At 33.4% G+C, this 72,089-nt stretch overlaps 2 protein-coding genes across 2 annotated transcripts; both read right to left on the reverse strand.

Moving 5' to 3' along the window:
- Positions 1-2,277: 2,277 nt before the first annotated feature.
- On the reverse strand, positions 2,278-29,087 carry LOC143067914 (uncharacterized). The gene is made up of 3 exons (XM_076241539.1): positions 28,320-29,087; positions 6,210-6,392; positions 2,278-4,586 (listed from the first exon to the last, which is right to left on the reverse strand). Exons 1-3 carry the CDS (start codon positions 28,573-28,575, stop codon positions 4,108-4,110), a joined length of 918 nt encoding a protein of 305 aa, XP_076097654.1. The 5' UTR covers positions 28,576-29,087; the 3' UTR covers positions 2,278-4,107.
- A 9,512-nt stretch (positions 29,088-38,599) lies between these two features.
- On the reverse strand, positions 38,600-42,762 carry LOC143067911 (uncharacterized). Its single transcript, XM_076241532.1, has 5 exons — positions 42,202-42,762; positions 41,466-42,053; positions 40,900-41,160; positions 39,559-39,652; positions 38,600-38,969 (listed from the first exon to the last, which is right to left on the reverse strand). Exons 3-5 carry the CDS (start codon positions 41,070-41,072, stop codon positions 38,676-38,678), a joined length of 561 nt encoding a protein of 186 aa, XP_076097647.1. The 5' UTR covers positions 41,073-41,160; positions 41,466-42,053; positions 42,202-42,762; the 3' UTR covers positions 38,600-38,675.
- Positions 42,763-72,089: the final 29,327 nt, after the last annotated feature.

Raw genomic sequence — 72,089 nt, forward strand, 5'->3', positions numbered from 1 at the left:
TCGGCCCATCCCCCCTTTTCCCCTATGTCTATAAAGGGTTTATTCCTTATGTTTGTGTGTTTTTCTAATCTGAGTGTTATTTTGATTCAGCAGACCTTTTTAGCATGAACATTTCCCGGCATCATTTTAACTGCCTAAACAGTTCGTAAATAGTGTGTATTTGTATAAAAGACGCCACTGTGCAGAAACGTCAAAATGACGCCCTTGGACATAATGGCTAGACATAGGGAATGCTTTCCGAAAAAAAATTGTAAGGTCATCATGTTTGCGAAAACACCCGACTCATTTAGCCATTTGTATGAACTTATAGTTTGTATCTTATAAATATGTCAGTGTTGTATTATAAATGCACATTTAGTATTTATGCAACATGTTTCACCTAAGGAATTGACAAAAATTACGTTTGGACATACTGGATAGACATTCGATTTTTTAAAATTCTGCATCAAGAAAAAGTGGTTTTTTTTTTTTACATTTGAAACTTGGGAAATGTTTATCTTTTTCAGAACTTTCTATTGAGTATAGTTTTAATATGATTTTATTACTTTATAGGGATAATAACAAAACTGAAACGTTGGTAAACTTTCCTCATAACACATTAAGACAGGTTCCTCTGCTGAATATTTCGTTGAAGGCTTGCTTCAAATTTCAGCCAATACCAAAAAACGGGTATGATGTTATAATATAAATCTAGTAGGAAGCTGATATACTAAATTTCGCAGATTTTATGTGCAAAATTACAACGGAACATAGAAAAATGCATTTTATTTAATTTGAAATGTTACGGCGGACATGCAATTTTTAACGTGAAATTAAGATTTGTGTGTTCAATAAAATAAATGTATGGTGCAAAAATTTATAGAATTAACTTAAAATAAGAAAAACATGTCCGGGCCTTTCTGTAGATATATGAATGTTTGTGATTTTATTTTGTATAGGAAAATGGTTGCGATCTTAAATCATATAATAACGTAATTTTAATCCGAACGCATAGATCGTGCGTAACGTCTTTGTGTTTATTGTTGCGTCCATTCATACCCTTAGTTTTCTCGTTTTAAATTGTTTTATATATGTAATTTCGGGGACCAGTATAGCTTGCTAAAATATACACTATGTATGTTGCTTATTGATGAATTAAGGCCGTGTGATAACCTATAGTTAAAATTGAGAATGGAAATGGGGAACACGTCAAAGAGACTTCTAACCGACCAAAGAGCAGAAAACATCCGAAGGCCACCAATCGGTTTTCAAACAGCGAGAAAATCCGGCACTAGGGGGCGTTCTTCAGCGGGCCCCTAAACAAAAATGTGTACGGGTTCAGTGATAATGATAAAAATTTGCTTACTTATACGTGATTTGGTGTACGCCGGACAGTCGTCTAATTGGCTATCATACCATAACATTTTATTTCCTGAAACCGATTTTTAAACAAAGGCATAATATTTTTTTTTTCAGATCACCTTAAATCATCTGTAAGAATGGGACAAACTATATCTAAATTGGGTACCTTATAGTGAATATTTCAACACTATTAAAAGCTAAACGGTTCTTATTAAATCGTTCCAATTAATGTCCGTTTGTCTATCCTATGATCAATATCTATCGGATCACTGCACTTGTTGGATAGAAATCCACTTGGCAACTTAGAATAACTGTTATGAAGCTAGCCAAGACATTTACTTTTAAAAGTAAGAGGATACCAAGGGATAAATCAGAAACCACAAATCAAAGAAAGATCGATAAGAGCACCCTCTCCCTCTTTCCCCCTCCCCAAAAAACAAAGACAAATACGAAAACACAAATCACAGCTCACAAAGTAACGCATAACTTTAAGTTTAAACGACATGAAACCCACCTAAAACTAGTTGTAAACCAATGTTCTTTAGCATGGATAACAGTTCCTGCTTTACTTGTATCCCTGTCATTTTGTTTTCGACAGGATACAAATGTGGTGACAAAAAGTAAAATAACAAAAATATCGAAAAGTCACTTATCAAATGGCAACATCAAAAGTTGAAACATATCAAACGGATGGAAAACAACTGTCATTGCGCATCTTCAATAGAGTTTGACTGGTGACTATCACGTCTAAACCACAACACCATAAAACTGACATATAGTGACACCGGGAAAAAAAAACATCCTGATATATTCACGTGACACCGGAAAACCATTCAAAACCGTCACGTCCCATAACCACTCTCGTCTTCAACAAAACGTTAATGTTTCTTGAATCCGGTCTAAACAGTTATACTGTAATAATTAAACTGAAATCGATATAAGTATATAAAAAATAGATTTAATGGACGTAAATAGCATTACTATTTTACAGGAAGAATGCAATTATGCTGAAGTCGGAAACAAAACCTACCAGTTAAATTATTTAACTTGTAATCGTTTAGGCGGGTTACGTGACTGTTCCAAGCTATCAGGTTACGTCATTAAACTAAAAAACCTAACATGTTTTAACTGCTTGTTTTAGGGATAGACATAAAACAATCAATTACATACTATGTTTGTCATTCTATTGGTGTAACTATGCAAAGGCATTTTCGCGCTTATTATTAAACATATCATAGAAAGGAGCAATATCAAATCAACTTTTGTGATTTTTTTTTATTTAATAGGTGGTCTCACAACCAACAGTATGTTGTGCATGCCTCATCATACAATTCTTTATGCAAATGTTCTAGTGATAAAAGAATACTTCTCGTAACAGCGTGGACAACCGCAATACTTATGTTTGTAATAATACTGAATTATTTATCTTTAACTTCTTTGTCATCGGCTATCGATAACAGTGATTTTAGGTGGCACGGTAGTAGTTGCATTCCAGAATTCAGGTTGCTCTTTTGTGTACCCTACCTAAGTCAATGTATCTGAACGGTGTGCTTGGACAAAAAATACAGTATCAACTGAACATACTTTCCTAATCTGAGGGATGACTCAGTTGTAGAAATATATGAAATAATTTTACATACAGATGAAAATGATTTTTTGAGAAATTTTTTAAATTGTGTATTCCCTGCTTGATAAAAGACATAAAAGCACTAGTGGCCTTAAGTTTTTTAAAATAGCAAAACAAGTAAACGGTCATGATACACATTCAAATTCATTTCTGAATAGTGAAATGAAAGTACTTCAGTTAACTGTGAATGTAGAATTTTTAGCGGTGTTAGAAAGTGGTGAAAATTCTAAAAAGGCTATCATTATCCCTTATGGGCCAGGAAATATTACCGTGCCACCTTAAAGGCTCACTCAGTCTGTCACTTCGCGTGGGGATTATATTAGCAATTTCACTTGGAAGAAGACCTCTGTTAAAAATGTGTATAGAAACTGCCTATTTATCTTAAACAATGACGGCGGCTGAAAAATATCTGATGCAGTAACTTATTTTTTTTCCATTTAAATTTTAAAACTAGGTTCATAATCCTGGAAAGAAGCACTCTGGATACGATGTATATGTTGTTTAATACATGTATGCTTATTATTTTGGTGGTACTAGATTGTTGCTACATAGAAAGGAAAAGCTTAAAATGGGGAAAATGTTTAATAAAAAAATAAATTTCATTATGACAGCCAATGGATTCTTCGGAGGCAGGTGAGGATTTATGCTCAAATCATGTTCCCATCAAATCGATGACCCTTTACATTTGTAAATTCTGCGCTAAAAGTCATACAATTATGAAATATATTTTGATATGTTATGCAGAAGTCGCATGCATATTTATACAATGGGTAGATTAGTACACTTCGCGTTACGTCTTTGGTATTACACAAAGCAAAAACGCAAATAGAACACACCTGGCTGCGGGCAACCTTATTTTGTGGGTTTTAAATGCGCTTATCCTCTCGTTTATTCGCCCTACGAAATATCAAATGCGAAAAATGACATAGATTTGCATTAAGACGACACGTGACGTTTCCAGAAAAGTATTTGAATATATATTAAAAAAATATAACATTTGAGTTTGCAGTGTAAATTGTGATATTTTTATTGAGGCTCTTGCCATTTTCTTTAAATGATGTTAACTATGTTTTCAGTCAGCGTGCGGGTATACTGGCCAAAGGGTTCACAGATAATTTGACATAATCAGAAAACAAGCGTTATTTGGGGTTTGCACTTGGTCCTGCATGTTCTGGAATGCTGTCTGGGTTACTCCGATTTCGCGGCAATGGAGCTGCATGAATAACTATTTCTTCTAATTGTTCATTTGTAAGATTAAATGGTGATAATTCATTTTCAGACATTTGTCGTCTCAGAATTTTTTCATGTCTAGTCCTGGCATTTAAAATTGGACGCGAAGACGACTGTGTAAAAGATCCCGGCATGCTAACTACCGGAAGTTCCTGCAGAACTATTATTGGTTGTTGCGATTCGGAAGCCGTACCTGGCAGATTTAAAGAATGCGTTCTATGTTGACTTGAATATGACCCATTTTGAATATGTTCATATTCTTCTTCTCTGTGAGGAGACAATTGTCTGTGAGGCCTACTATTTATCACTTCAGTCTGTTTTTCTTTTTCTTTTTCCCTTTCAATGGCAGTCTTTTTCTCGTCTTTGAGGGTTGTTTTATAAAATTCGACTGAAACAAAAATTAAGAAGGTATGCTTAAACATGCTGAAAAGGAAGTAATTATATTTCCGAAACCTTACAAGAATAAGCGATATTGTATCAATTCAGTACTAAAACATATAAAAATGTTTTTTCTATAAACAAAGTAAAACTAACACAACTTTCTCCGACTGCATGTGACAATACCGTTTGGAACTTATCATCGGACATGTGTCTGATTTTTGTTGGGGTTTGTGATTCTCAATCTTAGGATTTTTGTGTATCATTTTACTATTGTTTTGTCTTTTTCATCGTTTTTCCTTTGGTCCTGGTGTTGCCTGTAATTTTTTCTGCCACTAATGTTTTTCTGTTCTACATTTCTCCCTTTATATCTTATATGTCCTATTCCAGAAAAGAAATACAAAGAAATTCTTCAAAGAACTGGTAGCTCTTATTTTGATATGTAGAATTTTAAGACTGTTGTTTTTTCGTTGTTTTTCGTTTGATCATGATGTTGTCTATCTCTTCTTCGACAATGTCTTTGATAACACCTCTTTGTTACCTTTCCTCTCTTTTCAACATTGTTATGGCACCAATAGAGGGGGACACCTGAATTAAACAATAATTTATTTATATAAATGCGCTAACGCTCTCCCCCTTGACCACCTGTTCTATTCCAGTATATTTACAATGCTACTAAATAATTCTTAACCAGAAAAAAATGCAATGGAAACAATTATATCTTAGAATGAAATTCAAAACAGTGTGGCTGTGGCCATTGATTGAGACATTAAATTCATCCATTGACTGGGACAATTTAGGTGAACGTTTGTATGTAACGACCACTGCTCACTATGTACTTTTTAAAGACACTTCCTGATTAATTTTTCGAATTATTTTATAATTAAAGGCGTTAACAAACCTTTGGTGACCCCACAGTTTTAATGTCTATTGTAGGTACGTCGTGAACAGTGGTCGTTACAGACAAACGTTCACGTAAATTGTCCCAGTCAATGGATGAATTTAATGTGTCAATCAATGGCCACAGCCACACTGTTTTGAATATCATTCTATTGGTTTTAGTGTAGGCACTTTTAATGGAAAGATAGGTGTTTCTTCATCAGTTGCTTAATGAGCTGTTTCGTTTAATTTTTTATAGTCTGAGATACTGGTTTATCAAAGATCATGTGTTTATCTTTTTGTTCCTTATATTTTTAGGTCGGTTTATCAAAGGTCATGTGTTTATCTTTTTGTTCCTTATATTTATAGGTCGGTTTATCAAAGATCATGTTTTTATCTTTTTGTTCCTTATATTTTTAGGTCACTACATTATTTTTTACTTATCAATTACGAGCAAAAAAAAAAATTAATTGATAAAAAAAAAAAAGAATTAGTGCAAGTTTATCTCTAAAAACAGTTACAAGGGATAACAAAAAATCTTGAATGCTTTAAAATGTGAGATAACAGTTAAAAAAAGATGTTAAAATAACATTTGTTTTACTCTCAAAGAATTAATAACAGTATGTACGCTCTAGAAATTTTTTTTTTGCAAAATCTGGTCTAATTTTCTTTTTTTCACGGTTTATTCCAAATATTGGATTGTATTTTATATCTTTATAGTATAAAGTTAAGTGCTAAGTTTGATTAAACTTACGAGAATATTCGATGAAAGACATTCCCCATACAATACTCCATATCCATCCCAGTAACAAAATAAAGGCGGTAATAAACTGAAGTAATGCTACCCAACTATTCACTAATACTACTTTCTGTTTTGTTTGGTCCTTTAATCGAACTTTAGAACAACATAGCACCGAAAATCCCGATATTAACGTACCTGAAAGGAGAAAAAATATCAAAACGACGCATAGAAACACAAAATCAGATCACATAGAACTTTGACCTTTTTCTGATTATGACTTCAAATGAATCATCTCAAAGCGTTCTAGATGACACATGGCCTCAAAGTCTAATACATGCTTTTTTGCGGACATGTTTGTGTACGGGCTAAAACTCTCTTTTTACATCGAGGTGACCTTGAGGTCATTCCGATGTATTGCTATCGCCTAAATTTAGTTTTGGGTTTTCAACTGATCTATGAAAATTATAGATCCACGGTCATTATCTAGTGCAAAATAACATTACTTATCGCTTGCTTCAACTTCATTTTTTCAATGGATACTCCTATAAATATTTTTATTAAAACACAAATTAATAATATGAAAATGTGTTGTCGTTAGATATATATATATAAAAGTAAAAAATCATTGATGATATCTATGCACACGTACCGAATAATCGGGTTAAAACTATCTAAATAGATATAGGAAGATGTGGTATGAGTGCCAATGAGACAACTCTTCGTCCAAATAACAATTTATAAAAGTAAACCATTATAGGTGAAAGGTACGGCCTTCAACAAACGTTTTGCGACACTCCCGACAAGGACCGCTAACTCTGTAATTGTTTTCCGGAAAAATATGAATGGTTTCTCATATCTAATTATTTAGAAAAATCGATTTTTTTACAGAAGAGTGTCCACCATGCACTTGCACTGCACTTTAATTAGAATAGTAGAATGGAATGATATACAAATGGATGAAAAATAATTATACATGCAACTGCAATATTAATATAATATATAACAGCAAACCAGTGTATACTGATCTTTACTCTGGGACTGTTATTATATTAGTATAATAGTCCCAGATATACTGATTTGTATCACTACACTATAATAGCTATAGTAGAATAGAAGGATATACAAATGGATGAAAAATAATTATACCCAGATATACTGATTTGTATCACTACACTATAATAGTTATTACGGTGCGGTTGAATTTCCTGTCATTTCTTCATCATCCAAGCATGAACTTGTATCAGAAAAAGATATAACTCTGTACATTAACCTTAGTTAAAGGTATAATATGTGATCTGTTTCTGTGACATGTGCTTTTGACCATTCACAAGAACTTGCGGTCATCCGATGTTCAGTACTTCTGTACTTTGATTTTTTATCTTTTGTCAAATGATTTTAAATATATGGTATTTTGTACATCTCTTATAGAAAATGTTTCGCGTATTCTTAAAGAATCGTAAAAAAAACCAACATGAACTGCTTTTTTGTTCATTTTAATTATTTAGTAACACATCTCTTGTTTGGATATATTTTAAGAATTGAATGCTTCTTTTTGTAAATTTATTGGGGTGTAAAAGCGTTGACCGAAGTACATTTTGTATGAAGCGCGGACACGCCTGGTAAACCATATAATCTCAACCAAATGTTGAGACGGTAAAAAGTATTCTGGCACTTCCTGTTGAGCTTTTCTGGTTCAAAATATCCAAAATAAACATAGGGTAGGTCGACTTTTCGTCAATTTACTGAAAATCAATGATTGTTTGGTAAAATAGGAGAATGTCATGCCATAGATAAATGATAATTGTAACTAATATGTCTCTTCTTGGTTCAAAATATCTGAAATTGAAGTCACAATCACTTTTCTCCTACGGATTATCATGTTTACTTTCTTTGAATCCGATAGAACTGCTACGATATTAATGATTTAGCAAGAAAATATGTCAATTATTTGTGTTTTTTTTAATGCTTTACGATAACCACTTCTGTAAATTGCAAGAATATTTGATTGTCAAGCCTAGTCTTAGCACAGAAATGAAAAATTATAAATGGTTGAGATATAAAGGTATTGGTTGAGTCTTTCTGTCACAATGTTAAGACTTTCTGGTTACTTTGTGCCATGAAATATAAATACTGTTAAAACATTGGCACTTAGGTTTCAAAGTTTAAATTAAATATGACTCTCAACCCAACACGCGTGCATTATTATTATATAAAGATAAAAACTATTAAAATAGCTATGCTAGAGTTTATTTCAACTAATCAAAATGTAATTTCTATTGTAAAAATATAGTTATTTCCCAAAATGAACAAAGAAACTTTATCAGTGCGCGATACTATTCGAGTTTACCTTTTTAACGGTTAACTTGATTTATGTTTTCTGTCTGTGGTAAGTTAAAATCTAAATACAGATACAATTTAAGATTGCCGATAGAAAAATGCATGCCTTTCAAGTATGAATGAGATTAGTTTATAATATATAAATATTAATATGATTTGGAAGAATTCGATTCCTAACAGACATTGTTCAATGCCGAAAATGCGTACCTTTATAAAGAAATACAAGAGGCTGTCACAACGACAGCAAACCGGATTCATTAACATTTATTTGTGTCCTGGCAATATCACAAGAACCATTACTGATGAATGGTGAAAGTGAAAATCGTCAATATCAAATTTGACCTCCATTTTGTCATCAGTATCAACATATTAAAATTTGAAAAGCTTAGATTGAATGGTTCATGAGTAAATGCAACAACGTGAATGGAAACGCCATTTTACGATCTTTCAAGAACCATAACTCCTGAACGGTAAAAGTCAAAATCGTCATTATTGAACTTGACCTCTATTTTGTCATCAGTAACAACATATTAAAATTTCAAAAGCTTTGGTTGAATGGTTCATGAGAAAATGCACGGACACGACGGGAAACACCATTTTTCAATCTTTCAAGAACCATAACTCCTGAACGGTAAAAGTCAAAATCGTCATTATTGAACTTGACCTCCATTTTGTCATCAGTAACAGCATATTAAAATTTCGGAAGCTTTGGTAGAACAGTTCATGCGTAAATGCACGGACACGACTGGAAACTCCATTTTTCAATCTTTCAAGAACCATAACTCCTGAACGGTAAAAGTCAAAATTGTCATTATTGAACTTGACCTCCATTCTGTCATCAGTAACAACATATTAAAATTTGGGAAGCTTTGGTAGAACAGTTCATGCGTAAATGCACGGACACGACTGGAAACTCCATTTTTCAATCTTTCAAGAACCATAACTCCTGAACGGTAAAAGTCAAAATCGCCATTATTGAACTTGACCTTCGTATAGTTGTCAGTAATAACATATTAAAATTTTAAAAGCTTTGGTTGAACGGTTCATGAGTTAATGCACGGACAACATTTGATTGCCGCCCGACCGCCCGACCGCCCGCCCGCCCGGCCGCCCGCCGTACATCCCCAAATCAATAACCGACATTTTTGTCACAAAAAGGAAACTCCATTTTTCAATCTTTCAAGAACCATAACTCCTGAACGGTAAAAGTCAAAATCGCCATTATTGAACTTGACCTTCGTATAGTTGTCAGTAATAACATATTAAAATTTTAAAAGCTTTGGTTGAACGGTTCATGAGTTAATGCACGGACAACATTTGATTGCCGCCCGCCCGCCCGGCCGCCCGCCGTACATCCCCAAATCAATAACCGACATTTTTGTCACAAAAATCCGGTTAAAAATGGTTAAAAACTAAACAATCGAACAGGACCCCCTTCTCTTGGTTTGTTTTTTGTACACATTATTTCAGGATGAGTTCTCACTCTAAAAGGTGGTGATCATTTATTTGTGAGGAAAAGATGTTATTTTTGTCATTATAATACTTATCACAAAAACAAGATATGATTCGATTTTAAAACTGCTTTGCAAGTACTATAAGTGACGTCCAACTTAGTGTAATCACACGTGTTGTATTGAAATAGTTATAACTTAGATTGATTGTTCACAACTGCATTCAGGGCACATCCTTAATATTTGGTAATATTCAGCAACATTTATATTATACCCCGGACCCCGTCACACTAGACCAAGATCGCACCCCGATCTCTAAAAAAAATCATGCTTTTGACGATCGTAGTGCAATCGTGTAGATCGCAGTATCAGGCGGAAACCGGCGGTTGAAACAGAACAAAAAAAATCGAAGCTCTTTGTTAGAGAAGGCGATAAATGCTTACTGAATTGTTTACTGTAGTAACAAAAATTTTGTTAATAGAAACAAATAAAATGACAATTTTCTTCTCTGTTACGAAGTGTTTTATTTTAAAAACACCATTTGCATAAGTTTTCAATTTACCAATAACATAGTTAAGCAGAACAATTATGTATCAAGTCCACGACATGGGTATCTATTAAGATGGATGAAGAAAATGCATAACCTCCGATTTATTTGGAAAATTACCACAAACGGAGAACATCAATCTATTAGTAACAGTTCAGTAATTTTCGTGTCTGCCCTTCCATTAGGGACAACATAAAAAAATCAATGAAGGATAAAAAAAAACTTAATTTAAATAGTTCGGGGGTGGGGGTAAAAAAAAAGTTATGTTTAATTGACATCGATTTTATATATATCCTTATTGGTCAATCAATTTTTCCCAAATTAAGTTAAGACGGGGGTTAGGGGGGAGGGTTAGTGAAAAAACTATATGAATTAAGTTTTTTATCCTACATTGAACTTTTAATGTCTAGTGAAATACCACAGGCACTTGTCTCAGAAAAAAATCCTATATACCTTAGTATAAGACAAATAACGGATACAAAACGGACACAGAACGGACAAGTATTGTAAAAAAAAAACGGACGCTTACCGGACACTTCATCCGTTGAACGTCCGTTCAAAGTTTTGAACATGCTAAAAATTTTCCATCGGACAAAACGGACGTCGACTGATAAAGCGGACAGTCCGACACTGAGCGAAATGAAACAGATATCGACCGACGTCTAACGGATAACAACATGCGGCTTACGGACATGAACGAATTCAAAAAAAAAGTTATCGGTTCGGCGTCCGTTCGTGCTATCTGGTAAGGTGTGACCGGAGTTTTAAGCACCAGTCACACCTTATTGGATAGCGCAAACGGACGCCGAACGGATAACTTTTTTTCAATCCGTTCATGTCCGTTAGAAATTCCTTAGTTTTCGTTTCATGTCCGTTCAGCATCCGTTTTATCCATCAATGTCCCTTCTGTCCGGTGGAAAATTTTGAGCATGTTCAAAACTTTGAATTAAGGGACGTTCAACAGATGAAGTGTCCGTTGTACATCCGGTAGGCGTCCATTTTTTACGGTATGTGTCCGTTGAGTTTCCGTTTTTAATCCGTATATTCATCAACGGACTCCCAACGGATATCAATTATGTCAATGGAAACCCTTCTCTTTTATCCGTTAGGCGTCTGTTCGTGCTATCCGGTACGGTGTGATCACAGCTGAAGTGAGAAGTAAACACTTCTAGGCTTAGATTTAGAATAATGTGTTCTTAAAAAGGGACAAATATTAACTGCGGGATAATACCTTGTGTATACTATAAATATAGATATAAAAGAAGATGTGGTATGATTTCCAATGAGAAAACTCTCCACAAGCGAACAAAATGACACATAAATTAACAACTATAGGTCACCGTACGACCTTCAACCATGAGCAAACCCCATACTGCATAGTCAGCTATAAAAGGCCCTAAAATGAAAATGTACAACAATTGTAGCGAGAAAACTTATTTATTTAAAAAAAAATGAACGAAAACAAATATGCAACACATAAACAAACGACAACCACTGAAATACATGGTCCTAACTTTTTTTTAGGACAGGCACATACAAACATAATGTATGTGGCGGGGTTAAACATGTTATAGAGGGATCCCAACCCTCCCCTAACCTGGGACAGTGGAATAACAGTACAACATCAGAACGAATCATAAAAATCAGTTGAAAAAGGCTTAACTCATCAGAAGTACACAAATACAAGTGGACGTGTATACCAATTTAATTTCAAAATAGATATAGGAAGATGTGGTGTGAGTGCCAATGAGACAATTTTTAAAAAGTAAACCATAATAGGTCAATGTACGGCCTTCAACACGGAGCCTTGGCTCACACCGAACATAAAGCTATAAAGGGCCCCAAAATTACTAGTGTAAACCCATTCAAACGGGAAAACCAACGGTCTAATCTATATAAAACAAAAAAATAAAAATAAACGAGAAACGCGTATAAAGTACATAAACAAACGACAACTACTGTAAATCAGATTCCTGACTTAGGACAGGTGCAAACATTTGCAAACAAAAGCACACACGGCGTGTCAATCTAGTACAAAGGAGGGTTTATATTCGTGCACCATTTTCATGTACTCGTCTTGAATATGCATGTAGTTAGACAATGGGCGTTAATGACTCATTCAAACATCAATGCTACTATCTTTGCAGTTTTACTCTTGTTCATGTTGATTATAAACATAGAAAAAACGTTATAGAAAATAACTGACCCACTGACATTTACTTTGGTGAAATTGCTACCCGTTGATATATAATTTGACAATGAACCTGTGGCACGTCTATGTATTCTTTATAAAGAAGGAACCCCATACCACGACATGAGGCTGTCAGAATAAAGGTCTAGTGTTGAAGATTCACAGTTAAGCACTGATTATGTAAATATAGCGCAGGGAATGCAAATTGTCCCGTGCTAACCGTCGGATTTTTAAAACCAAGTTCTGTAGATAAAGTGTAGTGTTGATGTTAACACCAGCACTGCAAATGTAAAGGATAGCGATGTAGATATCAAAAAGCTAGCTATTGAGATGTTAAGATAAGCGATGTAGGAATAAATTCTAGCTTTTGGAGATGTCAATTACACCAATATTGACTTTATAGCTTATAAGCAAAACTGCATCTCAAAAGCTAGACTATTAATCTCCAGCGCTAGAACTTTAATACTTTAAAAAAAAACACACAGTTGTTTACTATTTAGACTCTATTACAACCAAAGGTCTCTTTAGAAGCTGCTGTCATAACTACAGACAAGATTTAAATGACAGTAGGAATGTTTTAATGGTTATATATGTAATTGATACTAAGCTATAGTTGAAAGTTTCATTCACCAGAGGATCTCAACATTGTTCCAGAATATCTCAACCGATACCAGAAAATCTCAACATGACATACTTTATAGCATATTTTGCTTAATGCAATTATATAAGTAAAGAAAAAGAACAAACTGTAATTATATGTTTATAAGGTTTTAGAAAAATACTAATTCACTGATATATACGTTAGTTTATCAATAATATCGCTGTCATTTTGTCAATAGCTGACTGCACTGGCCACATTTACCTGCTGGAGAAAAGTCATTCCGATGTCATTTTAAATCATATTGGTCCATGTTATACACGAGAGAACCCCTAATTCAATTATCTATGGCATGACATTCTCATATTTTACAAAAAACGCATTGCTTTTCAGCAAATTGACGAAAAGTCGACCTACCCTATGTTTATTTTGGATAATTTGAACCAGAAAAGCTCAACAGGAAGTGCCAGAATACTTTTTTCCGTCTCAACCATTTGGTTGAGATTAGATGGTTTACCAGGCGTGGCGGAAGCGCTTCATTCTGAAAATGTACGCACGGTCAACGCTTTTACAACCCTATAAAGTTACAAAAAGAAGCATTCAATACTTATAATTACATTTTTTAGCTATGATTATGAAAACACGAATTTTATATATTTTATTATTTAATTCACCTGTGCACTTTATTGCTGGAGAACGTGTTATCATGAATGAAAAGTTGTATTGAGCAATGCAACTGCTTACGGAATAACACGTGATGTGCAGTTAGCCAGTACAGAATAAATTAAAAACCAATTGTTCAGAGAACAATTGTAGGTCTTTCCACTAGTAAAGATCTATTTTGATATTGAAATATTAAAAATCAGTATAAAATGTTAGTTCCTATGGCTTTATGATGTATTTATATGAATTTAAAGCAAAGGTCAAAATCTAGAACGTCATATCAACCTATGACCTTGACCTCAATTTCAAGTTCACAAACCAAGGACCTTAAATCAAAAGACCCAAGGTCTTTAATATGTTTGGTTTATTAGTAATATCACTTTACGCGTAATTCTAAATGTAAGATGGGCAAAAACTCCCATTTATTGTCTGCGCACCCTTTCAATCAAAATATACAAGTAAGGACATGTCGCAACTAACAATTTATGAAAAATTATTTGTCGATATGTCATAAGGTATTTGAAAATAAATGAAAATAAGCCAAAATCAAAATTTAGAATATGACCTTGACCTTTGACCTTGACCTCATTTTTATTATTTTCGACCAAGGACCCCAAATTTAAAGACCCTATGTCTTTATCACTTATGGTTTACCATTTAGAAATGCATATCACTTAATTAAATGGAAAAGGGGGAATAACTCTCATATGGAGTCTCCGTCAAGCTTCGGTCCAAATGAATATCCTAATCCTGAAGATGTAACGAGCAATTTGGTAAAATAAATTTGTCGTAATCTTTAACGGTTGCGAAGGAGTAGTGGCCACAAGAAAAACAGTGTTTGGGGAGATAACTCTTACAACGTAAAGTATTTTGTTACACAGTTGTAAAGTTTTAAAGCGTATAAACTATACGATACCATATTCCAAATATCTAAGCGACATCTTTTGAAACATCAATAATACGCAAGGAAAAAAATTAGGCGGAAGAAAAAAAAAAAAAAAAATAATAATAATAATAATAATCAGAACAAATTCAATAGGTCTTTCCACGGAAAGGTGGAAAGACCTAAATATTATAATGAAACATACATCTAATGTAATTATATACGTATATCAACGTATCTGTTACTATAAATATTACATAAAGTTACAATAATAAAATAACAATTGAAGAAAACAGAGCAACGTGCTGTCGATTTGAATAATTAGGTCTTTCCACCTTTCCTGGTGGAAAGACCTATTGAATTTGTTCTGATTATTTTTTTTTTCTTCCGCCTAATTTTTTTCTTGCGGTGTAAAAATGTTTCAAAAGATGTCGCTTAGTTTTTTTGTATATGATATCATACAGTCTATACGCATTTGAAACTGACCCTGTTTAACCGAACACTTTTCTTTGTAAGAGTTATCTCCCCAAACACTGTTTTTCTTGTTATCAGATCTCCTCCGCAACCGTAAAAGAAAGCGACAAATTTATTTTTCCAAATTGCTCGTTATATCCTCAGGATGCTACCTTTTATTTTGACCGAAGCTTTACGAAGACCCCATATGAGAATAATTTCCCCTTTTGTATTGAAATAAGTGAAATAAATTTGTAACTGGAAAACCATAAGTGATAGAGGCCTAGGGTCTTTTGATTTGAGGCATTTGGTCAAAAAGTATGAAAATGAGGTCAAGGTCAAAGGTCAAGGTCATGTTCAAATTTTTGATTTTGGCTTGTTATCGCTTCTTTTCAGAAATCATATAAGATATCGACAAAATACTTTCACACAATTGTTAGTCGCGACATGTAGTTACACATAAATTTGAGTCGAAAGGGTACGTAAACATTTGATGCGAGTTTTCCCCCCTTTTATATCTAATATCAGTCGTATGGTAATATAACTCATTAACAATATAAAGTAAAGACCTAAAGTCTTTTGATTTAAGGTCCTTGGTTTATGACCTTGAAATTGAGCTCAAGGTCATATGTTAATTTAACGTTCTAGATTTTGACCTTTGCTTTTACCTCATATGTATTCATGTTAAAGCTATTAGACTTTTTGCATTAGGTTGCAAGCACTATGACGTTGAAAAAGTTAACCGGAAGTGACATTTTGTAAACCGGAAGTAGCTAATTTTTGTAATATATTATTGTCAAAGTATGTAAAACCATATATTTTTGGAATAAGCTTCAAGTAAACTATAAGACAGTACCGGAAGTAACATATTTTGAACCGGAAGTAGACAATTATCTCCCTTATTTATATCTTTTTGTATAGAAACCATATATTTTTGGAATAAGCGTTCAATAAGCTGTCATTTGACGCTAAAATTGACATTTAAAACCAAATTTTAATATTTTCGTATAAAAAAAGGTCTTAACTGGTGGAAAGACCATCAATGGTTCTCTGAACAATTGGTTTTTAATTTATTTCGAGTTAATTATTTGAGATTGATTGTAAAGAAACAACCATTAGGTAACAACTGTGGTATGATATAGATGTAAATTATACCGGCATTGTTGTTAAATCATTCGCGTATTTTTGGAAATAATATTAAATCGCTGTTCAAACCAGAAATGTTTCTATTATTTCGTTTCTGTCATCATTTCAAAAAAAATAAAAATGCTCTGTCATTACACAAAACGTGGTTACACGACATCTACACCGAAGTACAGCTACCGATATTTGAGTGTAGGATAGCATACATTCAAACCTTTTAGTAGCTGGAAAGAGTAGAACTGCGATAAATTCTTTGATAAGATATTATTTTTCATTGTTCTTATATGTATATATGTGTGGGTCATATTAAGAGGTCTATCATACATAAATGTCTTTGTTAAGTGCGGTGGTTTTTTTTTTGTACTTTCATCCGTGTTTTCTTTAGTTAGACTAAAAGAAACGGAAACTAGTGTGTCTGTTCTAAGGCAAGAATCCCGTTAACAAATATCTTTAGATATATCATTTTATTTTTGCTTTGAAATATAGTGTTATAGGCATTTTGGATTATCTTTGTTAAATGTATTCATAACTTTAAGATTCGGGCTCTTTGAAGAGCTCAACATAGTTTGCAGATATTATAATTTAGATGATTATGTTGACATCTAGATGATTTTTTCGTCGTTAGGTTTCTGTCTCATTAGCGAATTACCTACATGATCATCTCCGTTAATTTTCATAAATTTGAACAAATGACCATGCAAAATCATCAAGTTTTGATTTTTTTTCAGTTTACCGTTCTACAAATATAAATTGGTGGAAAAAAAAATCTGTAACATTCGTATTCCCTTGTCTATAAAATTCTCTGATAATGATTATTTAAGGATTTCTAGTAAACCACTGTAATCCGGTTTTATAAAGTATAAGACATAACCTCGAAATTATAAAAACGATTTTTGCAATTTTAACTTTATTCTTTTAGTTTATACGATAGCATTATGTATATTACAAAACAAAATAATAAACCTGACCATTTTGCGATCTATTAATTTAAAATTTGACTTGAATTATTACTTACTCAAAGACAAATACATGACAATCAAATGCAAACCAAAAATACTAAAAGGTTTGGGAAGCTGGGTGGTTGGGGGCAGGGGACTACTTATTCCGTACAGATAAAACGCTGATATAGATATAGGAAGATGTGGTGTGAGTGCCAACGAGACAACTCTCCATCCAAATAACAGTTTAAAAAAAGTAAACCATTATAGGTCAATATGCATTTGAGGATCATCATATTTCTTCAAAAAAATATTTTAAGCTGGACTTATTTTTTTACTTGGTGCCAATCTAAGGAGTCTAGACTAATCCAACTGATTTGTATACGTTCTGTATTTGGCAGTCCCATGTAAGGAGGTTGTAACTCTGTCGTTGTCGTTGGTTGTTAAATGTCATATTTGTTTTTCCTTTGAATCGTTTCACATTTTGTCATGTCAGGGCCTTTTATAGCTGATAATACGGCACGTATTTTTCTCATTGTTGAATGATATACGAAGACTTACAGATGCTTAAACCTGCATCTTTTTGGACTCTGTTGGATACTTGTCTCATTGACAATCATGCAACATCTCATTATTTTATATTCAATAACAGAAAAGTATCAGTAGAATATGTGATCATATGTAATTGACAATAAGATATTAACAAAAACATCCACATACAAGGTTCCCGACTTTGGATAGGCACTAATTATTATGTGGATATACAAACTAGTTTCTGCATTAGCCATCTTCATTGTTGATTCCGATTAGCAACATATAAGAGATATGTAAAAAAATAAACTCTTTAATATTGGCGTTAATGATGTCAAAACATCAATCTAATTAAAAACCGATCTCTCATCGCTCCCGTTTTCTGATATGTCACGCGACATATCAGAAACAGGAGCGATGAGAGATAGGTTTTTAATTAGATTGTCAAAACATAGGTACATGTAACAAAAATGTATAAAAGAAAACTTGTGGTTACTGAAATTATAAAGCTCGGAATACTTATAGTGATAGAAATCGTATTTCTCACTCTTTCACATCAGTGGCTATACTTCCGAATATACAACAGCAGTAAAATTATAAACAGTATAAAAAAAAAGTATTTCACATGTGTTTTCTTCGTTAGACACTCACTTTCATTTACAAGTCAAAGATGTTGAAACATTTTTTTAAATTTCAAAAATTCTATAAGTAGAATCATACTTTGAAGCAGTAAATTATATTTGTTATATAAATTTATAAAGGTTTTGAGCAATTTATGACATTTTTTTTTCCTGTTGTGTAAGAGTTTTACAAATATTACTTTCTTTGAAATCACAAACACATGCAAATCAAACAAAGTAAGAAATTATCAGTCGTCTTAATGGAATTATGTAGATTTACAAAACAGTAGGTAAGATAATACTAGAAAAATTTGATTCCTGTTCAAACAGTTATATGACAGAAAACTTTCTTCTTTGTACACAGGGTGCGTTATGTAAATATGATGTTGTATTATTCTGTCGTATTCACAAGTGCTAACTGATTTGTTTCTAAAAAAACATGATAACTTTAGTATCGTTCACTGTTATAATGCAAAAACATACACATTGTCAGAGTACACGGCACATTACCCCCTATATATATCATATACATTATGGAATTACATATCTATAATGGACCTAACATATGTTTTTGCCCGTCTATTCATTAAGATGAGATATGAAGATAATATTGTATCATAGAAAAAATGTTTGTAAACAGTTCGAATAAAAAGTGGTTTCTTGATTTAGATATAAAGATGATATTGTATTCGAAATAATGTTTACAAACAGTAGGACTTTTCGAATAAAACTGAATATTAATTGGGCTAATCTGTTCTGTTCTAATGAGCTGGAAATGTTGGATAAGTAAAAAGTAATGAGAGTTACTCATATAATATAAAAAGGAAATGAAGATTCCGGCTCTTAATTGTTACATTTAACAAGCGCCTTTTGAAAAGAAGGATACGAGGTTGGTGCGTACCCCTCAGTTGATAATAATGGTACATTTACATTCCCCTTTGTTCCCTTGAGTGAGGAATTAGTATAGACGACCATGCCAGACCCTCATATTGGTAGTTTGGGTAGTAAAAACCAGCTTAACAGTAGGGTTTTAAGCAGAATAAGGGTTTTCTGCTTGTGACTTCGGTTTCCTTGATGAATGAATGTGTCCTTGGTATTATTCCAGGAATAATATCTCGTATACGATCTTCAACTATGAACCTATTAATGTTGCAGACTTGTTATTTTAACGACTTAACACGATGTAGCGGATTACCCAACTCGTTTTATCGTCCTGAACATGTATGGGATATTTGCCACTGGACGTTAAGCAACCAACAATCAATCAATCCCAACTCGTTTTTCTTCTTATGCTATTGTGTTGAACAATAATTATAAGAGAAAAGGTACACATATATAATGTAACAATGGATATTGAAATTGATCTCAGTTTAAAAGTTTTAGACGAATCATCACAATTCAAGAGTCGAAGTCTATGAGGTTTGTAATATATACCGCTGTAAATCTATATGTAACTTTTGTTCTAATCGGGACATGATGTGGGGATTATTGCGAAAAATGTTTTAACCACGCCATATAGTTATGTATCTTTCTTGGAACGGCGGAAATATGGAAAATAAATAAATGATTTGAATAACTCTTGTATATGCAGAAATATTTCATTCACTGTCTATTCGTCGAAATATATGACAAGCAACAACTTAAATTATAGACTACACTTTCAGAAAGAACATTGATTGTGAGAGATTGACTATGTTATTAAGATACAGCTTTTGACCCACAAAGTACTGCAAATCTGACCTGTTTCTTATATGATAAGACGGATCATTAATACCAAATAAACTAATTATCACAATACAACCTTAATCATTCCTACCCATTAATATGATCATAAGAGTGCGAATATATCATAGATTGAACGTATTAAATGAATTAGATATAGTGAAAACAAACAAGGCTTCTTTATTCAATCAAGACATTCGTCAATACATCCTGTCTCAGTATTGATTGTTACATCAAATACACTCAAACGCTATCACTAAAGCAAATTAATAGGTCTTAAGTCTGCAGAAACCAGACTTAAGATAGAATTAAGACGGACATTAAAAAATATAGAACAAATGACATACAAGTAAAATACAGGACGGACATTAAAACGTATAGAACAAAAAATATATACACGCAAATTACAGGACGGACATTGAAGCATATAGATCAAAACTATATGCAATCAAAATACAAATAAACATTAAAACATATAACAAAACGATATACTAGTTAAATACAGGGCAGACATTTAAAACTTACAAAACAAAAAATATATACAAAGTCAAATACAGGGCACACATTGAATCATATAGAACAAAAATATCGGTATACAAGCAAAATACAGGACGGAAATTAAAACATATAATACAAAACTATATACGAGCAAAATACAGGACAGACATTTAAACACATATACATGTAGTACAAAATGATATACAAGTAAAATACAGGACAGACATCAAAACAAACAGAACAAAACTATATACAAGCAAAATACAGGACGGGCAATAAGTACAGATTATAACATGCCCTTTTCCATATTGGTCCTGGTATCATCCCGAGACTCCCATATCGGCCTCGAGGCTTTAGCCGAGGGCCGATATGGGTCGAGGGATGATACCAGGGCCAATATGGAAAAGACATGTTATAATCTATTTATCACATATTTAAGTTTTGCAGAGAGGAGAAAAAAGTTCAATTACAACACCGTCATTGTTCGCCGTTGTCGTTAAGGACGCAATGACGTCACGTCATTTGGAATCGGGGCACAATATCAATATACTCTTTTTTGCCCCGGGCAATTTTGAGGTTATTGCATATGCAAAACCTAATGTATTCATAACAAATATGTGATAAAAAACCCGGGCAATTTTGAGGTTATTGCATATGCAAAACCTAAGGTATTCATAACAAATATGTGATAAAAAACTTTATCACATATTTGTTATGAATACCTTAGGTTTTGCATATGCAATAACCTCAAAATTGCCCGGTTATTGCATATGCAAAACCTAAGGTATTCATAACAAATATGTGATAAAAAACTTTATCACATATTTGTTATGAATACATTAGGTTTTGCATATGCAATAACCTCAAAATTGCCCGGGGCAAAAAAGACATATCCATATTGTGCCCTGTTCCTAATGATGTGACGTCATTGCATCCTTAACAACACGTTTGTGATAATTTGCTTAAGATTTTACCTTTTATGTATCATAAAATTGATATAATTTACGTTTTTTTTCTCTTTTCTGCAGAACTTAAATATGTGATAAAAAGATTATAACATGTCTTTTCCATATTGGCCCGGGTATCATCCCTCGACCCATATCGGCCCTCGGCTAAAGCCTCGAGGCCGATATGGGAGTCTCGGGATGATACCAGGGCCAATATGGAAAAGGGCATGTTATAATCTATACATATACAATCAAGATACAGGGCGGATATTAAAAAATATCGAACAAAACGATATTCGAGAAAATTACAGGGCGGACATTAAAACATATAGAACAAAACGATTTACTAGCAAAATTTAGGACGGATGAAAACAAACAGAACAAAACGACGTACAACAAAATGCAGGAACAATACAAGAGGACAAGCGTTGAATGAGTTTCCCATGTACAAACACATGTTGATTTTTACATCCACGATGTGTTATATGTCAATGAAATAAACCTTATAATTCATATTTCCTTTTAGTATATATTGATACTGAGCAAAACATATACATGTACATGTAGTTCATAAAAAACACTATGATACAGTTTTGCTTAATTGACATGCTAATTCGAAATATGTTTCTAAATATTACAGATTTTGATATGAGACTTGAATTAACTGAAATATTTACTTCCCTTATTTCAAATATTGATTATTCAAGCCAGCTTGCAAGAATTTTGTTTTTTATTTTATTCATATGATCAAATTGAAATTTCTGTGGAAATTATAAGAACTTGGAGACGGATGAAATTAAGCAATGCTGATTGGTTCTGTGTCCTATTTGTTTTTAATATAATATAGTACATCGAATAATACTTTCATTGAATCAAATTTCGTTAAAAACCGAATTGAATTATGAATCGACGACCACAAGCTTAAAAACTAAATAGCTTTTTATTTTAAATGATATCGATGTACACCAAGGTATTTTTAATAAACGAAGGATAAAATCTGTAAACTTTGTAATGAAATAAAAACTGAAAACGTTTTAAATATGTCATACCGATAATCGTACCCTTTGTTTATCTATGTGAAGCCTATATTTGTCAAAGTTAACACTTTTTTCGTTAAAAACTTAAACACTTAATGACGAAGAAAATTAACTTCCCATAAAAGCGGATTCGATTCAAAGGTTAAATTATTGACTTGCAAGTCAATAATACACCAGCGATGTTTTTTTTAAAGATTTTTGGGCATATTTGAGTTTGATTTGTAGCAAAACGAATCGTAGTATTTTTTTTTTGAGTCTAAACAATAGTCTATGCTCCTTTAAACAATTAATATGTACGACCTTCATAGTGTGTAGCTTTTTTTTGGAAGCACAAGATGTATAAATGGCACATTCCCATTAAAATTTAGTCGTTACTTTAATAATTATGTATACACATAACTTATCAACTCGAAGATGAAAGGAGTTATAGAATGGACAAGTTAACTCTAAATATAAAGTATGATAGATTTTGAAAGTGACGAATAGAAATTCGTAAAGCAATATTTTCCATTTTTAAATTGGAAAGACACATCTCTTTTACCAAGTTTCTATAAACGACATTCAGAATTGCCATTAGAGTGTAAAGCAATAATAAGAAGGATAGATTGCCTAATTTTTACGTCCAATGGCAATAATTTCATGCACCATTAGGACAACTCTTTAGTGTTTAACATTCATACTTTATTGTGATAAAATCGTTCAAATTGAACATGCAATGCTAACTTATTTTTAAAGTATTGATAAAGTTTGCTCATTTTAACAATCTTAACCTATTTGGTCATAGCAGCTACATCAGATTGAATTCCAAAATAATGCTAAAGCATTGAACAAGTAAGAAGGCCTATTTTAAGTTGTCTGCTTGTTGGAAACAAAGTATTGTTGGATTAAATGAATAAACTTATTTTATCTGCCAAAAGTCTAATAAAACTTGTGATTTATGTACGTGTACTCTTAGCAACATATGTTCTCAGTTCAATAATAATCAATTTCCCGCATAAATAGTTACACAACAGACGGTGAAAACAATAAACACATTTAATGTAAATTCAGTAATACTATAATGAACAATAAGCTTCATATTTCATTAAGTTAATGCACGATTGTTGCATCAATATTTCTAGTGATATTTATTTGTATAGACAGACAAGGAAACGAGTAGCAGTTAATTACAATATAATCCAAACCATTCATATTCACAATGTGTACAGAGGTGTAGGGGGCACATGGTACCCGGGTCTCCTCTTATGTATCTTATTTTATGGCAAGTCCTGACTTTTTACCGGTCCCCCTACAATTTTTGTGGAGTTTTTCTTTCTCAAAATCCTGCGGATCCGTATGTGAAGTGCAATGCTACTCAAGAAACAACAATCTTAATATTCCTACTTCACTATTGGTACCCGTCGTGCTGCTCATTGGCAATTAAAATCCGGTGATATTTGCCGCTTGCGGTCCAAAAACCGAAGGAAGCATTTCAGCCGTACATTTCATCATAGATTCCAAGATTAAAAATCTGTACCCAGACACGCGTTTCATCGACAAAAGACTCATCAATGACGCTCGATTTAAAAAGTTGAAAAAGGCCAAACGACTTGCGAAGGCGGCGAGAATTGATAACCAAAAATTCCGAAATGTTTAACCGAATACTACTTAGGTAATCTATCCTCTAATATGTCCTCAAAACAACGTAACTTAGATTTAGTTTTACCTTTAATATAATGAAAAGGAATTGGACAATTCATTGTGTTTCATAATGTGAAAGCTGGTTCATGTTGTTCAGTCTTTACTTTTGTTTAAATATGTTGTATTGTTGTTTTTTTTTACGTTTAATGTGTAAGCCATATTATTGTCGAGTTTTCTTTGACGTATGGTTTTGGATTGTTAATTTAGTGTCTTCTAATTCTTTGAAAAATCTTCTGTATGTTTTTTTTTTTATCATTTAGCAATTTAGCAATGCAATGCAAGACGATCTAACAAAAAGGCTTCATGTTTGAGATTTTGGATGAAATTTCTTAATAGCGATATGAAAATAACACTTTATAAATTTGGTGCGTTCGACGCGTTCTTCTGAATATATTTTAACTTTATCAGGATCGACCAACCCCCAAGAAAATTAAATTTGTACGGATCTTTAACTTATTAATACTATTTCTCAACACATACTAGAACATAGCTTTTATTATTGATGTATCATTAGTTCATTATTTCATGACTGACCCCATACTGTTGCAGTTTGTATAACTAGTTTCGTTAAAAGTGCTTCTCGTGATTTCGTCAGAAATTTTGATATTCATTTTAAATTCAATTCAGAAAAGCAATAAACGGAAGTTCGTGACAGTGAATGAACTTAAAACGATTCCCACAGTATCCCCCATTGATTTTTATAACGTTTTCTGTTGTTGATTCCTTATACTGTAACGTATAGCGTGTATTGGTTGTACATATTGACTAAAGGTTTAAGCGACTGGTAATTAACACCTAAATGATTTGTTTAACAGCTATTCTAGCGTGTTACCTCTGTGATGCTTTTGCATACATATTGTGGAAATAATGCCTACAAAATGGTTCAAACTTTATGATTAACACTTATTTGAATATCCAAAACATCAACAACTTCCTACGAAGGGATGAATAGTTCGAAATCATATTAACTCAATGATTAGGGGACAAATGGAAAAAAAGTATTTTCCACTTGAATTTGTTGTATTAGATCGATATTGTATAACTTTTAATTTCACTATCTGGACTTTTTCATAAATCAATGAAGAAACTATGCAATGCAATGATCCTAACGTTGTTATGCAGGTTTTCGCCTCAGTAACTGTTCAAATTATATCAAATTTAGATTCAATTCATCTTCTAGTTTGAAATATGCATTAATCTCTTAAAGTAATCAATATAGAATTTCCATCTTATCAGCATAAGTATGTTTTAACTGATAGTGTTAAGTATTATGATCTAAACTTAGCAAAGTAAGATATAGATTTGGCCCTTGTAACTGTGTACAAGATTTTGTTAACTTTTGGAGCTCGTAACACAAATCTTCTAATTAATAGTTAAGATATTTTCTTTGATAATTTAGCAGTTGTATAACAACAGACATATCCTGATAGAAAAATATCAGAGTTGGATAAAGGATCTTTTTTGAGCCCTTCAACTCGAAAATAAAAAACATAGTACAAATTTAACAAACAGCACCGTTTAACACATTTGCATAATTGCTTCAAACTTTTCCATTATTGCAAAAACTGCCAAAATAGCATTAAATTGAGATCGTGTTAATAATATTTAGATTTAAACCAACGATTTATACATTTAATATTTTCTAATAGATGTAATTTACATAGATGTTATTAAAGTGTCTAAAATCATCTTTCTAGGTAAACTTTGCTACATCTCGTTTGCCCAAAAACTACATGTTAAAATGCCATTCTAGGTCACACATGTCTATTTGGACTTTTTTAGCAGCACAATTTAGGCACAAATGATTTTTCTGCATTTTAGCGTCCAGGCAATATCAACCAGTTCATTAATCAATCAAATTACATATCTTTTAATTGTCATAGTATATTTTACTATTTTTGCAATTTAAGGGCTCAAATAATGGCTCCATCCTCCAAACTGTATTAAACTTAATTTGAATATTCGTAATAACACGCCTCTACATTACAATTGGGATTGTACTCTCTATATAAAAATGTACTTTTGTTTCCTAAATATTAGTACGACAGATGACAAGTTTGGGTAAAAACAATGCTTTATAAATATATTATAAAGTGTTTTCTCAAGCTTCCTTATTGATTAAGTTTTTGTAACAAGTCTCTAATGTGTATTGGATTATCTGCTTTATTGGTTTCTTAACACAATGATTATTACGAAAACCGATTATGTGAATGTAAATCAATTATTAACTTTAAGCATTGTTGCTTTTGAGACACAAACAACGAAACATGAAGTCAAGTAATTCTTAGCTTGAGAAGAAAACTGTTTTTGCATGTTTTTCTCTGTTTACAGTTGAATAAAATTATTAAATTAAACTTAACAGATTCAACTTTAAGAAACGTCCATTAAAAGGAGACACAGGAGTACACCATATGAAATCAACTGAAAAGTCTATAACTATAGACAAGTAAGTCTTTACCTTTTGTCCAGCATTAGACCATAGTCTAAATTATCAAAACAAAATTCTAATATGATGTCCTTATTACGCTTTGTAAAACAAAGCCGTGTTCTAATGAACACAAAATATGTTTGACACATATCAAATATGAAATGAAATGCACAGACTTTTCGAGGAGAAAACGGGAACAGCCAAACATTTTTACGGTAATTTCGTACGCTTCGACCTATAAAAATACTGTATTTGTCCTATTAGAATCGAAATAATTCCTTCATGTCATGCTCTATGCCCATTTTAACATGGGTAGGCATTATATTTGTCGATATTTTACACCTCATAGAGCATGACATGAAGGAATTGTTTCTTATTTAGTTTCAAAATCTAAAGAGGATGACTAAATTGTGACAGTTTGATAAACACAATAACGCCGCTCTTGGTGGTAGACAGTTGCACTAATTCATTAGTTTGTAGATTTTCTATTTATTTGATAAGAAGAGACTGTGAGCGAGTTTTTATAGGCATATTAAAGAATTAGAGACCTTTTTTCCTTTCCTTTATTCCTAATGAGGTTGATAAAATGCAATTTATGCTTCTAGCAAAATATATCTATAAATAACCATTGATAATTGTAGAATTTTCGAAAATAATTTGACCTATTTCAAGGCTCTTAATGACAATATTTTTCCTATTGCAGATCAATGAAGTTTATACTAGTTCCATTATATGTTTGCTTCAAATTCTCCATAATAAGGCTGCCATAGTTATTTTGTACTTGTTTTGTTCTTACTGTTTTAATTTGTCCCTGTTGCTTTTATTGCGTCGAATATCTTCAATTCCCTTTGCTTTCAACAACTAAAGCTCTAATAAAGTCAATAATGAAACACAATTTAATCGCAAAGAAACATACATGTTTTATATCATAAATTCGTAGTTTGAATATCTCTAACCTCTTCGTATGCTACATGAGATGCTTGTTGAATGCCAAATACATGAGGTTCTGAGCTATAAAATACTCAACTACACTTCTTTCATTGCAAATTCATTATCTCTGCTTGTTTTTTTTACGTGTTCACATAAATTATTCAAGAGTTGGGATATTTGTGTCTTATACTTGCCATGAATCAACACAAAACATGAAAGTTCGTGATACATTAGTGTACAATACGTGAAATACATTCAACCCAAAAGCATAAAAAAAATCGACATCTGGTAAATTTACTCGGTTGTAACATTACACTACTATTAAAGAAAAAAGATTTTTAATAAAAACTAAAGCTCTCATCAGCGTAAAGAAACCTTTCTTATGAAAGCTTACGGTACATTAAAAAATCAGTTTCATATTTGATGTGTTAGTATGAATCGATATATAATTGTTATATCAATTGAACCACACGACGGAGATTAGTACAGAATAATATGAACATGTGTTACAATAAGTAAACCTACCTAATCCTGGAATGATAATATTAAAGATCAAACACATAATAGCTACTGGCTTCATCATGGCTGGGATAGAATCTCTCAGACTAGATTCCGTATCCTCCTTCTCCCGTTCCTTTGATTGAGATCTTGGTGTACTTGTATGGTGTACGGTTGGCGGAAAATATCCTGGTAAGACAGGTCTCCCGTAACCTTTAATCTGTTTCCTTTGAAGACGAGGTGACGGTGTTGGGGTAGAACCACCACTATACACAACCTGCATATTCCTTTGGAAAATATATGTCACTACAGAGTTTAATGAATGAACTTTTATCTAATAGTCTACACCATTCCTTCAAACACATAGATCAATCATCACAGTATGTTTTGAAATCACATGTACACTATAAAGAAGAAAATCACAAAGTTTAAAGAGATATCGTTTAAAAACTTTTTGATTAGGAGGAACGCAATAATATATCAACAAAATAAAAGAATAAAAAATATCCATATGTTTCTTGAGCACAGCTTTATTTTCCTCATTGGCATTAGACAGTGTTTAGATTTGAAATGACAGCCTTCATCGATCGGAGTCTGTTCATTTTATATAGCTCTATCTAAAACGGATAGTTCTTAGAAACAATAAGTAAATGCCGGTTGCCATTATTTCAGATCAATAACTACCAATTAAATCGCAATAAATTTTAATCAGATATACCATAACAATAACGATAAATTTATCTTAAATTGACTTAAAATTGAAAAAGCCATATTTTTATCCAGCTTTTCATAACGAATTACAAATCACACATTTTCACAGCTACAGCAAATATTTGTTGTTTTAACACAGCTTACTGAATTGAACATTCACCGGTTGCCAAGTTACATGTAAACAATAGTATTAAGTGAAATAATTACTGTTTTGCCTTATACATGGAAAGCGAATCCAGAATATATGAATTTATAACAATAATTCAAGTGTCAAAGGTATTATGACCAGAAATTAATAAAAAAAAAAAAAAAAGTACAGAAAGTTAATAATTTAAATGTACCCAACGTGCCGAAGTTGTCGTTACTTAGATTGTAAGAGGAAGAAGTCTGGACATCAGATATGTTTAAAAATGAAATTGCAAATACCACCTTCATGAGGATAAGTAAAAATACCAACGAGCTATCAATCACGCCAACGTACGGAAGCGTATTAGGGACATAGAAAAAATAAAATTGGCAGTGAACTTTTTTTTCAAAGTCGAAATTTTGACATTTCAAATCTTAAAATTTCGACTTTAACTCGAAATTTTAACTTTTCTAATCTTGAAATTTTGACTTTCAAAAATCTTGAAATTTCGACAATTTGAAAAGTCGAAATTTTGACTTTTTTATAACTCGAAATTTTGACTTTATGAAAAGTCGAAATTTCGACTTTAAACTTAAAATTTTGACTTTTTCTTAACTTAAAATTTCGACTTCTTTTTTAATCAAAATTTCGACTTTTTAAAACCGTCAAATAGTATTTATACTGCGTTTTGCGTTTATCACATTCACAGTCATGTATATCAGCAAGCGGATAACCATTTACATCATAAACTTGATAAGCATATTTCAATAAACTAAATCATAAACTTTATAAGCATATTTTAATAAACTAAACCATTTTAAAGAGGTTATTTTAGATAGAAAATCTTGAACGACCTCCCAATCACGCCAATCAACTTTGTTTTGCTCAGTTATAACGTATTTATGTTACATTTTTTTATGACCGTCAATGTTTGTTTAGATTAACAATAGGATAAAAAAAAAGATAAGAAAAAACAAAGGATGCAATCAAAAACTACAAGTCGAAGTCAAGATACACAACACCACGGTAAAAAAAAATACTAAGAAAAAGTAAATTAACAAAAATACTCCAAAGAAGATTCAGAATGGAAAGTCCCTTATCAAAAGAAGAGTTAAAAACACACTAATTCAAAAACTAAAGATTAGAGAATTCAAACTCCACCAACATTCGGGTTAACTTAGGTGTACCTGGAGGGTACAATATAAACAACTCATTCTCAACTGGTGACACCAGCTTTGTGACGTTGGTTGCATGTAGCACTCAGTGATAAGTTGCATTCGTTATCACAATGATGAAACGAGGACAAGATTGTGGCAACAAGTGGTAAGTCATTGTTTTCCCAGAAAATCTTACTCCTTTTGGAGTGATTAGTACAGTTTATTTTTAAATACAGGACATTATAACCATGACAAAATAAAAATCCAATGCACAAACCGAAGAATATGTTTATGGTTTGTACTAGACAAAAAAAAAAAAAAAAACATCATTTTTTCTTCACATTTTGTGATATCGCTATTTTCAATTCTCAATAGATATTTGAGTTTTGATAATAACACAAAGGCTGAAGCACATGTCTTCGAAACAGAATTCCACTTCCACATACACACAAATACAGACACTTTAAAAGCATTTAAAGATCAGCATACGGTCATATACAATAAATAAGTTTATTTAATCATATATGAACTTTAAAAGTTGACTGGGGTATAAAAATATAATTAACAGAACTTTTCCTGTTTGTAAGGAAACCCAAAACGTGGGAGTCGTTAGTTTTTTTATGTTGTATTTTGTGGCATGACTATTGTTTGTCTGTTTGTCATTCTCCTTTCTAGTTATGGCATTGTCGTTTTATTTTCGACTTATGAGTTTGAATGTCTCTCTGGTATCTTTCGCCTTCTTCTATAAAAGGGTTCAAATTGACTAGTGTAAAATAATTGAAACAGGAAAACCAACAATCGAATTTATGAAAGAAACGAGAAAAAACTCACCAACAAACGACAACATCGAAAAACAGGTTTCTGACATAGAACAGGTGCATAAACATGACTGTTTACATGAAAAAAATGTAAATTATATTTATCTATATCACAGCTGAACAGACGTCCCTTACTAATTAAATGGGATGCCACAAGCTCCAGTATATACGTTCCAATTTAGATAAGACGTGTCTGTCCCACACAGCCAATCATTGTTGTTGTTGACGCTTTTGTAAGTATAAAAAAGAAGATGTGGTATGATTGCCAATGAGACAATTCTCCACAAGAGACCAAAATAAAACAGAAAATAACAACTATAGGTCAGCGTGTGGCATTTAACAATGAGCAAAGCCCATGCCGCATAGTCTGCTATAAAAGGCCCCGAAATGGCAATGTAAAACAATTCAAACGAGAAAACTAACGGCCTAATTTATGTACAAAAAATGAACGAATAACAAATATGTAACACATAAACAAACGACAACAACTGAATTACAGGCTCCTGACATGGAACAGGCACATACATACAGAATGAGGCGAGATTAAACATGTGAGCGGGATCCCAACCCTCCCCTTATCTGGGACAGTGATATAACAGTACAACATAAGAACGAACTATATAAATCAGTTGAAAAAGGTTTAAATCATCAGATGGACAAAAATACAAGTGGACGAGGATGAGTACTTGTACATCCCAACAACAAAAGACACTAGGTACAGATCTGAGAGTGCTCGCTGTTAACTGAAAGGTAGTTCAAAGCCTCTAGCAATTCATAAAAATCATGCATCTAAGACTCAATTATCAATCCGTACACATCCAACATCCAATAGATTTCGTGTAAAGACGTCATAAACAGTCAGAGAAAAATCATGACCTTGTGCAATACCAAGATACAGGTATCGACAGATTGTAGATCCATGAATGTGTATACTATGTATATAACATACAAGTAATATTAAGTTTTCTTTTAATTTACTAATAACAAAATCAATATTTATACCAATAAAAACAATATTCAATGATTGTATTACAGTGTTGAATTGGTAACCTTTTAGAATAAGTTTATTTAAAGGATCGACAAGTTTACCAGGATCGTTTCTAAATTTTCTGGCACGGTTAACAACATTTCCGTAAAAATGAGATGTGCTATCCCGTTAGAAATAAGTTTTCTACAGGTACAACTACACTCCAAAACCAAAGGTGATTTGTCTATTTATTCTTTCACACATGTTTCGAAGACAATGTCCCCAAACAGTCGAGACGTGTATGCGTATATATACATCCCTCAAAGCAAAAAAAAAAAAAAAAAAGCCCACCAATGCCTTTTGGCGAGCGAGGTTATAAAAGTTCATTGAACATAGCAAAGAACGTGTATGAGACCATCTTAATATATTGTCCTGGGAACTAAGTCTGCTTCGCACAAGATAAACAAATCAGTAGTTACAACAGGTTTATATCATTGTATGCAAGAGGAGTTCATAAATATATTACAGTCATGACAACTTATTGTGTTACAGGACATGAGACTACAGCTATTTACTCAAAATATTCATTTATTTGAGGTGTCAAAGAGTAAAACAACACCCAACGGTATTACAGATATAAATATTGATTTCCTAATATCTTTTTGCAATATTTTATTAGTTGGTAAATTGCTGTTGGCTCTATAGAAGATTAGTTATAACATCTGGCATTAAGTGTCGTTTTCTTGTCATGTTTTATAGTATTATTGTTCTTCCTCTTGAAAGGAGGTTTAAGTGCATTAAGTAGAAAGTAATTTACATAGAAGCACGTCAGTCTTTATATGATTTTGATTAAGCTAATCCAAGTGTTAAAAAGATTAAAGAATTACATTTAACTTTGAAAGTTGAGTTGTTAATTCAGTCGAATTTGAATTGTATATATGATGATTATATGATAATTCTATATAAAAGGCCATTAAAGCGGGAGGTTTGGCATGCCACAAAACCAGGTTCAATCCACTATTTTTTCATAAAATGCTCTGTACCAAGTCAGGAAAATGGCCATTGTTACATTATAGTTCGTTTCTGTGTGTCTTACATTTCGGTGTTGTGTCTCTGTTGTGTCGAAGTTCTCTTATATTTGATACATTTCCCACGGTTTTGGTTTGTAGCCCGGATTTGTTTTTTTTTTCTATCGATTTATGAATTTTGAACAGCGGTATACTACTGTTGCCTTTATATATATGATAATTCTATACATTTATTTTCTCCTTTTTCAAAAGGGTGACTGGGAAATATAAATATGGTCACTTTTGGCCTTCTTCCGACAAAGTGGGTGTCCGTTTTGTTGTGTGGGATGTACAAGTACGCAGCCACGTTTGATCAGAATGAGAAGGTTAAATCTGATTTGTCGTGGAGAGAGAGTGCTATGCGCTGTGCACGTTAAGAACCCTTACAACCCTCAACAACTCGTTGATGCATCTGTGGGTGACTTGTTGCAAGATAAAATGTCTGCTCCTATCCTATTTACCCTCATTTGTCAGGGTAAATAGGATAGGTCAAAGGTATCATCAACGTAATAAAATTTTATCAAACAATCTTTTGAGTGAATTACTTAGTTGCCTTGGCAATCAAGGCCCTATAAAATGAAAAAAATACCAAGGGATGAACAAAATTAGGCGAACATCTCATAACAGATATAGTAGATTAATATGACATTTTTAAATTGAGATTTTTTTCTAAATGAAAAATGAATTTGCCAGATTGAACGACACTGTAACATACATTTATATTAAATTTCTTTAAAGCAATGGGATGGTATGTAATCTGAAGATGCCAAAACTTTCATTATTTGATATAACAGAACACCAGCTTCTATTTTTATATATGCATTATAATTAATTAATTGACTGTAAATTCAATAATGGATTATGCTTCTTTATACTTCATTCACAACAGAGAAAGAAATTATTATAATTCTCCACCGAGACTGTGTGTGGCGAGACCGTTAACCTTTTTGTGTTTAAATATTGATAATTTAAAATGAAACTATTTATTCTGGAACAGAATCTAAATGTTCGCTATATCGTTAAATTTTTATTGGAAAATTAATTAGATAATTTTTCTAACATTTGTTTGTAAGATAAAATGCCAGGCAACAGTTAGCAATATTAACACAATGTCATTCTATATGTAACTGTCCCGAGTCAGGATGGCATTGAATTCCTTCATAATACATGTATACGTTTCAAACGTAAGAAATATTCGGGAATTTAATTTCCACTAGAACATATACATATATTACAGTATTTGTTCCATACGAAACAAACGTATATGTAATATTTGTTCTCATTGTTGAAGACTGCAACCGCCTATAATTGCTTTCATCCACATTATTCTACCTTTGGTGTATATAGTTGTCTCATTGGCAATTATACCACATCTCCCTATATTTTATTTTGTATTTATATAGGGACAGATGTTATGGAATTGTTCTGTCTTCTGAATGATCTCCCTTGTTGTATGGCAGTTTGTTTACACCGGCTCCGCAAAAAATGTACAGTAACTATTATAGAAGACTCTGAGCGGTATTATGGTATTTAAATGGTTTGTTAGTCTCAAATGGCATTCACCACAGGAGTCCTGTCAAACAAAGAAAAAGAAAATGCGAACTAAAAGCAAGGATAAAAACGAGCCAAACGTGGGTGTGTTTGATTTGTCCGCCATTACATATTCACAACAAACATTTCCAATGAACAATAACATGTCTAGCCAGCCCTACATGAATAATATGAACAATATGACTAGTAACTATCAAAATATGCCTATGAAAATGATGGCTTCTCCTTTTGTTACTTCACCGACCCAGCAATCGCAGATGGTACCCCCTTTTTTCCATGCCATACACCAGCACCGGTAGGTAGTTAACCCTCCATTATGGGCAGCTGATTTAATGACTAAATTTGATGCGTTATCAGTAAAAATGAAAAGTATTGATGACATTAAAAGCTATGTAACTAATATTGACCGAAAAGTGACAGATATGAAAAGTGATATGGTTCATCTCTCCAAGCGTGTAAATGAGGTAGAAAATAGCCAATCTTTCATTTCGAAATCATTTGAAGAGAACATAAAAATCCACGAAAAAACAAAAAAAAAAAATGGAATCAGATTTGAAGAAACTTACCTACGAATGTGCGTCACTACGTAAAGAATTTGATTCCATGAAAACCGAATCTAAAAATCTAGCCGAATCCAAAGAAAACTTGAATAAAATTGCCAAAGCAATTGAAAGGTTAAACAGTGATTTAGAAACAATCCAGCGCGAATCAATGCGTGATAATTTATTATTTCACGGTATAAAAGAGGTTACAGAGGAAAATTGCGCTGATCTCGTTAAACGTGTGCGAAAATAACCTGGCGATCCATAATGATCTTTGTATAAAACCTGCATTTCGACTTGGAAAGAAGGCTGAACCCTCAAACGAACATGATATTGGGAAGGAGCGTTCGAGGCCAATTCTGGTAAAATTTAACGATAGGCAAAAACGTGATGGTATTCGAAAGAATAGTTATAAATTAAAGGGGGAGACTATTTCAACTACGGATCAGTATCAAAAGTCAGTGATGGACAAGAGAAAATCCCTTATTCCGTTGTTAAAAAAAGCTAGAGAGGGTGATGTTAAGGCAGTGTCAATTCGTGATAAATTAGTTATTGGAGATGTAGTTTATTCAGGTGAGCCAATTGAAGTGGCCATTGAAAACGCCAAAAAGAGGAAATTAAAAAAACAAACAAGTGAGTCTGTAAATATTGAAAATGATACCGTTGCCGGTAGTGAAATTCATAGTGATATGAACACGGCACAGGATCCGTCGGAAATTTCAGTTACAAATATCAAATGTTTATCATGGAATGGAAATGGTGGGTTTGAGCCGAAAATTAAAGATGTAAAATTTAAAAAAATTGTGTGCACTTATGATATTGTGTTTTTAGAAGAATGTTGGATAAATAATACATGTGATTCGGAAAATAATGAGTTTATTTGTAAAGCCCCAGTCACACTGTCACGTTTCGGCTATCCCGTTTTGCTACGTTTTCAAAACGTAGCGAAACGGCAATATCCGTAGTGAATCGTATCGATCCGTACTTAAAACGGCTATATACGTAGTTATGCGTAGATTGATACGTGATCGGTGCCGTTTGTATTGGTCTGCACAATACAAACGTGACTAAAAATGAAAACGTAGTACTAACGTAGAAAAGCTCAGTAAAACGTAGAAGGAACGTAGAAATGCGTATTAGAAACGTACCTGATACGTTCTAAAACGTATTTGATTATAATCACTCTAGTGTTATTACGTTTAAGTACGTATCTGCCACGTTGCATTAGGTTTTTGTACGGTATATTACGCTTCATGGTACGCATTAATAGGTTTCATCACGTTGTTCTAGGCATTATTACGTATCGATGCGTATTACTACGCATGATTACCTTCTTCTACGTATAATCAAACCACGTGTATCTATATTTCTCGCCATTTGCTAAAATAGTTTGTCAGTCTTACAGCAAGATGGACAGACAACGGATGGAAATGACAAATTATGGATTATTGATACACAATCACATTTTGAAATTGAGAATGTTGTTAAACAGACATAGACATAAACGAATAGATCGCAGAGTGCGCACGGTATGGGTAAGGGATTGGATAGGTAGAAGATCTCAGTTTGGTTTTTATGCACAGCTGTTGGATGAATTGGGATGTGAAGACACCGTTTCTTTCAAAAACTTTTTGAGAGTTGATCCAACCATGTTTCAGGAAATTGTTAATAGATTAACACCAAGGCTACAAAAGAAAGACACGTGGTACCGAAAGGCATTACCAGTTGGTCTTAAAGTAGCAATAACCCTTCGATATCTAGCCACCGGAGACAGTTATCATTCACTTATGTATTTATTTAGAGTGCCGCACAACACGATATCCAATCTTGTAGTACAAGTCTGTGAAGCAATTATTTCCGAGTATGCTGAAGATGTTATCAACACACCTACGGAAGAAGCTGAATGGCTAGCCATTTCGCAAGAATTTAGTGATATGTGGCAGTTTCATCATGTGCTAGGTGCACTAGATGGGAAACACGTTGCTATCAAATGTCCGGCTGGTGGTGGTTCTAAATACTATAATTATAAAGGATTCCATTCTATAGTTCTAATGGGCTTAGTAGACGCTAATTATAAATTCAAATGGGTTAACGTTGGCGCACCAGGTGCTTGCTCTGATGCACAAATTTGGAATCAGTCAGACTTAAAAAATCATATAATTGATGAGAATATGCACATACCAAAAGCAGAGCCTCTTCCGAATGATGACAAAGACATTCCGTACTTCATCGTTGGTGACGACGCGTTCGCCCTCAGAAGTTGGCTAATGAAGCCCTTTTCTAGGAGGAAAATGACCCTTGAAGAGAGAGTTTTTAACTACAGGCTATCGCGATCACGAAGAGTTGTTGAAAACGCATTTGGGATACTTGCAAATCGATTTCAATGCTTACTTTCAACTTGAAAGCAAGAGCCTAACAATGTCGTATCCATTATTCTGGCCTGTGTTTATCTGCACAATATGATGAGGATAAGATATCCAGGTGATCAGAACATTTTGTTAGACAGAGAAGACGAGAACCACCATCTTTTACCTGGAGCTTGGCGAGACGAAACAAACCTGAAGGACATTGATGATGTGCAAGATCGCAACTATCCTAGCAAGGCAGCAAAACAACAAAGACTGTATCTTAAACACTATTATTCGTCACCTGCAGGAAAAGTTCCATGGCAAGAACGAATGGTTCAATAACGTTTTTTAACTGTCTTATCGTAGTATATTTGAATGATAAGTATATGATTTGTACTTTTGTTTATTTAACTTTGAATGTATCAAAAAATATTATCATGATACATGTAATTAAACTTTAAGAAATTCTTCTATCAATACCAGATTTCTGGTCTTTTAAAAACAATGGCACGCATGGGTCAGCATACTTAGGATAAATTGAAAATTTCATTATTATAACACTAAAACAACAAGACAAATCAAAATAAAAAAAAAACTTTGGGATCCCGCTAACATATTTAACCCCGCCGCATCATGTATGCATGTGCCTGTCCCAAGTCAAGAGCCTGTAACTCAGTGGTTGTCGTTTGTTGCTGTGTTACATATTGTTTTTCGTTCATTTATTTGTACATTAATATAAATAAGGCCGTTAGTTTTTTTTTCGTTCGAATTGTTTTACATTTGTCATTTCGGGTCCTCTTATAGCTGACTATGCGGTATGGACTTTGCTCAATGTTGAAGGCCATACGATGACCCATAGTTGTTAATTTCTGTGTCATTTGGTCTCTTGTGTAGAGTTGTCTCATTGGCAATTACACCACATCTTCTTTTTTTATATTAACCAACAAAATAATCACCCAAACAAAAAAACTTTTAATTTTACAGACAACTGTCATAATACATGAAAAAAACAGACTGTCTACATAATAGAGTCGTCTTTTAATGTCATTCATATAAAACTTTAAAACACCTGTACGGTTCCTGGTATGAATAAGTTTATAATGAGAAAAGTGACGATGAGGGTGAATCAACGTTTATTGAATCCGATTGCATTATTACACTGGCAATACTTGATGTTGTAATATCTTGTGCGCATGTAACAGGTGGAGCAGAATGTGCTCTTATAGGTTCAATGTTTGCTTGAGTTTTAGACCGGTTTTGCAGAAAGGCGACGTCCTGTCCAGGTAGCTGATATTGCTGCTGCCATGCAGGTAGGTACCCAACATTACTTGATTGATTACAGAAGCTGCCCATGGGAACATCCAATGCAGATTGTTGACCAGTGAATCCCTGCAACAACAAAAAAACATGACCATATAAACAAGTTTGATCAACTGTGTATCATCGGCGTTGGAATTAGGTACTAGAACTGGGGTTATGCGGGGTTTCAAGGAAGGATAATTAACATAACTGTACGGGGTACTGTTGCCTTGTTCGGTAATGCCGATTTCTTAAAGATAAATAAATCCCAGTTCCTAAGTCAAGGATACACAGCAGTGGCGGATTCAGGGGGGGGGGGCATAGAGGGCGTACGCCCCCTTTATTTGTACTTCCCCCCCTTTTTACGTGATTTTAGCAAAAAAAAAAACAATTTCGCCTCGCTCCGCTCGCCAACAAAATATAGTCTACGCCCCTTTCTAAATTCCTGGATCCAATTCTGTAACCATATCGTTTTAATATACGTAGTATATATAAATATATATATATATATGACCGGACGCATGACAATTTCAAAATGCAGCAATTACCTGAGAGTAATTACAACACGAGGCATCCAAAATATGCAGGTGAACTAAAGAAATGTGTATTTCGAAACATGTTCTGACCTTTCAGTCTTAACACAATACTAGTACTAGTAAATAATATGTGAATAATATACCTGCAGTTGCTGAAGACGTTGTTTATCACGGCTGCGTAGCTCCTTACTTTCATTTTGAAATCTGTCCAATAGATCCATACTCTCTCTTTTAAACCTGAAAGCAAAAATTTGATATAAATTCATTTAAAAAGTGAGAATCAATATCATATTAATGTAAAATATAGCTATAATGGATTATTTTTGATACATCTCATTCTTTTGAGAAAGTGTGAGGAAAATAATTGAAAACGAATCATACTGAAGTTTGATAAACACCAATCTTTACATATAATATTTTTGCAAAGTTTCATGAAAATCACTCAATAACTTCAAAGTTTCATTTCAAAACGGCTTAACTTAAAAACCAAGTTTTCGATATATCTTAACATTAAACTTGTAAAAGCTCTCTGTTTAGTACTCAACAATTGAGCAAAGTTTCAATAAAAATTATGGATTCGTTCTTAATTGACTACTTGGTAACAGTCGATGACGGACGGACAGATGGACAAGCGGACGAAAGAGCAGACAGACAGGCAATACGCAGACGAACGGACACTCAACCAAACGTTTTTTACGAAGGGTATTACACAATGCCTTGCGACTTCGTGTGGCGGGGTATAAAAACTAATGTCATTGGGCCATTCCAGTTAATTTCTGATAGGTGGGGATGGATGGGGAGATTTTATTTTATACCTATCAGAAAAAAAAACATCATGAAAAACTACCTATCAGATCTAATAATTAAGACCTATCAGATGTAGTGTTTCTGTTCATATTGGGTGGATGGGCTTTCATGGGGGAAAATGAACTATCAGAATTTTTTACTGCAAGGATTGTACCCATCAGAATTTTAAATACAATACCAGATAATGCATGATACGAAACTGTCTACATTCCAAAGCACCCCTAAGATCTGACATAGCCATTTTTGTACCCCCTAAGATGTAATTATTTCTAATTATTTACTGCTGCAAGACCCTTAGAAGTTTTTTGCGTATAAGTGTACGTGTCAGATGAAAATACCCAAAATTTCACCCCTAAGATGTATAAATTTTACACCCCTCAGAATTGACCATCCATCCCCCTGTAGCAGATATTAACTGTAATGGCCCATTACCATAGCGTATCATCGGACACAGGATGTTGGTACCAGGCTTAAACGATTTGTATGGTGTTCAATTTTAAAGCTGCTACAGTACATCAAAAAGTTGTTGCACTGCACCGTGGAGTTATGTTTTTCCTCCTAAAAAATCAGAATAGACCCTCTGCTCGATGATACACGATTTTTATATAGCGTATTTGGCCGTGTATAGTACACATTCATCAAGTAACAAAACATTAACATACAAAAGCATAGCATACCTCCCCCACAATCTGTCGTCAATACCTGGAAGAATGCTGACCATCCAATGTCCCCAGTTCTGCCTTTCGGGTGTCATGTCCGCGTGACTAGCCAGCTTAGCCTGCACTTGTTTCTGTAATTCAGAAGACTGTTTTATTGCTTCCTGGATGTCTTTTTCAACTGGAGATTGCATCTTCTGGTATTTCTTTTTCGTTTTTGTTGTAACTATAGGAGAGGGAATATCTATTGTGCTGGACGTCTCCTCAAGATTACATTGCGATCTAAAGAAAAAAAAAACGATGAAAGTTGTATTTTTTGTTCTAAACAATACAAAAAGACACCCTATCTCTACTACTACGGTGGGTTTTGAACGACCTTGACTGGCTTGACACCCTATCTCATAACAAGAAAACAAGAAATGCCGGAAGCACAATCAATCCGATACAATTACTTTTAACTGAAAAGTATTTACAAATGTAAGTGTGATGGACGGACGGACGGACGGACCAAAACATTATAATAAGTCCTGATGTGAAGATATAGTTTCAATTTAACTAATTATACAAAGAAGTAAATGGTTACTGACCTTCTTTCATCGTCTTCTTGACTTTCCTCTTCGTCCTCATGTTCACTGGGAGAATCGACGCAAGCATCTGTTCCGTATTTTGCCTTGAGTTTCTCTTTCAGTTGAAATATTCAGTCATAATCGGAACATTATTTATGTATTCGTACAAGATATATCGAGATAAAGTCAAACGTTTGAAATGAAACAGCTGTAAAATGAATTTCGTAGAATCAGAACATTAAGTATCATTTAGAAAAAGAAAAAAGGTACGGGAATTCAACAAAGGAAATAACAATAAAAGGTAAAAAAAAGTGAACTGAAATATTAAGTAATAGAAAACTGTATTGCACACGTTTATTCCTCCTCTGGTTTCTATTCTGGCAATATGTGGACCCAAGAAGCCAAATTTTTCTTTGATCCATTTGTCTCTTTGAGTATCATCTTTTCTGCCTGAACCAGATTTATTGCCTTCTCGTGTCAGTCTTCCGAGCTGAGATCTCATTGACTCAACCCATGTCCTGAGAGTCTTCCAATCCTCTACCCCTAGCTCATTAGCTTTTGCTTGCCATCGTGTATTTTTGAGAGCAGTATCTTTGTACTGATAATGAGCTGAAAGAGAAGAAAAAAATCGGTCACATTGATTTTTAAATATAAAGACCATGCTGTAAGTTTATCTATGTCTACTGGTGGGGTTAACATCTTTTGACATTTATTCTCCGTATTAATATTTTAAATTATAGCAAATAAATACATGTACCTTTGTTGTATAGAGGTTCGTTTTCTCTATACCAATCTGCCAACTTATCCTGCTTTTCTTGTGGTATTTCTAATGGCTTGCTTCTTTTGCGCTTCTCTTTATTGGTATTAGCTGGCTGTTCAGTATCACTATTTTGTGTTTGCTCATTTGTTTCTTGTGTATTAGTTGTTTCAGTCTCAGGCGCCACACTAACTATGCGGCCTCTGCCACGCCCACCACGACCCCTTCCTCTGCATCTGGTCCTCATCAGAACGGTCTGGTTTGAAACACACTAAAAGATAAATCAAATACCGGTAAGAGGAAAATTGGATTTAAAACGGACAATGTGCAACGTAGAATATTTCAAAAGAGCAATTATTATAAAAGGGAAAGCATTGACAATGTTCTAACCAAAGCTTTAAATGTTTTTTCATGATTCATGTATCCACTCAACAAAAATCTTATCTGAAAGAAAAAACAATAAAATCTTTCTTTTGAGTACAAAAAATCTAAATTTTTAGACCATAAAATGGGAACAAAATAATTTAATTACAATGACAGATGTATTAATAATTATAAAGTGTACCTCTATTAGGGACGACATCAAAAGTTCAATGAAGGATAAAAAACTTAATTCAAATAGTTTTTTCACTGACCCCCCTACCCCCCTATTAACTTAATTTGGGAAAAATTGATTGACCCATATGGATATATGTAAAAATCAATGTCGGATAACCAAATCTTGCAGCAGTTCAACCCCCCCACCCCCAAACTATTTGAATTAAGTTTTTTATCTTACATTGATCTTTTGATGTCGTCCCTTAATGTCTCCAGATTTGTTTTAGTTACTCTGCTCCCTCTTTGCATCTCTGTCCTTTCTAAATTTTATTGAATAATGATGCCGTTTCATGATAAGTGATCACAGCGTAGTGACACGTGATACTGCGTGCAATAAACTTGCTAAATCGTAGGAAATCGTGCAAAAGCGTAGTTGAACCGATTTAGAAACGTACTAAACCCTAGTAATACGTAGTGAAACGTAGTAAACCGTAGTAAAACGTAGTTTATACGTACTGAAGCGTCTTAAAACCTAGTAGAACGTACCCCTTGTAGTTATAAAAAAAACTAGCAAATCGTAACAAAACGAAACAATACGTAGAAGAACGTATCAAAACGTGGCGTAAACCTAGTTAAACGTACGGACCGTTAAAAATGACAAAAAAATGCCATGAAACGTAGCATTTCTACACGTACTAAAACCTAGCTGTCGAAACGTGACAGTGTGACTGAGGCTTAATGCAATTCCATTGTCAAAAAAGAAATATAAACAAGGTTGTGGTCTCTTTGTAATGATTAAAAAATCTATTGCTTCATATGTGAAAATAATTCAAATATCTTATGAAACATTTGAATGGGTGAAAATATCTAAAGAACTAACTGGTACAGAAAATGACTATATGATTTGTCATGTATATTTACCACCATATAGATCTTCCTTTTTCAAGGTACATGATGTGGACTTATTCTATGAACTGGAAACACAAATCATCAAGTACTCAGATGAATGTCCGAATATTTTTGTTTTTGGTGACTTTAATGTAAGAACTGTTCATTTAAATGATTTTATAGAAAATGATTTATTACATGATAGTATTTTAGATAGGGTTGGTGAATTGTTTGCTTACGTAGCTGACGAGACTTTACCAGACCGGAGTAATCCTGATCCTGGAACTAATGACTGTGGAACAAAACTCATCAACCTTTGTAAATGTAGTGGTCTCCGAATTCTTAACGGCCGTCATGAAGGTAGTCTCGCTAATGATTATACATACAGTGGCCCAAAAGGTATGAGCGTAATAGACTATGTATTAACTAGATCAAGGAATTTCGACATTGTGTCAAAATTCATAACTTGTAATTTTACTACATACGGTGACCATGCACCCTTACATATTCAATTCAAGACTAATTTTCTATAAAATGTAATGGTGTACAGTCCAATTTTGTGGATGTTGAAGCATCCAAATTCTTTCGATGGAATGAGGAATATAAGGATATGTGTCGTAATGCACTTTTAATAAACTCTGAAAATATAAAGTCGACACTCCAGAATATAGAAGCTGAGTCTCAGGATGAAATGGATTCATGTGTTAACAATTTTACCCATCAGTTTATTGACATTATGCCGCCATTTTTTCAACGAAGTCGGACAAGTGTTACTGAAATGAAACGAAATCATAAGCAGCACTATAAGCATATTGATAAGCCTTGATTTGATATACAGTGTAAAGAACTTTATGTTAATTACGGCAAAACTTTGTCTATATTTAATGGAAATAAATCAAAGAAAAATCATATTGAATTAAATCGTGTGAAGAAGACATATAAAGACTATGAACATAAACGTAGACATATATATGCGACAACAAGGTGATACCCTTTGTAAATTAAGGAAGACCAATCCTAAGAAATGTTATTCTGTATTCAAAAAAAGGAGAAAGGTCAACTGTGATCTAACAGTAACTGATTTTTTTAAATATTTTACAACTCTAGTATCGGATAGTAAAGAGCACAACAGAACACCAGAAATGCCAGATAATGTGTGAATTTTTGAAGAACTGGATATAGATATAACCATTGATGAACTTATTAAAGCTATACATAACTTAAAATGCGAGATAAGTCATGTTCCAGATGGTTTGTTAAACGAGTTTTTCATTGAGTTTAAGGACCTTGTGCTGCCTTATATATGTACTATTTTCGACGCCGTTTTGAGCTCTGGATATTTTCCGTCCACTTGGTCTGATGTTATACTAGTGTCAGTTTTTAAATCCGGGGATGCGAACGACCCAGCAAATTACCGTGGTAAAAATCTTGTCAGCAATCTAGGTAAACTATTCACTACTATTTTGAATAGTTGATTATTAAAATGGGTATCAATGAACGACATTTTATCTGATGCACAATTTGGTTTCCGTAATGGTTACAGTACAGTAGATGCTGTGTTTTGTTTATATTCTGTCATACAAAATTCTTTTTGTAAAGGTAATAGATTATATTGTTGCTTTGTTGACTTTTTAAAAGCGTTTGATACAGTTGCTCGTCTATGTTTGTGGTACAAGATTTCTAAATTAGGAATCAGAGGAAAATTGTTTAATATTTTAAAATCAATGTATAACAATGCAAGATCTTGTATTAGATTTGATGGATTTAATTCAAAATACTTTTAAAATAATCTTGGCTTAATGCAAGGGGAAGTTCTTTCCCCTATTTTATTTTCATTTTATGTCAATGACTTTGAGAATGAATTTATCATTAATGGTAACTGTGGACTTGAATTTCAGGACATAACACTTTTTTATTAATGTATGCTGATAATATGATTTTGATGTCAGAATCAATCCAAGGCTTACAAAATATGTTAAATACTTTATCTGGTTATATTGAGAAATGGGGTCTTTCAGTTAACACCAAAAAAAAAAAAAAAACAAAGATAGTAGTTTTTCGTAAAGGTGGGAAGATTGGTCTTACTGAGACATGGATTTATAATGGTAAACCATTAAATATTGTAGATCATTTTTGTTATCTTGGTATGTTATTTCATTATAATTGTAAATTTTATATTACTCAAAACCAATGTGCTGAACAAGGCAGAAAAGCTATGTTTAGTATGAGGCAAAAGGCATCATCCTTATACCTGGACACTGTTACTTCTATAAGTTTATTTGACACTTATGTATGTAGTATTTTAATGTATGGTTGTGAAGTTTGGGGTGTTCATAGAGCACCAAATGTAGAAAAAAAAATCATTTGGACTATTGTAAAACATAACTAGGTGTCAAGTGGTCCACTTCTAATGTAATGGTATATTATGAATTAGGATGATTTTCATTGTTATATGAGCGAAATTTTAGGATGCTCAAATTATGGACTAAAATTCACGGTAGAGAAAATTGTATTATAAAGTCATGTTACAAAGAACTAGTAGCAAATAGCAATAAATGTAAAAACTGGGCAACTTGTATTACAACAATTTTATAAGATCTTGGTATGAATTATTATTGGGACAACCAATGGGTACTTTGTTTGGATAGTTTATTTTTAGCTCACCTGACCTAAAGGGCCAAGTGAGCCTTTCTCGTCACTTGGCGTCCGTCGTCCGTCGTCGTCGTTAACTTTTTACATTTTGAACTTCTTCTAGAGAACCACTGAATGGAATGAAACCAAACATGGCTTGAATGTTCCTTATGAGTTGCTGACCAAGTGTTGTTACTTTGTAGCCGATCCATCATCCAAGATGGCCGCCACCGGGGGACTTAGTTTAACATGGGACCCTATTGGAAATGCATACAAATGACTTCTTCTAGAGAACTGAATGGAATGAAACCAAACAAGGCATGAATGTTCCTTATGAGGTGCTGACCAAGTGTTGTTACTTTGTAGCCGATCCATCATCCAAGATGGCCGCCACCGGGGGACTTAGTTTAACATAGGACCCTATGGGAAATGCATACAAATGACTTCTTCTAGAGAACCATTGAATGAAATGAAACCAAACATGACATGAATGTTCCTTATGAGGTGCTGACCAAGTGTTGTTACTTTGAAGCCGATCCATCATCCAAGATGGCCGCCACCGGGGGACTTAGTTTAACATAGGACCCTATGGGAAATGCATTCAAATGACTTCTTCTAGAGAACCACTGAATGAAATGAAACCAAAACATGACATGAATGTTCCTTATGAGGTGCTGACCGAGTGTTGTTACTTTGTAGCCGATTCATCATCCAAGATGGCCGCCAGCGGGGATTTTTTTTTTTAACATAGGACCCTATGGGAAATGCATACAAATGACTTCTTTTAGAGAACCACTGAATGGAATGAAACCAAACATGGCATGAAGGTTACTTATGAGGTGCTGACCAAGTGTTGTTACTTTGTAGCCGATCCATCATCCAAGATGACCACCAGTGGGGGACTTAGTTTAACATAGGACCCTATGGGAAATTCATACAAATGACTTCTTTTAGAGAACCACTGAATGGAATGAAACCAAACATGGCATAAATGTTCCTTATGAGGTGCTGACCAAGTGATGTTACTTTGTAGCTGATCTATCATCCAAGATGGCCGCCAGCGGTGGGACTTTGTTTAACATAGGACCCTATGGGAAATGCATACAAATGACATCTTTTAGAGAACCACTGAATGGAATGAAACCAAACATAGCATGAATAGTCCTTTCTTTGTGAGGTGCTGGCCAAGTGTTGTTACTTTGTAGCCAAATTTTATCTGTTTTTATATGATTTCAAAAACCCAAGTAGAGTCAGGTGAGCGATACACAATTAACCAAACAACGAATAAATGATCAAGCTAAACAAGAGTTGCATTTCACACTCGAAACATCACAAAAGTGTAGAATATATAAGTATAATGTGTCAAATGTAGAATTACAATTTTATTTACAAAAATGCATTCCTGTAATAGCTCGTAAATGGATAACGCGAATTCGCCTGACCGCACATAATCTGTGTATTGAAACTGGTCGTTTTTATGGAATAAGTAGAAATAGTAGAATGTGCATTATGTGTGATAAAAATGTAGTAGAGGATGAATTTCATTTTAGTTTACAATGTACAAATTATAATGATATACGTAAGAAGTTTATCAAGAAATATTATTGGACTAGACCGTCAACTTATAAATTAGTACAACTGCTTTCTGTTGAAAACACTAAGGAACTCTGTAATTTAGGAAAGTACTTACTCTATGTATTTAAGTGCAGGAATAATATTTAAGACCTATGTTTATCATATGTAGTCTGAAACTCACAAACTGTATAATATGTGACTTATATTTCTGACGTTTGTTATTTATGTGTATGTTAACGCTATACAACTTGTAAACTATATATTGTTTAAAAATTAAAAGTCAATAAAGAATAGAAGTAGATCTTATTTTCCAAGTTGTGTTTTGTGTACTTTTGTCTGTCTGTCTGTTGTTCTTTCAATTTTTAGCATGCTGTCATTACATATTGCTTGAAACACGGAAGACTGCAACAAAACATTGACAGGAATGTTCTTGTGAGAAGAAAGCAGGATTGTTTCACGTATAAAATCAATGGTAATATGTCATACAGCTGAAATTGGCTTAAAAGTGTATAGCTATTGAATCATTTGAGAAATTTCAATCAATTGTATATGTATTCCATTAGATAATAATAATATTATCCACATTTACAAGATCTATGTCATTGACAATCACTTTTTTTCAAATGAATACAAATTGCGAGGTTGTTTGTCCTATATTGTCATTTTTGTCGAGCCTTCGACTTTAGTCGAAAAAGCCAGACTAAGCGATCCTACATTCCGTCGTCGTCGGCGGCGTCCACAAATATTCACTCTGTGGTTAAAGTTTTTGAAATTTTAATAACTTTCTTAAACTATACTGAATTTCTACCAAACTTGGACAGAAGCTTGTTTATGATCATAAGAAAGTATCCAGAAGTAAATTTTGTAAAAATAAAATTCCATTTTTTCCGTATTTTACTTATAAATGGACTTAGTTTTTCTGCGAGGAAACATTACATTCACTCTGTGGTTAAAGTTTTTAAAATTTTAATAACTTTCATAAACTATCCTTGATTTGTACCAAACTTGAACAGAAGCTTGTTTATGATCATAAGATAGTATCAAAAAGAAAATTTTGTAAAATAAATTTCCACTTTTCCGTATTTTACTTATAAATGGACTTAGTTTTTTTGCCAGAAACAAAACATTCACTCTGTGGTTTAAGTTTTTAAAATTTTTATAATGTTCTTAAACTATCCTGGATTTCTACCAAACTTAGACAAAAGCTTGTTTCTGATCATAAGATATTATTCAGAAGTAAATTTTGTAAAAAAAATATTCTTTTTTCCCGTATTTTACTTATAAATGGACTTAGTTTTTCTTCCAGTTAACATTACATACAGTCTGCAGTTAAAGTTTATAAAACATTTATTAGATTCATAAACTATCCTGGATTTTTTACCAAACTTGGAAGCTTCTTTCAATCAAAAGACAGTATCGAGAGGGAAATTTTTATTGATGTTTTTCCTCATTTTTGTTGAGTCTGCGATTAACAGCAAAAGTAGGCGAGACACTGGGTTCCGTGGAACCCTTACGAATTTTTCTTTAATATTATCTAAACTACAACAAATATTTATTGTCCGCTCCAAGAATTTTGTGGTCCTTCCTTTGCTGAAATTTTTACATTTTCTTTGTTTGTTTTGCTGCCTTTTTTAATCAAACATTAGCTCTAAGCGTTCATACCAATAGAATGTGAAAGCTACAAACCAAAACAAAGTTAACATCTATTAAAAACTTATCCTTTAAGTTAGTATAAATCTGTGGAGATTCACTATCCAATAACGAGACTTGACATACCAATGGACGCTATTTCGAAACTTTCCCGAAGAAATAGTTATATGATTAGCTGGACCACTTCCGTACTGCACTTTTACTTCTGGCTAGATAAAGGCAACAGTAGTATACCGCTGTTCGATTCTCATAAATCGATAGAAAAAAAAACAAATCCGGATTACAAACTAAAACTGAGGGAAACGCATTAAATATAAGAGGAGAACAACGACACAGAATTAAAATGTAACACACACAGATACGAACTAAGCATTAGACAAAATCCGATGAGAATAACAAATATAACATTCAAACTAAATACATGAATTTGGGATAGAAAAGTACCGTGACCCGTCTTATAGAAATGCGAATTCACATTCAAATATAAGAGGAAACAAACGACACAACAGAAACACAACGTTAAAGTAATAAGAAACCTCAAATAAAAAATAAAAGTGCATATGTTTTTTATAACTAAATGGATAGTTTTCATTATAAAATTTATGTGCATATATTTTTTTTCTGAAGTAAATTCTTTAATTTGTTCATAACTAGAAGAAGTTTACTTTATTTTAATTGCTTCATTCCAGGAAGCAATTCCCCGATATATTTTCCGTATGCAAAGTGACCTCAGTGTGACCTATCTCGTAAAAATCCGGTGATCGCAATACGCATCGATGTCCTTAAAATAAACTATTATCTGATTGTACATGTTAAACACGTGCTCAGTATCCATGCTTTTTTGTTGATTGTTGACAAATAGGTGACAATCGTTTAACTTCGGCATCAAAACACGAACTTATATTACCTCCCATATTTTCACAACAACACTTCACCAATTGAAAAAAAAAATGACGATTATACGAAATTTATGCGAAAAAATGATAAAATCGTGCACAGAAGACTAAGTTTATGATGTGTCATTGGTTCAAGAATTGGAATAACATTATCTTTCACCGACACTCGTTTCATATGACTTTAATATGTAACACACACAGAAACGAGCTATAATATAACAATGGCGACATAGAGGCTTTCGGTTTTGTTTTTCATGGATACATAAATACACAGCCACGAGCGATCATCGCAATAGAAACGAAAATCATATGTCCTGTATATGGAGAATGCCTAGTACACTTCGGGGTTTCACAATAACCTACTCCATTACACACGTTTTGACGTTATACTTTAAAAAAAACAACATTCAGAACATGTGTATAATGAACAGTAACTGAAAGTCAGATCGAAGACTTATTTCTAGTTATAATAACTAAATCGGGATCAGGATTAAAGACGGCAAATAAACTTATAGAGTAAAGTGGGGCTATGTTGGATGAGAAGAAATTTTGCCTTGAACGGGCACCCACAAAGAGTTGTTATAAGGGATCAAACAGTCCGCGAATATCAATAGGAATTTCAGTTCAATCTGACATAACGTGGCAGTAAACAAACAGTCAATCGGGGACATCCCTTTTTGCACAGGTTTTACTATTGGAAGGGGCATACTACATAAAATTGAGAAAGAAAATGGGGAATGTGTCAAAGAGACAACAACCCGACCATAGAGAAGACAACAGCAGAAGGTCACCAACAGGTCTTTAATGCAGCGAGAAATTCCCGCACCCGGAGGCATCCTTCAGCTGGCCCCTAAACAAATATATACTAGTTCAGTGATAATGAACGCCATACTAAACTCCAAATTGTACACAAGAAACTAAAATTAAAAATAATACAAGACTAACAAAGGCCAGAGGCTCCTGACTTGGGACAGTCGCAAAAAAGCGGCGGGGTTGAACATGTTTATGAGATCTCAACCCTCCCCCTATACCTCTAGTCAATGCAGAAAAGTAAACGCATAACAATACGCACATTAAAATTCAGTTCAAGAGAATTCCGTGTCTGATGTCAGAAGATGTAACCAATGAAAATAAATAAAATGACAATAATACATAAATAACATCAGACTACTAGCAATTAACTGACATGCCAGCTCCAGACTTCAATTAAACTGATTGAAAGATTATGTCTTCATCATATGAATATCAGGCACAAACCTTCCCGTGAGGGGTTTAGTATCATACCATAATAACATATACGAGAAGAACATAACCCGTGTCATGCCAACAACTGGTTTTTAAATAAATGTGTTTAGTTCCGATGCAAAGACCCTATAAGTGAATCAATATTAACGCCAAAATATGCAATCTTTAATAACCTGACAACAGTATCGTAACTATATCCCTTCTTAATAATTATATTTATCAAAGTTGTACATATATCGATGCTAGTTTGTTTTGTTTGGTAATGAACATGTGTTTATGCTATTATTTAAATTATTTATTTACAGGTTGCAGTGGCGGATCCAGGGGGGGGGGTCCGGGGGTTAGAACCCCCTTTTTTTGGCCGATCAATGCATTTGAATGGGAGAATATAGTTGGAACCCCCCCCCCTTTTTTTTAAATGGCTGGATCCGCCACTGGGTTGATAGTCCAAGAAGAGTCGCAAATATTGATGTTGCAGTGCTAGTTAGAGACAAGACAATTTTCATAATTCTCATTGATATAAAACGAATTACGTGTACTTATTACCTGAATAAAAATGCACTTGACTTTTGCAAGTGGCTACTCCCATGTGAGAGTTTTGTATTATATTGATAAATGTTTTATGTTCGTTTGAGGTTACGAATTAGAACATAAGTCTATTTAATGGTTTTGTTAGCTTCTGAGGTGAATACTGACAGTTTTGTGCTTCACTGCACTAAGACTGAGCTTCGAATGGTCAAGCTATGAAAAGGTATTTTCAATGTCAATTTTTACCGCGAATGACCAGTTCGTGCTATCATACAAAGAACTTTAAACTCTTAACTTTGTTAAGGTGACTTATTATTATCCTTTAAATATAATAATTTAATTTAAAATATTTTAATATTTAAATATTAAATAATTTAAATATTATTGTAAACATAAACACATGTTCCCACCCATGCGCTATCGATATTAATAAATACATATGTGTACACTATTGGTTAAAGAAAAGCAACTCTTACATATTAGCTGAATAGATGTACAGTTCATTATGTAGGTATTCCAACAGAATAGCGTATATAACTTTTCTACCGATGTCCGAACGGTAGGTGTAATTTATATTGGAGTTTCAATTCTTTGCTCGAAAAATAAGCAAAAAAATCATTTAGAATGAAATTCAAAACAGTGTGGCTGTGGCCATTGATTGACACATTAAATTCATCCATTGACTGGGAAAGTTTACGTGAACGTCTGTCTGTAACGACCACTGTTCACGACGTACCTACGATAGACATTTAAACTGTGGGGTCACCAAAGATCTCTTAACGCCTTTAATTATAAAATAATTCGAAAAATTAATCAGGAATACCATTTATGTTTTGGTTTATATAATTGATATAAATCAAAACATCGTGTTATTTCTGATTAATTTTTCGAATTTCTTTATTAAGGTGTTGAGAACCTTTGGTGACCCCATAGTTTAAGTGTCTTTAAAAAGTACACTGTGAGCAGTGGTCGTTACATACAAACGTTCACCTAAATTGTCCCAGTCAATGGATAAATTTAATGTGTCAATCAATGGCCACAGCCACACTGTTTTGAATTTCATTCTATATGTTTGTTGTCTCATGTCTTACAGTGGCACGGCTGGTAATCTACACACGCAGAACATTTGGTTCTGCAATGAAAACCGTGCGAGAGGATTTTCTAGTTGTGCTTGAGTGGAGTAATTGTCACCACTTCAAAAGGGATGTGCGTTTCTAAATCGTAATTTTCTTATTCAACGGATCAATATATTGAATTCGGAGAATGCAATACTTAAACAAAGACATACATGTATTTCTTACTGCTGTACGTGGAGTTGAACTCCTACAAAATCAGTTGCCCCACGAGAAATTGCCTAAAAAATTAACATTTAAATTTTGAAATGGCTCTATAAACAGACCTACAAGTTAAAATTTACCTTTTATTCGGTCAGTGGGTATGAATGATATGATATGAGGTAATCTCTGGTGTAGCGATGAGATGAGGTAATTTCTAGTGTAGCGATGGGATGCGGTCATTCTCAGTATATCAATGAGATTCTGTTCAAACAAATTGAGGAAAATATTTTAACAAAAAACATGTATAAAAAAAACTATTGCCTCGCTTGTAAGTTTGATTACTTTCAGAATAATGGATTATATGGTATTTTACTGTGTTTATGGCCATCAAAAACATGTTGTAGGCACTCCAACTACTAGTTAATAAATAGCTTGTCGCATCAAATATACCAAATGATTCATCAAACTGTGCTATTTTCTCATTTTCTGTGATTTTGAATATACTTTTATTCGTTTTTTTTTTGTTTAAACTAGACTAGTCACAAAAACTAAACAAAACTAGCTATGCCGTTTTGTCCTAAGAAAATCACCTTTCGCAAATGGACATATAAAAAATAAAGAAAAAAATAGAAGTTCAAATTACGTAAACCAAAAATCAACCACTCACTGCTGGTAATCTACACACGCAGAACATTTGGATCTGCAATGAAAACCGTCAGAGGATTTTCCGGTTGTGCTTGAGTGGAGTAATTGTCACCGCTTCAAAAGGTATGTGCGTTTCTAAATCGTAATTTTCTTATTCAACTGATCAATATATTGAAAATCGGAGAATGCAATACTTAAACAAAGACATACATGTATTTCTTACTGCTGTACGTGGAGTTGAACTTCTACAAAATCAGTTGCCCCACGAGAAATTGTCTCAAAAATTGACATTTAAATTTTGAAATGGCTCTATAAACAGACCTACAAGTTAAAATTTACCTTTTATTCGGTCAGTGGGTATGAAAGTCGTTTTGGGCGGCGTGTACGCTGTCCGGTGTTGAAAGACATCTTAATAAATCTAAAAACGTCATATTTTCATAATGTCATGCGTGAGGGGACGTGAAATCGTATCTTCATATACAAGCTATGAGCGGTTGAAAGTTGCCTGAATATGCTTAGACTGTTCATGAAAAACACATTTGTGTGCATAAAGAAAAATTATCAGAAAAAATTTTGAAATAACAATAAATCACCAAGTTTTCCTTATATGAATAAACAGTCTAACCATAACCAATTAATGGCAAATATGTCTACAAATTCGTGGATTTGGGCAAATAATCGGTCTAGTTTACTACCACAATTTGATATTATAGGGTTACTGCAAGAATATTCCCAAAATATTCATGCAACAACCCTTTTATTGTATAGCAATACAATATTTGAACGTAAAAGTTGGTTTAAACTAAGATTTTGTCGTTGATGACATCATAAATTTTGAAGATTTATTGCACTAGTGCAATACTGGAATTTATTGCACGCTAAAGTTTTGTTACTTTCTATGGGAAATATTATATTGCTATGCTATAATAATTAATATTGTAATTTTCATTGTTATTGATAAATGTTATATCAGTATTACAAATCTAATCTTGAATTCTATCCAAGTCTATCCTATTTTGGGGATTTTTTTTTAGAAATTCAAATGTAACGTCACTGTGTGCGATGATAGCTTTGGCTAACTTGGCTTTGAATTTTTATGTGCTGGTTTAGGTTGTTTTTTGTATCTGTTTTTATTCTGTAATTAGTCACCACTTCGATTTTAGCATGTGTATCTATTATATAGTCATTTTATAAAAAAATACTCGTTGCAAAAGTATGAATTGTTCTAAATAATAAGGATGTTCTTATCTCAAGCAGGAAACCCTAGCCGTAGTAGGCACATTTTTTTGGAACTTTTGGTCCTTAATGTACTTGTTTTGGCTTTCGAACTTTTTTCATCTGAGCGTCAGTCTTGTGTGGACGAAACGCGCGTCTGGCGTATATATATTTTTTTGAAACCTGGTACCTTTTGTTATTATTTGCTATTATTAGTGTGTTTCTCTGTCCTATATGTTCTCTCATTTATTTGTGTTGTATTCTTGTCATGTTATGTTTTTGTTGTAATATTATATTTAACATTGCCATAAAAGCGGGAGGTTTGGCATGCCACAAAACCAGGTTTATCCAACCATTTTTTTTCTTTTTTTTAATTTGTTAACATGTCCTGTGTCAAGTCAGGAAAATGGCCATTGTTATATTATAATTCGTTTCTGTGTGTGTTACATTTTAATGTTGTGTGTCTAGTTCTCCTCTTATATTTGATGTGTTCCCCTCAGTTTTAGTTTGTAACCCGGATTTGGTTTTTTTTCTCAATCGATTGATGAATTTCGAACAGCGGTTTACTACTGTTGCCTTTATTGTTGACATATTTGCAATTTATTGATTAGGCTGTTTATTCATATACAAAAAAAACCTTGGTGATTTGTTGTATAAATCAAAATATTTAAACAAATATCGAAATTCGTGTTTTCAAAATCAATTTTCTTAAAATATGCAATTCAAGGGAAGATAACTCTTTACGTAAAAATTATATACTGGGCTGATATGAAACTTTTATTTGTAGCAAGAAACAAAATCGTTGACAAAATATTTTATTTTTATTTTTTATAAAACATATTATAAAACCTGTCTTCCCACAATTTATTTCAAAATTCTATCTCATAAATTTTCTTTTATTCACACAAATTTGTCTTTTTCATGAACAACCTAACCACATTTAGGCAACTTTCAAAGACTCATAGCTTTGATATAAATATATAATTTCACGTCCCCTCAAGTATGACATTATGAAAATATGACGTTTTTAGATTTATTAAGATGTCTTTCAACACCGGACAGCGTACACGCCGCCCAAAACGACATTCATGCCCCCTGACCGAATAAAAGGTAAGTTTTAACTTGTAGGTCTGTTTATAGAGCCATTTCAAAATTTAAATGTCAATTTTTTAGGCAATTTCTCGTGGGGCAACTGATTTTGTAGAAGTTCAACTCCACGTACAGCAGTAAGAAATACATGTATGTCTTTGTTTAAGTATTGCATTCTCCGATTTTCATTATATTGATCAGTTGAATAAGAAAATTACGATTTAGAAACGCACATACCTTTTGAAGCGGTGACAATTACTCCACTCAAGCACAACCGGAAAATCCTCTGACGGTTTTCATTGCAGATCCAAATGTTCTGCGTGTGTAGATTACCAGCCGTGAGTGGTTGATTTTTGGTTTACGTAATTTGAACTTCTATTTTTTTCTTTAATTTTTATTTGTCCATTTGCGAAAGGTGATTTCCTTAGGACAAAACGGCATAGCTGGTTTTGTTTAGTTTTTGTGACTGGTTTAAACATAAAAAAAACGAATAAAAGTATATTCAAAATCACAGAAAACGAGAAAATAGCGCACAGTTTGATGAATCATTTGGTATATTTGATGCGATATTTGATTTATTAACTAGTAGTTGGAGTGCCTACAACATGTTTTGGATGGCCATAAACACAGTAAAATACCATATAATCCATTATTCTGAAAGTAATCAAACTTACAAGCGAGGCAATACAGTTTTTTTTTATATATGTTTTTTGTTAAAATATTTTCCTCAATTTGTTTGAACAGAATCTCATTGATATACTGAGAATGACCTCATCCCATCGCTACACTAGAGATTACCTCATCTCATCGCTACACCAGAGATTATCATTACCTCATATCATCGCTACACTAGTGATGACCTCATCTCATCGCTACACTAGAGATGACCTCATCTCATCGCTACACTAGAGATGACCTCATCCCATCGCTACACTAGTGATGACTTCATCCCATCGCTACACTAGAGATGACCTCATCCCATCGCTACACTAGTGATGACCTCATCTCATCGCTACACTAGAGATGACCTCATCACATCGCTACACTAGAGATGACCTCATCCCATCGCTACACTAGAGATGACCTCATCCCACCGCTACACTAGAGATGACCTCATCCCATCGCTACACTAGAGATGACCTCATCCCATCGCTTCACTAGAGATTACCTCCTCTCATCGCTACACTATATAGTGTTTTGATTTGCATTGCATTGATACAATAGGACTTTCCTGGCCGTAAGACACACTGGAGATGACTTTTACTCTTTGATAGGCTGGGACTTTAATTTGCCTCATTTCATTGATGTAATACGAAGTAGATGGTCCTTTTTTTTGTTCTTATATGCATAGTCACTTCGTTGACTTGCATCTGTTTTTAATTATGAATTGGCTGTTCTTAATCATAAATATATTATACATTATGTCATTAGTTTTCTCAATTGACTTGTAAAAAGACCGTACGGTTACATTATTCGAACTTTGGTGGATGGTTGTCCCATTGGCAATCATACCACCTCTCGTTTTTTTTCCCCCATTTATGGGCATTATGTTTTCTGGTATGTGCGTCCGTCCATCTTTTCGTTCGTTCGTCCGTCCGTCCGTTCGTTCGTCCCGCTTCAGGTTAAAGTTTTTGGTCGAGGTAGTTTTTGATGAAGTTGAAGTTCAATCAAGTTGAAACTTAGTACACATGTTCCTTATGATATGATCTTTCTAATTGTAATGCCAAATTAGAGATTTTACCCCATTTTCACGGTCCACTGAACATAGAAAATAATAGTGCGGACGTCGCATCCGTGTACTTAGGACACATTCTTGTTATATACACAATTACACTAGTAGATTCAAATCCTGGTTGGCCAGTTTAACAAAATACATTACATATTCTGTTACTAGCCTTGCGATTCCCGTGCTTATGAGGATACTTAGTCTAAAATGGGGTTATATAACATTTCCCTATTTCACACCAAAACAAAACATTATGTCAAATTATTTATGTCATATTTTATACAGAAAATGTAGTTACACTTGTTCTGATCTGGTCCGGGTACAAAGTTTGTGACATGTGAAGCGCAACATTTTATAAGTATTCGATACCACATAAAATCAGAAATTCCAGGGGCGAATCCAGGGTTTTTGTAAAGGGGGCATTATCGCAGAAAAGTACATATCTAAATCTAAAATTATTGTATTTGCTCAGAAACATGCACTTCGCTATTTCTGATACATCTGATTGTTTTCTTCTTATTATTCCTGTGTTCACAACATTTAAATGTGGTATTTTTCAATTTAGTGTAACATTAATTAGTTTCTGTACATTCATATTACACATGTATGAAAAGTTCTTATTTGTATTAGGAAATGGATTTGTATAAGTACACAACTTGTTTCCGGAACCTATTTTAAATCATTTAATTGTATTAAATGTGAAAATTGGGCGTGCTATGGATAAAACATATTAAAACTAATTCTAGAAACGGAATTTTTACCTCCTAGAGGTGTCTTTTTGGGGGCAAAAAGTCACATATTGCAAATTTAGAGCCTTAAACCTGAAGTTGTGCTATTTTTAGCTTTTCCCACCCTGACAATATGCTTTCATATAAAAAACAATGTCCTAAATTGTTATAAATGCACAGTAAGTTGTTTCTGTGGTATTGAACATTAAAACATAGTTTTTTTTACTACCAAAAAAAGTTGTTGTCATCAAGATTTAATGAAATTATTTGATTTTTATCCCTTATATCATTGCGTAATAGCATGTATTTGGCAGATAACATAGCCTGATCTAAACATTGCAAAAACTCACAAAAATCCCATTTATTATCTCAAACGAAGTTTTATACTTTAAATTGTATCAACTGATAGTAAATAAAAACAGTTAAATGACCATGACTGCACTTTTGATCATTTAATAGTCCCATTACTTACACCAGGTGTAAAAAAGGGGGGTCAATATTCCTTGACTCTTCAATACCTTGGATTTTTTACTTAACTCATTGTAAAAATTGTGGAAAGTCTGTTAAAGCAATTTAACAAACAAGAAAAAAATCAAAAAAACTGATCTTGATATTGAAAGATAATGTTCCTGTAGTCCAAAATGAAGTTTTAAAGTATTTTCTATCAAAGTCATACATTACAGTCAGTTTAAATTGAGCTGTGAAATTTGTTATATAAGTCACATTATGCTCAGATAGGATGTTTCTAACTTCAAATTGAATAAGGATTAAGAATAAAGCAAAGCAAAGATTTCTGAGCAACTTTCTTTGCTCTCTAGGTGTCAGACCACCAATTACTCCCTCCAAGTTTGAACGTAAAAGTAGTCATACTCTGACACAAAATAGTGCTTTTGATGTCATTGTTTACTTAAACTAACCAACAAATTTGCAGAAATGAAACTTTTGGTGAAAGGGAAATATATTTAGACCATTTTGAGCCAAAATTCACTTGTCTATGAGTTTGTGTAAAAAATTCAGGATTAATAACCTACATAGTACACTAATTTAAGATTTCCAAAAAACCAGGAGTTATTTTGGTAGTACCAGTGTTTTCAAGATCAGAAATTTGTTATAAATCTTTTTAAACATTGGTTGAAAATTGGCATGTAGAAAGGTGATACATGTACAATTCAGGATATACCTGGTTTCCTTGAAGTTAAACTTAAGGTAAAATATTTAGAAAGCTGTGAAAATTGCAAAATTTAGTTGAACAGATAGGGATTTTAATTGGTGGTCTGACACCTAAGAGAGACGAGCGGATTTTATTTACCGACTTTATTCCGCCCAATCATATAAATCGTGAGAAACATGAGAAATCTTGCCATCTTGTACACTACGCACCCCTCCCCTCCCCCCCCCCAAAAAAAAAAACTAAACACCAAAAAACTAACAAAACAAAACAACCTTGTGTATTTGAACAGCTATGGACCTTTATCAAAAATGTTTTAAATGTATGTTTATTTTGCAGTAAATATGTCATGAAATATATGTTCTCTCCTGAGTTGAAGTTCCATTTGAAAAAAAGATTTCTCTAATATTATTTCCACAGGTACAAATTTTACAGAATACAAATTTTACAGAATGTGTTCGGTATAGAAAATATATTCCATCAAGAACAGATATTATGGGATTATTTATAACAAAGTTTCCATGGGAACTTCTGGTAAAATATATATTTATATATATATATATGTAATATAATATAATTAATATATCATTAATTGATTTTCATATGCAGTTGGACAAATACTAAATGCACATAAAATTATAAAATAAAATAATCATTCGCCTTTAATATAAATTATCATTTTCAAAATTTTTGTTTATTGAAAATCTGATTTATTGATTGTTTCAACGTTCTTAAAATAAATCAATACTCTCAAGGGTATTTAAGTAAATGTGAGTTATTCATACCCGACATTTAAAACGTGTAGTTAATCCTCGGTGTTTTTACCTGTGTTTGTTTATAAATCGTCATGAATGGGGACGTGTTCTCTTCCCAATAAACCTATATGTGGTGTGTATCGTATTATGTTACCACTAACGAAGGTGAGAAGGATATCAAAACAGTTACTTAAATGTGTTATACTTTCCAGTGTAATCGGACTTATTATACCTCTTGTGATATTCTGGAGGGGAGAATACGTTCATGTATTAAAATATCAATGGGTACCAGGAGAAACATGTCAAGACATACCGGTAGTGAGAACGGACAAGACAATAGAAAAACGGGAAATCTCAGTAAATATGACGGTCCAGCATGGTTGGCAGGCTGTGGATAGTGAAAACTTATTTTATTTGTTTTCCAGTTTCTATGTAGTGGATCGCGACAGTCGTCATGTTTTGTTAATTGGTGCAATGGATAAACGGACATACGATGATCTACAGTGTGCTGTCACTGACAACAAAACAATTAAATACGTCCCAGCCAGATATATGGCTATGTGGGATGATCAACTGTTATGTACTCAAATCAACCCATACTATACTGTTATATGGGATGATCAAATACTTTGTAGGTAAGTAAAAGACTGTGTCCAAACTGGCAGGGATTCCCATTTAATTTTAATTCAATCAGCGTGCCGGCTTCATACGTGCTAAATTTTGAACTTTTTGAACTCAGTTATCTAATCAGTTTACCTGTAAATTCATATATGCAATTTAAAGTATAATTTCACCCCATCCATTTTCTTGTGCATGAAGTATTTGTCACACCACGTCAAGCAAACTACAAGCTATATCTGCTTTTTTTTCCGGGGTATTGTTTGTAGCATAAATCAGGCCCTTGGGTTTACATCCTCGTCCGTTTGTCTCGGATGAATAGTTATCTCATGTGTAATCATACCACATCTTTGTTATTCCATATTATATATATAGCCAACGGATAGACTTCCTGTTTGTACCCTCTTATTGGCGGACTAAGCATAGACATACACGAACAGGGTGTTGTAAATTAAGCCAAAACAAGTGTATTTATACACTATTGAGTTGGCAAATCTTTCTTGATATTTCACATGTATTTTAAGCTCAACTGGTCCGAAGGGCCAAGTGTTCGGGCAAGTTGAGCTTTTCTCGTCACTTGACGTCCGTCGTCGTCGTATTTACTTTTTACACTTTGAACTTCTTCAAGAGAACCACTAAATGGTATGAAACCAAACATGGCATGCATGTTCTTTATGAAGTGCTGATCAAGTGTTATTACTTTGAGGACAATCCATCATTTAAGATGGCCGCCAGCGGGGGACTTCGTTTGAAATAGGACTATATTTACAATATATACACATGACTTATTTTAGAGAACCACGGAATGGAATGAAACCACGAATAGCATGCATGTTCTTTATGCCCGCGTCACACTGTCCCGATTTTTATATACGATGGACACTCGAATGCGAAAATTGTAAGTTCGTACGAAGTTGGTTCCGATCTCGTTAAAATACCAAAAACTGACCTAAGCAAGTACGATGAATAACGAAGTCTATACGATGGTGCCGAAATTACATACGATAGCAAAAGATGGACATACGAAGGTTAACCTAAGACGGGTTTTAAGCTTCATATCTCAGCCGAAGCCTACGCGATGGATCACGAAGACTTTACACGATTGATTACAAAGGCTACACGATGGATTACGATGATGGCGCGATGGCCATACGATGTATCTTTTTATCTAATTCTTATAAAACTTAGTTTATTATCCCCTCACCTACTACATGTAAGTTGCGTGTAGATAAAATTGTTATGGACACTCTAGAACCAAAATGCTCAAAACTTGGTATGGTGTTACTCGTTAAGAATATCTTAAGCGCTATTGACTTTAAAGTTCAAAGGTCAAGGTCGCAGTGGCAGTTGTAATACAAGACAATATCACCCTTGCCAATATGCTTCAAAAGATTTTAACCACATTTGGTATATTGTTCCTCCTTGTTAAATGATCTGACATTTTTTACGTTCAAGGCCGAAGGTCAAGGTCTTGCAGATGGACTTGTTTTTTCTCCTTGAAATAGCATAATACACAGGAAATTGGTTGCTCATTTTTTTACCTGCTGGTTCTAAAGACAATATTAAAGGTATTTCTAGTTACTGAATGCTTTGGTTGATTTCTATAAAAAATAGTTTATGTATCAAATATGCTTATTCAATTTACCATTTTCTGCATGTGTCATATACAAATATAGTGTCCATATTTGTCCCCAATATGTTACATACGAGGGGATGCCACACTCGTCATTGCCTTGTTTGAACTGTAAAATGTGTGCACTAGTCTGAATAATCACCCATAATTATGCCGATGTTTACTGATCTATCTTAAAGGTAAGGTATTGGGTTCTTTGATCCATTTTATTCAAAAAGCCACAAATGCGGCAAAATATGACATATAGAAAACAAAATGGTTATGGAGTAAACTTTCGTGTGACAACAACTTAGACGATACATAAAAAAATCAGAATGAAGAAAAAGTTGGTTTCCCGATATACGTGTACCTGCAGTGTTGGTGAACGAGGCGCGTTTATGATTTTCATTATGTTACTTGATATGAAAAATTGACAAAAAGTAATATTTTACTTGTAAAAGTAAATCCTGAGCCCGTAGTAGCTGCTCTTCTTGTTCCATTTGAATTAATAGAAACAACGCTGTCGCCTTTATCGTCCTCATAGAATCATATGATATGAGCTCCATGTTTTGTGAACGTCTTTCTTAATGAAGTATTGACCAAGTTTTGTTACGTTGGGGCAAATCCATCATCCAGTTAGGCCGCCTGCGGGGAAACTTTGTTTTAAATAGTACCATATTGACAATACATATAGATGTCTTATTTTAGACAACCACGGAATGGAATTAAACCAAACATGGCATGAATGTTCCTTATGAAGTGCTGATCAAGTATTGTTACTTTGAAGCTGATTCATCATCCGCCAGAGGGGGTTTAGTTTAACATAGGATCCTATGAGAAATACATACACATGTCTTCTTTTAGAGAACCACTATTGTGTAGGCGATCAATCATCCAAGATGGCCAGCTAGGAACTAGGTTTAACGTAGGACCAATGAACAGTACATAAAGATGTCTTCTTTTAGATTACCACTTTATATTTTAAACCAAATTTGTCTCAATCATTGTAAGGGTATATGTTATGATTTTAATCTATTTTTACATGATTTCCAAAACCAAAGTAGAATCATTTCAGCGACATACGAATACATCATTTGGTAATAAACCCCGTGGTGTAAAACGATGAAACAATTTATTGGGCAATTTATTGAACAATTTGTTGGACGCTTTAAAAATTCATGCAGATAAATACGTTTTTTTCTGTAAAAGTAAATTATAGAACTTTACATAGCATCATTACGAATTTATTATCATCCAATAAATCATTTATCTGGGGATTTATGTCTTTTACTTTGTTTCTTTAAACAAAAGTAATGCTTAAATTTTCCAACATAGTATCTTTGGTTTTTGCCAAAAAATGGGCATTTTATAAATTTGTATAAAAATTCAGATATTTTATGCATTGGCTTATTTTATCAGACATTTTATGAAATTCCTAGAAAAATTGAAAATCAAAACATATTGAAATATTGATAAAATCTGGGTTCATGAAAATATAGAACCGAGCAGTTTATGCAACAACATGCAAATTGAGTGTTTTAAAAAAGGCAATTCAACCGAATTATTTAAATTCACAAAACACTGAACACGCTAAATATTTCGTGGTTTTTATTTCTTGCATTGAGGGTATGGATAGGGGGTTCCAGATTCCCCTCTTTCAACTCCCGCGTCTTTTCCGAGCTCTTACTTTCCTCTGCCAATACGAACTTCACTCTCCCTTTACTACCAGACTTATATCGACCAACGAAACCTTTCCAGTATATCCCTATGTTTTACAACTCTTTTCTTTATACGTTATTAAAAAGACCATGTTTGCTGTTACATTTGGTCATACCATTAACACTAAAATTATATGAGATGAAGCCAAGCCCCTTACACATTCAGCTTTCCAATACTGTTTCTGATAATAAAAATGTACAAGTATGTAGAATATCAATTGCTTTATGCAAACAGCGAACAAACGAATATCAATCAACAGAATAATAATTTCCATGTGGAAAATATGGAGAGAGGGGCATTATATATAAAAAAAAACTATAGAGCTCCATATGTGTTATGCTATATTACGTATCAAAATAAACTTTTTATACTATTCTATATACGTGTATATACATTTTTGGAAAGTTTAAACCTGTCAATATGCTTAGGTTCATGAAATAGGTAAATCCAGAAAGCGCTACGGACAAACGGAAGTGTTTTTTTTTATCTGCAAGAATAATGGAAAATATGTTTGTGAATGTGTGAAAGGACTGTCTTTTTGTTAGGTGTAGCCATTTTATGGAAACGGGATATTAGGGTTTTGTATTAACGGAATCTTGCATTTCAATTGCTTTAATAAACCAATGAATAAAATGTTTTGTTTATTTCAGATATAGTCCTACATTCTTTACATGTGACTTGCCAAATAACTTCCATCCAACGAGTGTTGCACTTTCAAGAAAATTCTGTCAACTGCCATCACAGATGCTTCCAGTGTTATATCCTACCGAGATAACAAAGAAATTTACAATCTGTGTGGCACCACTCCATGGACCATACAATAATGTAAACGAATTGGTTGAAATGATAGAATTAAACAAAATATTAGGTGCTGATCGTTTCACTTTTTACAACTTTAACATTAGTAGTAGAGTCAACCGAATTCTCGACCATTATATAAAACAAGGCATTGTTGATCTTGTTCCATGGAATATGCCTATTAACTTAACTAGAATACATTACTACGGACAAATGGCTGCTTTAAATGATTGTTTATATCGTAATAGGCATAAAAGCCGGTATATTGTTGTGCAGGATATGGACGAATTTATAATACCAAAAAAACATCGGACGTGGCATGAAATGATGTTAGATATGCCTTCCGGACTAAATGTTTATAGTTTTCAAAGTGTGCAGTTTAGCGTTGATATTCAAGATATTGAAACTAATTTTCAAGGAAAGGAAAGTGTCAAAAAGTTTAACCTTGTCACGTTATTGAAGCAAAAACACGGTCCTGTTTATGATAGAACTACTCGCACAAAGTATATTGTCGAAGCAAGTAGAATAAAAGAGCTTGGCATTCATAATGTATGGCAACTAAGAGACGGGTCCACCGGAAACGAATACCACGTTCCACCAGAGGACGCTTTAATGTTCCATTATCGACATTGGTTTAACGAAAAAGAAATATTTACAGGAAAACATAACCCTAGAATGATGATGTATAAGGATAACCTGTTAACAAATGTTCAAAAAACTTTTGAAAAATTAAAACTTATTTAGATATTGTCATTTCTAGGATTTATACATAAATACAAAACGACAGTTTCACAATCACACCCATATAAAGAAAATTTTAAACATCTTTGGGTTTAACATTTGACAAAACCAGGGAAAATAGCACCATAGTGTCTGTACCACCTTATTAAATATTTAGAGTTCTACACAATATTATTACGATACTGTATATACATGCATTATAAGATACTGTGTACATATTTCATTTACATATATAAATGTACATATTGGATTAGACACAAGTCAAACAGACTTACGGAGTCTTCTTCTCCATTTAACATATTTAACAATTTATAAGAGCATGCAAGCAGTACATTCTATTTCAACATTTGCATAAACTAGACTGAAAATTTTAAATGTCGCAACAACTAAGAAACATTAAAATAGAACTCAAAAATCAAAATTAAATAAAAAAAAAAACCAAACAAAAAACAAAAAACAAAACAAAACATTTATTTTTTCAGTGCAATTCTCCTTATGATTCAAATAGTTTGAATTTTATAGAATTTTATCAAATACAGGAAACAGCAGGGGTAACATTATATAAACATGTAAAGACAATCCGCCAAAAAAACCCACCTTTCTTCACCCCTGGGCCAGAAAATCAAATGACAGTCGTCCCTTTTGTCATGGTTGATTTTCATCGATTAAGATGACTTGCCATTTATTGTCTAAGACGTCGTACGTCAGTTGAAGCATTGATATTGTTTGATTTGTGGTCTTTATTCAGTTAAAATGTATCGCTTTACAATAAATTAATAATTACGTTTACACAATGCTTATAATTTAAAGGTAATAAAAATTAAATACGCAATAAGTACAGGTATGGCCTTTGTATTTCTACAGATTTCTGTTTTCAATGAAGTCGACTAAGTATATTTCATAAGAAGTTAAAAAGGGCAATTTAAAAGTAATATTATGATTTTCTGCCATATTGTGTCGTTATAGTACGGTGACAAATAAGGTAAATTTAAAAATTTAATGGACATAAATACCTCCCGGCTAATTTTGATTTATTTTATATATAAATGTAATAGCCTTTGATTAAAGCATGTCGTAGAGTGCCAAAGTGGTGCAGAGTTTTGAAAAATCGAAAATTTTAGACATTTTGGACAATTTCTCGGTAGTCTCTCGTGTTAACTGAGATTTTTTTCTGTGAAGCATGCTCTGGATATGCTCCACGAATGCACCTAGTCATATTTATGTCTGATTGCCAGAGATTAGTGATATATTACCCTCGCTTGATACATGTAAGAAAATGAAAAAAAAAAAAAAATCGTTATCCACGGAAATTATCGACAAAAAATATTATAATTAAGATTTAGGCATGCAATAATAAATTGCCACATATAATTTTAAAGATATTTTCGGGAACGTTTTGTTTAAATGCCATAAAGAACAGAGGAGAAATAAGAACTGCAAAGTTTACACCCGGTTCATGATGTAATGAAAAAAATGATGATTTGGCTTATTATTTAAACTGAAAAGGATGTTAGAACTATAAAAAATAGTCTTCATGTTCATGACACTATAGTATACGAAGTTTTTTTTTATGTTAATTAATAGAATGAAATTCAAAACAGTGTAGCTGTGGCCATTGATTGACACATTAAATTCATCCATTGACTGGGACAATTTACGTGAACGTTTGTCTGTCACGACGTACCTACGATAGACATTTAAACTGTGGGGTCACCAAAGGTTTCTTAACGCCTTTAATTATAAAATAATTCGAAAAATTAATCAGGAATAACCTTTGTGTTTTGATTTATATAATTGATATAAATCAAAATATCGTGTTATTTCTGATTAATTTTTCGAATTACTTTATTTAGGTGTTGAGAACCTTTGGTGACCCCATAGTTTAAGTGTCTTCAAAAAGTACATAGTGAGCATTGGTCGTTACATACAAACGTTCACCTAAATTGTCCCAGTCAATGGATGATTTTAATGTGTCAATCAATGGCCACAGCTACACTGTTTTGAATTTCATTCTATATCAGTACTAGAGCAAAAGCACATTGAGAAGATATGTCCCCCTTTTTATATAACAACGACGGACACAGTTGTCGTTTGTTGGTGTTTTCGTTTCTAGTTTTTTATATAAATAAGACCATTGCAATGTTTTTTTCCATTTGAACGGTTTTACACTATTCATTTTTAGGGGTCCTTTATAACTAACTGTTCGGTGTGAGCAATGCTCCGTGTTGAAGACCGTACTTCGACCTATAATGGTTTACTTTTATAAATTGTTACTTGGATAGAGAGTTGTCTCATTGGCACGCAAACCACATCTTATATCTATAAACAATGGACTGTATAGCAGACTTGAAAGCTCGATATATATGTGAACTACAAACAAACACGATTCACAGATATATTACGCTTCAAAAGAAGACGTCTAAGTATTATTATAATACACTTACATTAGACACCAATATGCACATCAATTTGAAAAGGTAACAGAATACTGGAAAAAGTAGATGCAGTTGTGCTTTTGGGGTCATTTTGATCCGCAGTGAATTGATTTTCACTACAACAGTGTGTCAATATAAGATCTAGCTAGAATGACAAATCTTGATACATGCATGTTTTTTTTCCCGACCCCTTGTCTTCTTTTGCAAATTTCGATTAAAGAAGATGTGTCGCATCTGTTTGAGCGCGAGCTGCTGTTGGTGTGCTAGACATCAGGGGTCCAATAACTTTTTTTTAAAAGTTGCATATGTCGTGAATAGGTACACACTGTCTTGTGGCTTTGGTTGAAGAAACGTCTCCTGCGGTATGGGCTTTTCTCATTGTTGAAGGCCGTACGGTGACCTATAGTTGTTAATGTCTGTATCATTTTCGTCTCTTGTGGATAGTTGTCTCGTTAGCAATCATACCACATCTTCTTTTTTTTATATTAAATCACAATTCATCATGATTGACATCTGAGGAAAAGACCTTATTAGAAATAAAACATAACAGTCTTGATTTGAATATGATGCCACCTCTGGAAAAAAAATTCAATAGCTGTTCATTGGCAAACAGAGGCAACAGAATAATTCTTATATCTGCCTTTTCAGTCAGTTACAGATCCTACACAAAATTGCTTCACAGTCTATAGATTTTGTACCTTTTTACATGAAGACACAATACCAATACCATCTATCTGACAAGGGGTGACCTGGTTTTTCATAAAGAGTTATCACACATGTACACTCAGCTGAAGTATACATTTCTGTTCAGTATCACATGAGAGTACATTGTAATTATTATCGATATGAAAATAATTGTCATCAACTAGCTAAGAAGGCAAAATATTTATCAGAAATTTGAAATACATTGTAAAGTTAGAAATAATTTGAAATTTCGAACGATCTTAAAAGAGGGACGAAAGATACCAAAGGGACAGTCAAACTCATAAATCTAAAACAAACTGACAACGCCATGGCTAAAAATGAAAAAGACAAACAAACAACACCACACACGACACAACATAGAAAACTAAAGAATAAACAACACGAACCCCACCAAAAAACTAGGGGTGATCTCAGGTGCTCCGGAAGGGTAAGCAGATCCTGCTCCACATGCGGCACCCGTCGTGTTGCTTATGTGATAACAAATCCGGTAAAAAGTCTTATTCGGTAGGTCACATTCAGGAAAGGGAAGGGGATTGTAGTTACGACGTAAGGAACATATTCGATATCATTTGTGATACGGTTATTCCATAACGGTCAACCAACTCGTGATGGCGTCCGTAAAATTTACGAAGGGATGATTTATACTTCACCATTTGGAACTCTTGGTTTAATAGCTTCCTTGTGAGCAGCAACCCTCTATCAAGAAAATCATGATAGGAAATGCAAGCACGGGAATATCGTATCAATTGGGAGATATATACCCCGTATGCAGGTGCTGCTGGAATGTTGCTACTTAGAAATGGAAAGTTCACAATTGGAAAGCTGAAATCATCTCTTTTGTCGTAAAGTTTTGTTTTCAACCGACCCTCATTGTCAATTTCTAGATGTAAGTCAAGATATGAGGCCGACGTAACTGTATCTGTAGTATCCTTTATCTCTAGCTCGATTGGATAGATGCGTTCCACATAGTCACCAAATTTTGAATTATTTAGTGAAAGAACATCATCTATATAGCGAAAAGTAGAGTTAAAGGATAGTGTTAACTTCTTATCTTTCTTCCTAAGAAGTTCCTGCATGAAGTCAGCCTCATAATAATAAAGAAACAAGTCGGCAAGTAGAGGGGCACAGTTTGTTCCCATTGGAATGCCGACAGTCTGTTGAAAAACACGTCCTCCGAACGTAACAAATATGTTGTCAATCAAGAAATCAAGCATCTTGATAATATCAGTTTCAGAGAATTTTTTGTTCGAATCAGAGTGATCCTTTACAAAGTAGGATTTATCCCTCCCTAAGACAAGATACTTGTATCTACATTGGCCATTCTTTTTTACGAAGCAAAGCAATACCAACTCTTTCAATTTGTCTTTTAGTTTGGAATGTGGAATACTAGTATACAGAGTAGAAAAGTCAAATGTTTTAATACTGTTACAAGATGAAAGAGAGTTAGATTGTATGTACTCTAAAAGATCTTTGGAATTTTTAAGTATCCACATCTGATTCACGCCCCCTCTAGAATAGGCAGTTTCACAATAACTTTGAAGCCCGTCTTTGATTGCTGATAAAATAGATGTTAATAATTTAGAAAGAGGTTTCGTGGAGCACTTGGAAGACCCAGCAATATACCGTTGTTTGTAAGGACACTTATGTAGTTTAGGTATCCAATACAGTGATGGCAGATCCAGTTCTTCATCTTTGGTTGAAATTCCAAAGGAACACAGAACAGACCTATGATTATCCAGGATTTCCTCTTTGGTAAGTGTCGTGAGGGTATATGTTGAGTTTCCAAGTGAATTGTCAATACCTAATTCGTTTATCAAGCAGTTAATGTAATGAGTTTTACATACAAAAACGATGTTGTTTGGGGCTTTATCTGCGGGGACAACAATATATTTGTCATGGAGGTAGGATAGGTGTTTTGCAACATTTGGGTCTTTAAAGATTGACGTAGCATGGGCATTGATAGACCAATTCAGTTTCTTAATTCTGATTTGTATCAACGACCTCACTGCCTTAATCCATTCGGAAAGAGTATCTACGTCTTCCTTCTCGCGCTTAGCCCATTGCCTGGCATAATCCTCAACTGAATCCATCAAAATTTTAAAGTTGAATTTCCAATTGATGGATTTAGGCTCACGATATTTCGGACCTTTCGATAACACATTTCGTAGAGAAGTGTTATTAACAATGTTGAGGTCACCGGTAATAACGTGGCCAGCGGGATTATATGTGAATTGGGAACTAGCACAAGTGCAATCGGGAGGTTTAGACTTGAAGTCGTCAATATCGAGATCCTGCAAAACGTGTTTGTAATTGAAAATTTTAGTTGCAATAGGTTTGGTATAGGTATAAGAAATGATTGGTACAGACTGGTCTTAAACAGTTTTTCACTTTTTTTCGCAACATGAAAGATCTGTAAATACATGTACCTGGCAAATTATACGACAACGAATATTTTTTTCCCTTTCTTTCGAAAACAGATCATCATGTAGACTTTATTAGTATTTGATAAGCAACATCATGCCCCCACTAATTTGAAGCATCAGAAGCAAATTATTTTCAATTTCATCAAGTAGTTAACAATGCATGCTGAATGTTGAAGCGGCTTGTCCTTGACGTTATTTATGAAGAGTAAACTCACTACTGAATGGCCTGCCTGATAATTTGCGTCCTTTAAAACAATATAGGAACGCTCAAATAACTCGACATG

Source organism: Mytilus galloprovincialis, chromosome 3, assembly GCF_965363235.1.
Source record: "Mytilus galloprovincialis chromosome 3, xbMytGall1.hap1.1, whole genome shotgun sequence".
In the NCBI taxonomy this organism is placed as follows: domain Eukaryota; kingdom Metazoa; phylum Mollusca; class Bivalvia; order Mytilida; family Mytilidae; genus Mytilus; species Mytilus galloprovincialis.

Coding starts and splice junctions, on each gene's coding strand:
- LOC143067914 (XM_076241539.1), bottom strand. CDS start 28,575: ATGCAGGTTGTGTATAGTGGTGGTTCTACCCCAACACCGTCACCTCGT. Junction 6,393..28,319: donor TATTATCATTCCAGGATTAG/GTAGGTTTACTT, acceptor TTCTCCTTTCAG/GTACGTTAATATCGGGATTT. Junction 4,587..6,209: donor GTCTTTCATCGAATATTCTC/GTAAGTTTAATC, acceptor TTTTTGTTTCAG/TCGAATTTTATAAAACAACC.
- LOC143067911 (XM_076241532.1), bottom strand. CDS start 41,072: ATGCAATCTCCAGTTGAAAAAGACATCCAGGAAGCAATAAAACAGTCT. Junction 39,653..40,899: donor GACGACAGATTGTGGGGGAG/GTATGCTATGCT, acceptor TTTTGCTTTCAG/GTTTAAAAGAGAGAGTATGG. Junction 38,970..39,558: donor AACGTCTTCAGCAACTGCAG/GTATATTATTCA, acceptor TTGTTGTTGCAG/GGATTCACTGGTCAACAATC.